This window comes from Lagopus leucura, unplaced genomic scaffold (genome assembly GCF_019238085.1).
Source record: "Lagopus leucura isolate 7727_CA_CO unplaced genomic scaffold, USGS_WTPT01 Super-Scaffold_100008, whole genome shotgun sequence".
NCBI classification, from domain to species: domain Eukaryota; kingdom Metazoa; phylum Chordata; class Aves; order Galliformes; family Phasianidae; genus Lagopus; species Lagopus leucura.
Window position 1 is genome coordinate 18,910,114 of NW_024962265.1, and position 70,603 is coordinate 18,980,716.

Consider the following 70,603-nt stretch of genomic DNA (forward strand, 5'->3'; position numbering starts at 1 on the left):
CCCCGCCGCCCAGAAGACGAAGCTGAAAGCCACGAGGGACAGCTTCAGCACGGTCATGGCGTCGCTGAGGGGCCGCAACCTTCGGCCGGCGGCGGGCGGGCTGTGAGCGGCGCGGCTCCGCGCTCCGGCCTTTTTCAGTGCCTGGCGGGGGGGCGCGGCCGCCCGCGGCGTTTGGCGGCGCTGCGGGGCTCGGCGGGCGGAGCGCGGGGCTGCGCGGAGCGCCCTTCCCCTCACGCGGGGTCCTGCCCGCCGCACCGCTGAGGCGCTGAGGTGTTCCTGCGTTAACGCGCTGTGGGAGGACGCTTGAAAGAAATAAGCCTCAAAATGGGCACTCGAACGCTTACTGACGGTGCGGTCCGTCGTCGTTCATCCGTCTCGGTTTGCCCGGTTGGAAATTATTTTCCAGCCCTGTTAAATACTCACCTGATTTTCCCCACCGTCACGCTGAGCTCCAGGAAGGGCATAAAATGCCCGTGGAGAATGTGCTTGAGTGCTGTGGTACAGGCTGCCCATGCGAGGTCACCAGCTACAGTGTACACCAGCTCTGCAGTGCAGCCTCATGGATAAAGAAAATCTCCTACGTGCCAGATAAGAAATGTCAGATGGGAAGCAGTAAAGGAAGCAGAGTAGCCGGCAGTGATAGCAGTCGCCTCCCCGCTGCTATTTGCACTGAGTGACTGATGTCTCTTTAGCACTTCTTGTCAACACCGTAAGAGGTACGTAGTTCTCCTCGGTGTAAGATTCCATCTTCTGCAAACAGAAATGACTCAAAGCCACCTCAACACAAAGCTGACCTTCGTATGTCTTCAGCAGTTCGAGAAATGAGTTTTGTTATATACTGACATGCTATCAGACTGCCATAAATGTTTGCGTTGCTTAAAAAAATAATAATTTTAAAGAAATTTTCTAATAAAGTGCTTATTAAGGTTTCACAAGCTGGTGAAGGATCTGTAAGCTGTGCAGTTTGCCGGATCACTGTGTGCTTCAAGCTGCCAGTCTCTTCTTTATTCCTCTAAGGTCTCATCCTGAGACAGTCCTTTCAAGTTTCCCTCATATAACTTGAAGTAAAATGGAGGTTCTTCATTTGTGTATACTGAAATCACATGGAGAATTTAGGTCTGAAAACCCTGTTGCTCGTATCTTTATCAACTCCTTCAGTACTGTCTTCTTGGGTTTAATTGTGTTCTGACTGTAATCTTTGTGTGGAAGTTAGAGAAAAGCTTTCTGTTAGTTTCTTTCTGTTACAGAGAGGGAAGAAAGGAGGTGCCTTTTATGTCAGTTTACTACATTCCATCAGAAAGTTACAGTTGTCAAGGCATCAATGCAGCATAATTATCACTAATGTATTCTTAATTAGTGGCCTCAATAATTTAAGTAGCAGGGGCCTTATAATTCCTGCATTTACAGATTCTCCTCTTGCTTTTTTCACAAGAATGAACTCTCCATCAGTTACTTGGCAGATCTGAGCTACTTCCTTTGATTCTCAGGTCTTCTCAGCAGTATCCAAGATCTTTACATCAAGATGATTCAGAAATGATGATTCCCTGCTCCGAAAGTATCCCACAGTATATTGCATTTCATTACTCACTTCAGCACTAAATCATGTGGCTGATATCCTCAGTGAGGAATAAAAGTTTACGACAAACTAGAGGTTGTCTGGTCTGGCATTTGATAACCAGTAGTTAAAAGTTCATGGTTTTTACAGTTTCACACCTAAAAGAAACCTATCAAGTTGGAGAAAATTTCTTGTCAGAAGGAGTGGTAATGCATTGAAATGGGCTGCCGCAGGAGGTGGTAGAGTCACCATCACTGGAAGTGTTCAAGAAAATGCAGATGTGGCACCGAGGGACATGGTTAGTGCGAGTGGTGATGATGGGTCGGAGATTGGACTTGATGATCACAGTGGTCTTTTCCAACCTCAGTGATTCCATGTTTTTATGATTCTAAGTTGGGAGGCCCTGAAGGTGACATTTCGTGAAGAGGCTTTCCTGTGAAGCAGCAGGTCTCTGTTGGCCCACCAGGTGTCAGTCATGCAGGGAAATGTCTTTGCCGTCCTTGGAATGGGCTGGTTGTTGCAGAGTAGCCATCCTCCGGCCGCTTGTTTTATTCTCTTAGGATTTTACACGTTTTAATATCAGTGTTTTTTCCTTTTGAATCCTTGAACTGTTAGCTATCCACGTTTCAGCATTATTTTTTTTTCTTATCTCACATGACTCCGTGTACTTTTCTCTCTGCAGTTCTTTCTCACTACTTATTTTTTTCAGAAGTTTCTCAGAGCTGCTGCTATCAGAACTAGGTCTTGCACTGCAGACAGCTGAAACCTGTAGTAAGGCTGCACTGGCTATGTTGGACAGTCCTAGAGAGGGGCTACAGCCCCTTCTCTGTGGGGCAGACTAGAGAGTTTGTCTCTGCTTTGAAGATCTGAAGATTAGAGAACCACAGTAAAAAAAAAAGCAACTAAAATGCTTTTGTTATTAATTTTCCTTACAGTGAAAGCAGCTAGACAGGGTGAGATATCTTAGGGTGCATTGTGCCATGTAGGAACAGTCAAAGTACAGGACGTGTGATCAGATCTGTCACCACCCAGGCTCCTCTTGGAAATCTGAGTGACTCCTTAAAGAAGTTTTGTGATCTGTTGGTGCTATTATGAATATTTAATGCGTACTGACTGTTATTTTCACTGACACATAAGTGCTGAACACCCTCCAGAGATCATGTTAGCCATTACAGGTTAGAAGATGGCAGATATCAGTGCTTTTTAAAAATAGGGTTAAATGGGTATACGGGGCCAAATTCTTAACATTCTCATAAGCTATGCCACTGGAACTGTTTGGGTAAGTAAAAGAAGCAGGACTGAGCTCCATGAGTGTATGATGAAGCAGCTTCAGTTATAAAAAATAATGATAATAGAATTGCTTGATTTGTCAGACTGACAGAATCTGCATCTCAGTAAGCAAACTTTAAAAATCTCGTAAAAAATTATTTGTGGAACAAATGTTTGTGATATTGCATGTGCTATATGGACTGACAGTTTAATAAAATAGAAGTGATACTCCTTTACATGGAATCTTGGACTGCAAAGTGCTGTGGGCTCAGAGATGCCCCCCCAAATAGTGAGAGCAGCAGTGCCAGTTATCAAAGAGTGGTTATAAATTCAGGCAGCATATTTGGTGAGATTGACCTTGGGCAGTGCAAACTAGTGTATCTTAGGGAAAACTGTTATGAACCAGCAGGAAGAAAGCTGCCAAACAGTGAGTCTGTGAGATGTGTGAGTGATAGCAGAGATCTCATCAGGCTGCATTTTGCAACACTATTTGGCACAGAGAAACAGTCTGCTTGAAGCATGGATTTTCTTTTTCACTACAAGATTATGTAGTTGGGGCTTCTGCTATAACAGTATGGGCAGTAACTTCAGAAACAGAGGAACATCGGAGTCACTTCACAGTTTACTTTTGGTGTTTGAGAGTTCTCATTCTCATTTGAAAATCAGAACTGTTGTGAAAAATGTGTTCCCTTGTTTTAGGCCTGTCTCGAGTGCTGTAAATCATGAAAAGTCTGAATATACCCTGCTTGAACTGAGCTGTGATTTATATATTTCAAGATAATTGTCGTTTCTCCACAACAATACTCCTTATTTCTCTCCCAGCGCTTACTTCTCTTAATAGTGTTCTCCATGGCTTTCTGCTTGAGCTCCCTCCTTGGGTGAGAGAATTAATCTGAAGGGGATGCATAGATTTCCCTTGAAAAATGAAGATTGCTGGTGATAAATTAGATTTGAAATTACATGGATAGCTGCTAATACCAGCTAAATTCACAAAAGGGATGAAAGTATCAACTTCTCAACTTAGATTCTGAAAACTCCACTCCCAACTCCCAATGGCAATTTGGGTTTGGATGCTGATTCATATTGCTAGCTGTGCAATATTCTGTTTGAGTTCCTTTACACTTGGCGTAGCAAACTGGAATCCTGCTCTCTCCTCTGTCTCAGGAGATACCCAAAATCAGCTCTTCCTGTTGCCATGCTCTCTGCAGTCTGTTTGTGCAGGTCTTCTCAAGGACAAATTGGTTTAGCAACTAATGCAGAGGAGGAAAGAAGTCCTTTCCCCACCCTTTGCTTTTTTTTTCCAGCAACTTCGGGTTGTGAGCACCTGCCTTAAATAGGGAGACCTGAATTCAACTTCTTTTGCTACTGCAAGGAAGTAAAATAACACTTTGTGTGGGAAGGCTGAAAGAGCCATGCAATGTGACATTCTGGCTGGTGTTTGCTTAGTATTTCTAGTTGAATCTGTTCTTTGGGCCTGAGAAACTGCAATTCAGAACTTTTCTAGTTTTGTTTTGTCAACTAGCAGTGCTAGTTGACTGGCTTTGTTAAAGGGGAAATGAGGTGCCAGAAAGGCCTTGTGACAGCTGTGATGGTGTCATCCACTGAGGTAGTCCAGCTTTTTTTCCAGTACTAACATATTTTGGAAGAAAAGCAGACTTCACAAGTTGGCTTCTCTTGGGCACCTGACTGAGATTTTCATGGCACAATTCACAGAGCTGCATTCATCTTGGGGAAAATAAGAACGCCTGTGATGCTCTCGTAGTATCCTGCTGATGTTACAGCAGCATACTGTTGATGTAACCACTAATGGGTATTTTCTTGTCCTGTGATATACTTAAGAGCTCAGTAAATACACCACAAGAACATTTCTTTATGTTAAAGTCTGATTTTGGACATATGATACCATTTAATTCAATAGAGAGAGTGGGTACTCAGTGTGAGGAGAGTTATCAGAATCAAGTGAATGAAATGATTTTTATGTAAAACTGAACGATACCTTAACTCAATGGTAAATGAAATGGGAGGGAAATCATAGCTTTTCACTCCTTCCCAGTGATTGCTGTGCAGCATGGGTCTGGTGCAAGCCCAGGCAGGATAAAGAAAGAAAATGGAGTAGGAGGAAGAGAGAATTTCTCCTTGATCTTCTCATTAGCTCTGGGAAGGAAACGTGTTAACTCATTTCCAGTTGCAAGTGTCTTTGGGTAATTACAAGGTTACAGATCACCACATACACCTGGCACCTTCACAAACGCCTGATATGAGAGGAAATGTTGGATCAACTGCTGCTATCAGCAGCACAGACTGTGTGATATGCAGCCTGCACAGACCAGAGCCACAGAATGGTGCAATTACAGCTAGCCAGCCTATCTGAGCAGGAAATGTCTTAGCCTGAAGCAAGTGTGATGCCAGGGCAGAACGCAGCCTTCTGTTTCTTGGAATGTACTTTACAAAAATAGTAATAGCAGCAGTGGTATGTTTTTCAAACTGAACTAATTTTAGAAGCTAAAGTATACAATCTTTATTATATATCAGCTACTTTGCTATTAATAGCAAGGATCAGAGCTCCTCTGGATTAATAATTAACATCTAATGTGTTTTTTAACCTCAAAATAAAAGACAAACTGTAATTTTAGCTGCAGCTTCACAAGAGTTCCAAAGGGTAACATGACCCATGCCTTGGGCAATTCTCAAGGAAAATTCAGTGCACTTTCCAGTTAGCCCACAGAAAAATATGCTTATGTGCTGGACATAGATATGTTTCAATGCTGATGTATCTAGATAGCATGCAGGATAGATGGGTGGGAAAGACTGACAACATACCTTGTCAGAGGAATTAAAAAATAAGCTTTTTATTTCAGAGAGCAATAGGAAGAGAAGACAAGCTTAAACATTGTCAAATTTTATGTCTGAATTTAAAAACATCTGAATATATTATTATTAATTCTCAATCTCCTCTTGTTGAATTAGATTGGGAAGGTATTAAGTATTTCAGATATTGGGATTTATATATTGTGTATTTTGACAGCAGTTAGGTGTACTTGGCAGATCATTATTCATACAATACTTGCCTACACTACTTACCTACACTTCTCAATAAGAATTTCTGCGGATAAGGGGGATTTCCAAGATCTGCAGCAGCAAAAATCAATCCTACCTTTCACTTGGTTGGTATAATTTTTCATCAGTTTTGCTGGCTTTGATGATTACCTTACTTCATTAAAAGCCGTTTTCTTATCTTAAACAAATGCCACAGTACTAATTATGACAACATTCTTTCTGCCACATTTCCAGGCTCTGACAGATAATGCCATCACAGGCAGAGGACAGTGTGACCATGCACTCTATTCTGAGTAGCTGAAGAATGCCGCGGGGCACAGACTGTTATCTTGGGGTCACTGTAACCTTTGTCCTTGCTGAGTTGAACAGTTATGGAGTTCCTATAAAGCAGCAACATTAGAACACCAGAAGACTTTCCAAGCCTTGGGGTCCAGATCTGTGGACTTTTACAACTTCCTTGTATTGTCACGTGGCGTGCTGTCCTCAAGCCAGCATCACTCTTGCCTCTTGTAAAGGTCACAGAAAGAATTTAGAGGAAACAGTCCACATGCAAACAGGGCATCACACGAGGATCTTTGCCTTTATCAAGGCAGCAAATTGTCAGCCTGCCTGTCACCTCTGATGATCCCAGATATGAAGAATCTAGAATCTCTCCCAGGATGGCAAAATCTTAAACATTCTTACTATAGTTTTCTTTGAAAAAATGTCTGTTGCACTATTCATGAAATGATCTTGTTTGCCTATATGCATAAAACACCAGCACGATAGCAAATATGAGGATTTTCTTATAGGAAAGACTGCTGACTACTTTCCATTTCTTGAGACAATTTTTGTGCACTTTTAAGGTTACTAGTCTTTAACTACCCTGGGCTGAAATTGTCCATGGCAGATATTTATCTGAGTATGAAATATATATGCATATATATGTATATATAGACTACACTTCCAGCAAGAATGGTCCCACACTAATTTCCTCCTTTAAAAACAGTACTTCAGCCATCTCCTTATAGCACTTCCATGGTTTTGGACTAGAGACTTGAAAACTGGCACAGTTTAGGAAAACACTGTGTTAACAGCATTGATATTGCACAACCTTAACTCACTTGCAGAGCCTTAGAGCTGATAGCCAGGCAGGCTGATTGCAGCACTGTGACTATGCACATGGGGAAGCCACTGCACCATCTACCCCAAATTAAATTACTGTTTGCTTTGAACATTCCCCTGGGGGGAAGGGAGAGCAGGCAGCACCCTGCTCTTTCACTCCCCAGCTCAATTTGTTCCAGGACAAGCTGTCGGTCTTTGTGCATATTGCAAGGCTAACAGTGCACTCATGAGGAGAAAGTAATTTAACAGAAAAGCCCCATTGCTGCATCTTTTCAATACAACCTTGAATTAAAGTTCTGGACCCATCCTTTTAATCCTTGTACACATATCTCACATTGACATGAGCAGTGATTTTTAGCGATTCATAACTCTGCATTTATCTTTAACTCATTTATGTATATAGTGTGTGATTACACCAAAAGGTTCTCATAAGGTCCTATGGCTTTCAAATCTGAGGCAGAATAGTGTGCTAAGGATTGCAAGTTGGCTTTAGCCCAGACTTTTCTGCTCTGTGGCTCTAATCCAGACTGTTATTATTTGAAAACAGCCCTGCGTGGATTAATTGTTTGTGTGTAGGAACAAGACCGTCCATAATGGCTCCATTGTCTCTCTTTGTCTTCCAAAGCCTACTTTGGAAGATGTTCTAATGTGATCTAATATAGGACTGCTGGTTATGTCTGGTGAGCAGAAACATTCACTGGTGCCACCAGTGAATCCCTCACTGGGCACGTCCCTGGTTTGCTGCTTTCCCCGCCTTCCCTGTGAGGCAGCAGAAACTCTGGTTTACCTCCTGGGCTGCGGCATCAGTCCCTGGAGAAGGGAAGCCCAGTGCTGCTCTCACATCTGCCTGGCAGTCATATCAGCCCAACGCTGCTCGCTCCATGTGCCTCCCGCACGAATGATCCGGAACACAGCCCTGTGCTGACACAGCTATCAGCATCTCTTACCCAAGCTTACTCTATGCTGCACAGTGCTGTGCTGCACCAGTCTGCTGTTAATTCAGTGGGAAGAGGGAGAGGAAGAGGAAGAAGCAGAGGAAGAACAAGGGGGCTGTAGGCCTTGGTCCCCTCAGCACCATCCAGTTCCATATGGACACAGCAGCATGCCTGCCTGTGTTGGCCTGGGCTTAGAGTACCAACAGGTTATCTACAGCCATCGGCTTCCTCCAGTGTCGCTTCACAGGGCTGTGAGTGATGGACTGGCCCCAAGCACAGTAAATGGGTTAAGGTTAAATTGTGAAGCTCAGAAGAGGCTGAGCTAATCCACTGTGCAGTGTGCCTCATGCAATTTCCCAGCTCAGCTTTATCAGAGCAATACTAGGCACATGCAGCATTTCACGGCCTCCAATGCTATGCTGAAGGAGCAAATCTGAGAGTATGACAGCACTGCTGGGGGTCATGGCCCTCAGAAACTGGTGCACTGATACCATGCTGCCCTCTGAGCCTGGCTGGCAACCTTCTGATGTGGTTATCAGCAATGTCTGCCTGCCCCAGCTTCTGTGTGAAGAATGAACAGGCTGCATCTCTCCCAGCAGCAAAGTGCTCTTTGATCTCCCTGTCAGCAGACTGCCTGCAGTGCAGATGATGCCCTCTGTTTTGGAGAAACATAAATACACTCCATACCGCGGAGCTCAGCGAATGAAGTATCTCAGAGCTGGCCTTAGGACGCTCGTTCTGAGCGATAACAGAAGTGCGGCTGTGAAAGGAGCGAGGGGAACCGGGGCCGCTGCGCAGTCGGAGGAGCGCTGACGCCAGGGGACCGCCAGAGGGCGCCACAGCCCCGCGAGCCCGTCAGCACCCGGTCCCCGCCCGGGGATAACGGAGCCACCGCGAGTGACGGGAGAGACATGGAGCAGCGCAGCCACTTCTGTGTGCTGAACCCTGGCCGTGCCACGCAGCCCGGTCCAGCGCGCCGCTGCTGACCAGAGGTCGTGACTCGGGAGGTAAATGTTAATTTGGTTTCTGTTGGCTGGTGAGTCTTAAGGCATGAGGACGTTTGAACAGGTAGGGATGCTGCAAAAGCATGGGGCAGGTTGGCCTTCATACCTGCAGCGAGGAGTTCAGGGATACTGTGCCTCCATCCTGGCGCTGGGTGCCTGAACGACTTCCTGGTGCTAAGGATTTTTAACAGCAGGACTGTTTTGTGTGAATCCTTTGTTACTGCAAGTTCTTGAGAGCCCGTTATGAACTGGAGAGACAAATGCCCACCCAGTGCTGCCCACAGCCTGCCCTGGGGCTGATTCAAATGTCTCATACTCTTGTGTTCAGAGGACACAGAAGACAACAGAATTGCAGCTAACGCCATACTCACTGCTACTGGTTCCTAAGGAGAGGAGATGAGAGGGAGAAAGGTGAGAGAGAAGGGATAGGGAAGCAGGATGGTTGTAGTGAAGAACAGAAGAGGGAGGGTAGGAATTGATGTGCACCCTTTTCTGAAAATACCTATGTGCAGGAGCCTTTCTGACTTTCCACACATTCATAAAATTACCTCAAATGTACTGTGCTGTGCCTGATTCAGTGAGGCTGTTTCAGTTTAAAATATATATATATATTTAAAGTAGAGTTGAAACACTGAGAAATCTGTGAAACAGCTGCCAAACTCTCTGAACTATGGGCATCCACACCTGGCCTCCAAGTAATCCCATGGCAACAATGACATTCAAAGAAGAAATACTAAGTATTAAAAGCAAACTTTTAAAGCCCCAACGTATGTGTTACAGTAGGACAGTCAGCAGACACCAGTGATCACCTTGTAATTGCAAATTAACGGGGCATTCAACTACAACAAATCTTGGCTAATATGGACCAGAGCACGATTTGCAGCCATGCACGCTCTGGCTCTCAGCCGTTAGCAGTGCCAGCTGGTTCACTGCAGAGCTCTGGCATGAGGGCACCTCAGACCACCCCAGCACGCCTACCGGTCCCTGGGATTGCTGGCCGCAGCAGGACCAAGTCCTCCTCTGTCTCATAAACTTCTTCCCATCTCTGTGCTCCTTCATCTATGAGAAATGTTGTATACCACAGAGCAGGCAGAAACAGCACAGGCACTCCTATGGCATTGCTTCATATTCGCAGAGACCTGCGTCTTAGCTTGGTCCCTGTAAAGGCATGTTCAGCTACCTCAGCTCTTGCTCATCCAGCAGAGGAAGGAGAGCCTGAAGCAATTATCAGTGAAAGTGCTGATACTGTTGACACAATCAGGGTGCAGCATCATGAACTGGAGAAGAAGCAGGCTTCCAGGGTTCATGCTATGCCCCCAAGCAGATGAATTGCCAAACCAGAGCAGATCAGGCAAGGTGTTTTCTGCAGGCTAAGACAGTGATCCTCAGCTCTGAACCAAAAGTTATCAGCGGATCTTTGCAGCTGAAGTAGTGGGAAGTTTGGGAACATGTCTGCAGTCTATTTAAGGGCTCACAGTGTTTGCTCAAAACGTGAGTGGTGTTGTGGCAGGAGGGACAGCTCAGAAAAAATGCCAGCACTTCAGATGTACACCTGAAATCGAACACACTGCACTGCAGATAAAGGGTTAAGCATATGCTTGGTACATGCTCAAGTCAAACAGATGAGAATGAGAGAGGATAAAATGTGATTGGCTGTGTAAGGGAATTATTACAGGTATGTGGCTTAAGGTTCAGGTTGCTGAGTTGTGTCACATGCTGCTTAATCAATGCTAGGCAGTGATGTAACTGCTTCCTGCCTCCTGGCAGCCGAGCGGAGGATCCCATGATGGGGAAGCTTGTGGTGAAGCTGAGCCCTGGAGGAGGCCAGATCACGATGAGGCTCAGAAACAAGCAGCTGCAGTTAGTGGGGAAAAGGTGCACCTGGAAATGGCAGTGCTTGGGGCAGGCAGTCCCCAGGGTGCCAAGAAACCTGGCACAGTCCCTGAAAGCAGTGACCAACCTGCTGTTGTACTGCACAGTGCTCCATCTTTCTAGTAGTCTTCACCCACAGCTCTGGAAAAAAAAGGTGTTTGACATCTATGAATAGATTAAAAAGCCCAAAGCAAAGTTCTCTTCCCTGTATGACAGATGCTGGATGGCATTTTTTCAGAAGTGCAGGGATGCATATCTTACACCTTTACCTGGCTATGATTATGTTAAAAGTCCAGGCCATCCTTCACACAACTGCCTGATCTGTGCCTGCACATCAGGTTGAACTGTCACCATGCCAAAAGGGAAGTGAGAGCCCCATCTACTCCAACACGTCAGCACTTCATTTCTATGTGCCACGTACTTTCAGACCTCAGCCCTGTCCCAAAGTAACACTGGCCAGGACATGTCCATAGAGTCAGATATTTAAGAAAGGACCAGAAAATGCATCTCTAATCTGTTCCAGGCAAACCATACTTAGATAATAAACGTGTGCTCAGATGCAGTGTTTCGCTGTGACCTGTCAGAGTGCAGGGCAGAGACAGCTTCATAAAATGATCACCATCTGTAACCTCCTGACATGTCTTTCTCGAGCCAAGCTTTTGTGACTGATGAAACATGCGTATGCTTCCACACAGGAATATGAAGCATCCTCACGCACAGGCTGCGTTTAAACAGATCGCGCGGCGCGGCTTGTTCAGGTTTTGTGGGTGAAGCATTAACAGCCAGCAGCCGAGGAAAGGCCGCCGGGAAAGACAAAGCGCAGGGGCGCCCAGGGCAGCGCCGCAGGAAGGCGCGGGTTCTTCCGAGAGACGCAAATCAGAGCCGGACTTCTCCAGGGCTTCCAGCCACGCTCCGGACGCGTCTCGCCGCGCTTCTTCCCGCAGTCCCACGCGGAAGGGCCGGCAGCAGCCGGCGGCCCGGGGCAGGAGACGGGATGGGAGCTGCCGAGGGAGCGCCGCCCGTCACCCCGCGTGCCTCCTCCCAGCAGCGGGCCCCGCTCGCGGAGTGCCGGACGGACCCGCGCAGCGGCGCAACGCGGCTCTGACCGGGCTGCCCGAAACCGCGGTCGCGCTCTCACCCCGGCCGAGCCCGAGCGGAGCCGCTCCCTGGGAGCCGTAGTCCTCCGCCCGGCTCCGCCGCCGCCTCCCGCCGCGGGCCGGAAGCGCCGGCGGACTGCAGCCCCCAGAGTGCCGCGCGCCGCCGGCCCGCCCCGCGCCGATGACTGATGCCGCACGTTGCCCGACCGACGCGCCCGGTGCCGGAGCTCCGCGCCGCCGCCTCCTTCTCCCGCAGCGCCTCGGCCGGCCGCGGTCCCGCCGCCTCCGGGCGGCTCGCACCGAGCTCGCGAGCGAGAGGGTGAGTATCGGAGCCGCCGGGGCGGCCGCGGCGTCCGCTCCCGCCGCGCCACGCCGGGGCCGTGTTGGGGCCGAGCCGGTGCGGGGCAGCGCCCGGAGGCGGGGGGGCGGCGGCGGAGCGGCTTTCCTCCAGGTGCGCGGGGGTAGAGGGGAGGCCGCACCGGACCCCTCCGGCTGCCTCCGTGCCGGGCCGCTGCCGCGCGGCCGCGGGTCCGGGGAGCGGAGCGGGGCGCCGGGCCGGGGGAGGCGGCCCCGGGGCGGCCGGGATGAGGCGGTGCCCTGATATGGCCGCTTCTCGGCTCCTCTCTCGGAGCTCGTGACTTCGTCGGGTCGTCAGCGCTGTGCGCGTGGCGGCTGTGAAATATGGGCTGCGCCCCTGCGGACTTACGGTGAACCTAGGCTGGAAAATAGGAGTGCCGAGCGCGGTCTGTGCCTGCCTGCCGGTGCGTGCTAGTGTGCAGGGAGGGAACGTGCTGGTTTGGGGCTGGCTCCCGGGAAGAGGGCAGTGGTTCTGTTGGGTAGCACCGCGTGGCCGTAGGAGAGGCAAGGGGTGCCTGCTGGCCTGGATAGCGGGTCTGCAGTGCCCTCGCTTCCCCCGCTGCGTGGGTGCCCGGCGCTGCTCTCCAGCCCGTGCGCCCTCATGGAAACCGACAGAGAAGCAATAGGGAACGCGGTCAGGTTTCAGGGTTCGCACTGCTGTGTCGCAGGAAGGCGGTAAGCCTTACGCAGCTGGGGAAGAAAATTGGCTTAAGCTACGTGAGTTTGTCAGCTGAAAATGCTGGATTAGGTCATGGCCTTTGCGCCCTGCTGTTTGAGGCATGCTGCAGACTTTCAGGTTTTGGTGACTTGAGTTGCTGGCTGTGAGTTTGTCAGCCAGCCTCAGCGGTGCCTGGCACCCTGTAGCTGTAGGCTCAGACATTACTCAGCGCGGTGGCAGGGGAGTCGGAGCTATTAGTGCAGTCTCTCTTCCATGTGGTAAATATAATGAAACATCGCTGCTGCCACTACCACAGCTGTGAATAGCGCACACTGGTATTGGCATCTTATTTCTGGAAGACTCACCTGGGTGTTTTTGTTTTTTCTTTCAGTAGCACTTTTGAGAAAGAAAAAAGAAGGTTCTTATTTACTGCGTAGCAAAAGTGACGAAAGAGATCTCGGGCAGCCCTAGAAAATGGGGGAAGAGAAGAGAGAAGGGCAGAGATCAGAATGGAGCAGATGTACTGGAGGGATGTGGGACTGCAGCTGTCTGATGTGCCATCGCAGCCCGTGCTTCACTGGCTGTAATGGGGAGTCCTGCAGCTCCCCCTGACCTGCCACAGTTGCTGCTCAGAGCACCCTTTGTCTCCCAGGGCGACCCAGAGTGGTTAGGCCCTGGAACGGGCTGCCCAGGGAGGTTGTGGATGCCCCGTCCTTGGACGTGTTTAAGGCCAGGTTGGACGGGGTCCTGGGCAACCTGATCTAAATGTGTATGTTTGGTGGCCCTGCTAGGCAGGGGGGTTGGAACTACATGATCCTTGAGGTCCCTTCCAACCCGGGTGATTCTGTGATTCTGTGATCTCACTGGTGTGGTCTGGTAGTGGTGGCTGTTACTGGGCTGGTGGCTGCAGATAGGTTTCTGATACAAATCTGAGGTCAAACCTTCAGTTATTGAGTGTTTTCATGAAGGGTTGCTCCTATTTGAGGTGCTGTGAACAAGGTGGTACTGCACTTACATGCTAGGGCTTGTAAACTCGTAGAGTGTTAGGTTTTTTACTTTTTATTCACAGTCTGCAAAATGACTTTGAGATGGATAACTTTCAGCGTTAGCCAGAATAGTTAACATTATATGAAAACATTCAGTGACATTCTTCCCTTCCTCAATAATATTAATAATATATTTTATTTAGGTCACAGGGTGTGTTTTTTCTTTCCCCTCCATCCTTTTTCTTTCTTCCCCCTTCAGTTGATGTGCTAAGCATTGTGATTGGATTCACTGGGGGATGCAGGGACTGAGCACCTCTGCACACACAAACTGGGACGTGGTGATGACACCACATATCGTGCTGCAGGAAACAGCCCTGAAGCTCCAGGAGTTCTGTCTCCTACTTCAGCCCTGCAGGCTGTCTGCAGAACACCTTGTCTGTGTGGGTAGCATAGCACTGCACATCTGCCTCGAGAGGTGTGTGTCTGTGCAGGAGGGGAGTGAGAGGCAGTGAGAGCTGGGCTGCAGCAAATGCTGATAAAGGTTGAAACAAGAGACCATTTTCTCCCTGTGTGCTGTGCAGGGAGGCTGGGTTGTACCTCACTGGGATTTGTAGTCCTTGTGTTGCACAACCAGGAGCCATCCTTCAGCAGGATGGTGAAATAGCTCCTGGTGGAAGGCCTGCGTGTGAAGAAACAGGGTCAGGAATTGCTGAGGGGAGGGGTTTTGCTTCTTGAGGGTGGCAGATAGGAACAGAAATAGCAATAATCTTTGGAGGGAGTATCTGTTTTTCAATTACTGGCTGGCTTCAGGCTGCTTTACGCAGTCAGTGAGCAGCGCAGCAGCAGGATGGCTTCCCTAGTTGCTGTGTGTTCCTGGTGTTGGTGCGGGGCTCCTGCCTCTGGGGCTGCTGGGCTGGGATTAATAGGCATTCCTGGTGCTTTGTCTGGGTGTCCTGAAACCTGACGCTGGTTCTCCAGTTCCCTGCTGCATTGAGAGTTGTGTCTCCTGCCTTGTTGCTACCGTGTGAGCGGGTGTCACATAGCAGTGTTTTCAGCTTTTGTGATCGCCTCAGCGTTTTGGAAATGAGTCCATCACTTTGTTCTTGACTGCTGTTTGGAGACTGGGGTGGAAGGGTCAGGCAGAAGAGCACTGATAAGTAATGTGTTTGGCAGCTGGGAAAATTTTGTTCTACAAAACCTCAATTTTACCATCATAAGGAGGGCATTTAAGTGTTCATAATAAAATTAATGAATGATAGCGTCTGCCAGTATTCTTAGGACCCAGTTCCTGAGTGCATCAGCACACAGCCACTGGCACGTGTCTACACGGGAGTAGACAAAAACACAGGCTTTGAGAAGGCTCGTGCAGCTGTTTTGCAGATGGCCGTAGCAGAACTTCACTTCCCACCTCCCTTGCTGGCTGTGTGTAGGTAATGAATGAAGTGGGTGAAGGCACTGCTTCTTGTGGGGCTTACCAGAGCTGTCCATGCAGAAGCTGTGCAGCTTCTCTGTTGCTCTTTGCTGAGAGTTTCCTGGGACCAAAAGTACTGTTTGGTTGATTGACTGTTTTGAATGGCCTGGAGGGAGGAGGTGTGCTGAATGGATATCTTATCTCAATCTGCTGATCATAGGAGAGTCTATTAAGGTAGTTTTGGTTCCAAATCTTCCCTGAATCCAGATGATTCATACCTGAATAAAACGGAAAATTAACTTGAGTTAATGCGTAGGCTCTGGGATGGTATGAGTTTTGGGGCAGCTGACCAGACTTGGCCTATGCTGCTTTGGTCTTTCTGCTCCATTTTTCTAAATCAGCAATCTCTTTATAGCCCCTTCAAGCTGTATAGATTTATCCTGTTGTCCATGCTCAGTCCACTCCACGTAAGCATTATGGACTACCTTGTCTCGTATCCACTCAGTTCAGTGAGTAGCCCTAGTCAGTGCAATAGCTATCATTTCTAAAAACACAAAGGTGACAATGCCTTCTCTTTCAGGGATAAAGAATGATAGATTGTGTTCTCAGCACATCAGATAAAAGTTTGTCCAATGTATCAATGTCCCAGTCCAGTATCTCCTTTGAAATAAGTCACAGCTGCATTCCTTTATTTTAGTTCTAAAGTGTGCAGAAGCACAGTGGTTTTGATGTGCAAGTGCCTGCATCTGGGTGGATGATTTTGCAGGAACTTCTCATTCATGCTCAAAGGGTAGAATCTGTATTCTGAAATTTATAAACTTCTGACTCATGAGAAACCAGACCCGCGATCTCCAACCATCTGTGATCACAGAACCAGTTGCTCAGTTGAGTTTCAAAGGCGTGGGTTGTGCCAAAGAAATATGTGCACTATGTCAAGCAGGTCACCTTGGTGGTTTTGAAATAAGTTCCAATTCCTGCATTTGTGGCTGTTGCCTTATTTGGCTGTCAGATTCCTGCTGATGCATCTTTCTGAGTACGAGCGGTCTATCAATAGAGAAAAGAGACACCCTTTGGAGCCAGCGTTAGTTTGTTTGTAAACACTACTGTGATTCCTGCACATAAGTTTGGGAAGTGTCTCATCAATCTTAAATACTTCATCTGCCGCAACAGAAGCAGGCGCTACTGAAACAAGCCTGTATCTACTGATTGATTCAGCCTTTGTAGAGGGATGAACGTGAGATGTAGAAGGTGCTTTGTAGGCATTCCAGATAGTAACAAGTGCAGTGGTGTGTCAGTGGGAGAGAGCGTAGTTGTCTTGTTGGTGGGTTGTGGCATTCAAATGCGATACGCCCATGCAGTGCATGCTGTGAATCAAGCATGCTGGCTATAGAGCCAGGCTAGATCCCATTGCTAGAGGAACAGCATCTTTAGGCTGTGAAAGGAGGGCAGCACACTTCAAGTGTTTAGATGTCAGTATGTTTGTGCTGCTGTGTCTGAGGAGCAGAAAAGCCTTCTGGTGAGGGATATTGTGTTGCAGGTTTTGTCAGGAGCCTGTGCCTGCGGTTGGAGTCCCATACAGGCCAGCTCTGCTTGGTTATAGCAGGTACGAGGTGTACTGATTCACTGTCACTTGGCAGCTGGCTATGTAAGCGGGTTCAGCCCTTAGTCCAAGCCCTGCACTTCCCGCAGTGCCTCTGGGCAGGGCTGAGTTGTGCTGGTAGGGTGTTGTGAGGAGGTGCTGCCCAGAGCTGCAGAGGGAGGGCAGCTTTCTTTGGAAGCACGGGCAGAAACAACAGAAAATTCACGTTGCGAATCTGAAAAGCTTGGAAAGCTCCAGTAGGCTCTGAACTTTATCTCCCACAGGTATGATCTATAGGTGTACTTAGATATTCATATGTCTTAGTTTGGGTATGTAAAACAAAGAAGCACATGTAATAATATCGTGTCATAGGTTGTAGGGTTATTAACGTTCCCTACACTGAGAGCTGTGGATGCCCACCCTCCTCAATGCTACTGAATGCTGGAAGCATTTAAAGCAGTGGTATAAACAGATTTGTTCAAGCGGAGGAAAAACCAACCACGAGTTGCCTTTCTCTTTCAATAAAGTGTGAAACAAATTGTAGAAGTTCTGTGGCTCTTAGTGTTCTTATTCTGACAATCTCCATGCAGCACAGACAATACAGAACAACTACATAAGGCTGTGAAGTACTTTTTCCCTTTTGCAGTGTCAGCAAGTTGAGGAAAACAAATGCTGTTTCTGATTCTGTCTATCTCAGAAGGAACAAAATATTCAATAAAAGTCTTTTTAAAGAGTAGCTGACTAGCTTGTTGTATAGAGGTACGTGAGAGCTTTTAAAAAAGCTTTCTGATTGATTCACTTGAATCACTGCCTGAAGGAGGCAAATGTAGATGAGACATTCAGCAGGAGGACACCTTAAGGACCAACTTTCTGCCCTGTATTGTGTCTGAATTTTCTCACCAGGGTAAGAAGTTGAAATAAAATGAGACAGGGCACTTGCTCTTTAATGGCAGCCTGTGTTCTAGAGCCTGTAAATGATCGTGAAAGCACCCCTGGTTTGTGAGTGTACCCTATGTCTCTTTGAAACTGGGGGCTAAGAGTTTAACGTGTCTAAATACGCAGCTAGAACCGAAGCGCTTTGGTCAGCTGAGGCTGCTCAGTGTGAGCAGTGGTTCATCAGCGGGTTTCCCAAAGCTCTGCTGGAGCTGTTTTACCCGGTGAGAGCTGGAGGGTTGATGTGAAATGGCGTGGCAGGGGGCACTTCCTCACTGTGCCTTTGTCAGCACAGGAGGAGTAGTGGCACTGCTGGAGAATGTTGTACACCTTTCCTGAGTTGGGGTGGGAAGGAGGAAAAAGTAATCCCCCAGGTGTAGGGGAGCAGCATGAACCCTGCTCCCTGGTGCTGCTGTCCGTGTGAATGGCCACCCTGCATGTGCTGCCACAAGGAGAAGGCCTCAGTGGGAATCGGTGCCTGCCAAGGTGTTGATTTCTGGAGGTGTTCTCAAACATTACTGTAGTGGTGCCTAGACATCTTCAGACTTGAGTGAAGGGCTTTGTCTGCTCATAGGTATATACATGAAGAACGGTTTTTTAAATTACCTGGTGAATGGAGGCCCCTAGGGTTTAAAAAAAAAAAAAGAGATTGAATCAGGTATTCAGTTGTCAAGTAGACCTCTCAGGAAAAACAGTGGAGGCAAAACCCAGACTTGCTGGTTGAAAAGCACCAGATCAGGCTCTGTCTTGTTTCTTCTGGCTCCAGGAGCTCTCGGCAGTGCTGCCAGCAGGAAGGCTGTGTCCCAGGGTGAGGGAGTCTCTGGTAGATAAGAGCAAGAGAATTACTTGCTGTCTCTCGTCTAGAATCTCTCTCCATCTCCCATTTTGTCTGAAAGAAATGCACTATCTTAGTTCACATTTTCAGTGCATAACTTAAACTGTGGGGACCTCTTAATGGCCTGTGAAGTAGCTGGAAGAGAAGATTTCAGTCAGCTTTGCATGTTTCTGCCAAATCCCATGGTAACCAGAGGAACTTGAGGTAATGAGATGTAGCAGTGTGCGTATTACAGATCATGGTAAAGAACTGTCCAAACAGCTTATTTTGCCTATGGCTTTACATCTTGTGGTTCAATTTCCCTCTGTTCCCTGGCAGGTTTTGCCCACATCCTCTTCTACAGCCCTTCCACTCCCCTCCCCCTCATCTTCAGTGATCATTTTTTCACAGAGGCAGTGCTGTGCAGATATCCCTCCTAATGAGCAAAACTCTAACCTCCCTGCCAGGTTTGTTTAACATTCACCTACAGGTTAGCAAGTACAGAGCTTGATTTGACAGACTTACGGCTTTGTTACCCACGTTGGCTGGGCTTTGATCTGAATCAGCACCTTTTGTCTTGCCATTGGACACAGTGGGAGGAAGTGCTTGCAGATTCACATGCTTCAGTTCCCTATCTGTATAACAGCAAAGAACATGTAGTCCTTTCTCAGAGGTTTCAAGATTAACATTTATTTCAAATATTGTGGGATGCAGATATCTTTGAAGATGTACATAGATATGCAGAGGTGATGAATTTTCCACATGGATGAGTGTGGTCAGCCTGGATTCCAAGATCCCTGAGCAGTTGCTAGAACTTACATCTTTTCCCCTGTGTTGTGGAGGACACTGACCAGCTGTTCCCCTGGTATTGAAGTGTTTTGTGCCTGTTCTTGCTTGCACTAAGCAAGAGCTTGAATGCATTCAAGTTTTCGTGGCAGTTGTTCAGTTTGCTGTTGCCAGCCAGTTGCAAGGATTTTAATAAGATTGAATAATCTGAATTCCTAAGTGTGTGGGGGAGATTCAGAAATGGGTCTTCATGGAAGCTGTACTTCTGGTGAAAGAGCAGACCTAAGCACTGAAGGACCATCTAGAAGAAAGCAGCAGCAGGTTGTCTCATGCTCATGTTGTTGTGCCATGGGGTCTTTGCAGAGTCTGGAGTCCTGCTTTGCTGGAGCTGGGAGCTGTGCTGACCACCTTTGATTCCTCTGAAGATGGCATGTCTCAGGTTAAAAATGCAGAGTACTTATTTCCACAAGCAAACTTCAGAGAAGCGTTCTTTCCAGTATTGTACACATCACTCACCCTGTGGTGAGAAGGGGGTAAAGCTTTCTAAAATGTCACTTAGTGGATGGAAAATCACTGGGTGCTTCTGTCTAGAACTTTGCTCTTTAACTGAAACTTTCAGATTACTATTTTTAACAGCACTCCTGTCGATAAGAGGCATGTTTTCAAACCCAGGCAGACCTTCAGCTGAGCCTAGAACTGCAGTTTGTGTTTAAGCTCTGCTGCCAGAAAAACGCGCTTTATTCAATTTAAACTTCAGAGCTGAATTTCAAAGTGCAGCCTGAAGTGATGTAGCCGAGCACATTGTGTGGTGTGTTTAGTTGTTTTTTCTTTACGAGAACAGTGTTGACTTCACATGCCTGCTCCATACAGTCCCTTCAGCTTTGCTGCCTCAGCTGTTTGTGCAGGTATTTGTTCACCTGAGCTTGAAAGGCCATGGGGAGGGGAAGTGGGGTATTTCCAGCCTGGCTTGGTCGTGCTGAGGGAGGACAGTGTGAGGACGGGCTGCTGTGCCACCAGGAGCCGTGGCTGGACTGTCGCTGGGCTGTGTGTCTGCCCAGGGCTGCTTGGCTGGGCTTGCACAGACATCTTGAAAACTGTGTAGCACAGAAGTGCTACTTGGCTTCACCTACCCTTCCAGCTTGCTCTGACACTTGGCTTTTTTGCACTTGACCCCTTAGAAAGGAAAAGGCAGGGTCGCAGTTTTACCTTCATGGAGCTTTCGCTCCGAAGAGTGGCAGAATCCAGGCTCTTGGTTGTGTGGAGTTTGTCTCACCTGCCCCACAGCTGTCCCCTCCTGTTTGCTGGGCCACGAGCACAGGCAGTGCCAAAGCGTGAATGGCTGGAGCTGCTCCATACCGCACAGAGGGAGAGGTGCCAGCTGCCCAAATTACACGTGCGTGCTGCTTGCTGCTCAGCCAAGTACTCTTTTTATAGAAATGTCTTTTAAGCAAAGCTAGAAAGCAGTACAACTCGCTTCAAAAACTTGCTGGAAACCAGGGCAGAGTGCTGATCAAACTCAGGAAAATCTTGCATTTGGCAGAGGGGAATCTTTTCTACCATTGCTGCATGCAAGCAGCCACCAAGCCCCAGCAGCTTTCCTCCCAGTGGGGCAGGAACCAAACGAGTCCCTTGGCAGCAGGGCTTGAAATGTGTTGGGCAGATAAGGGGTCACAATTGCTGTCTGCCTGACAGTGTCTGAGATGCATGTGTCGGGGGAAGAACAAGATGTCTTGAGCAGTGTCATTGCTCATTGCCTACTCAGGCAGAGGGATGAGGGAAGGGGGAAATCTGATAAAACCTAGCAAGGTGTCTCCAGTGTGTGCAGAGCTGCCCAACACAAGCAGTAAAACTTCTCTGTGGTGTAACAACACTGTTGGCATGTACAGAATGGGTCAGAGGGAGGTAACCCAAAATACCTTACTTTCTTTTTTTTCTTCTGCAAGTGCTTTGCTGTTTAGTGGGGATCATAGTGAGAATAAGCAGAATGAATCACAAGTTCAGCATCTTGTGCAATCCCCTTAGGGTGCTATTGATCAAGTCCTAGAGCTTTGCTGGCTTCAGGGATAACTCTGAACTTGGAGAATACGTGCAGGAGAATGAGTCTTAAAGCAGAAAAAGCAGAATGGAAACAAATAATGGAAACCAAAGATCTGTAAACCCACTTCCCAGGTTTTTCACATAAATGTGCCTTTTCTGATGTCCAGGCCCTGACATATTTGTGAACTTGTATGTGATAACGTGACATTGACCAGATAATGTGTCTGTTTCCCTAGTTGATTATTAAGACTGAGACAGCTTTTCTGTCCCTTGCTGTGATGAAATACAGACAATTTCAAAAATTTACATTAAATTATCTTAAAATCATACTTCATTTGGATGACATAGAGCTACTAACCTAGTTGGACAAGATTTTTGCTATTACTGAAACCTTTTTGACAGCCGCTGTATTTTAGACTGCTTATGAATGAACTGGATGAAAAGAGCAATTTTGCAGAATATAAGAAAAAAAAGTTCAGAGTTCCCATGAAATTTGTTCTTGTTCCACATATTCTCAGAATGTGTGGAAAACAAAGGCTATGTTCTGGCTTTAGAGCCAACTCAAAAATTGGATTAATGAGACAAGGCAGCTTTACCCTGCTGACGTTGTGGTGACTTTTTTTTCCTGCAGAGTTGAAAAGGTGACGTTTGAACATGTTAAGTTTGTTGTTCTTATTTCTACAGCTTCTGTCAAAGTGTTTGTAGAGCTGCTTCTGTTTCCAGCCCTTCTCCTGGTACAGGAGAATTCATAACAATGAATGTAATGGGTTTTGTAATCAATTTATGATTCTCATCCATTCCTTTTACTTTTTGCAGTTCTTGTGAGATTGGTGAAAATTAAGCCTACATTCCAGGGATGCAAGAGGAGCAACAGCCTGAGGTAGGAATTGAAGTTGAAGGTTTTCTTCTCAGTGTAATGGAAGGAAAGGCTGAGATTCTAAGTTAGCTCTATTCTTTCTTAGGGAAAATCTGCAAAGTCGGGTACCAGGGCTACCAACATGACACCCCTTTAAAAATAGAGGAGTGAAGGGCTCATTGCTATTGCTTTGCCACATCTAGAGCAAATGCTCAGCTACAAAACACTATTTTTCAACATAGTCACCACCATTTGCTGCGCCTTTTAACCAGTGATGACCAAGAGCCTGCATGCCACGCTTATAAAAACCTGCACAGTGGAGGTGACCCACTGCTGAAATGCACCACCCGCCACCTGGCTGAGCTCACATCCACTGTTTGGTCTGTAGCTCAGCAAGCAGTGATGAATGTCAGTGAGTGCTGTTTTTTCCACATGGAGGAATTCATTGTCACACCTTTTCTTCACACGCGTTTCCACGTCAGATGCCATTTGTCTGACTGCTGCTGTATGTGGCAACAAAGTTACTCTGCCAACGGAATATTGGCAGGAAGGTTCAACCTCTACTGCCATATCACCAAATCCACCTATGATGTCATGAGCCGACATCATAAAATAGGAGGCATAACTTTTGGAACAGCCTTCATATATGAATGATTTCCACTGTACATAGTTTACGTACCTTGCCAAATTAAGCTCAGGTGTTTTTTTTGTTCTTAGTTCCATTCCTTTTATTCTTTTGTATATTTTTCCAGTGCAATAAGGGAAGTTTAGTTGAACTTTTTGCTAGGAAGTGTTGGTTCACGTGTTCTGTGTCTTGTTAACTTTTTTAAAAACAAAAAAAGGAGGGGGTGGGGGGAGGAGAGAGTGGAAAGCAGGCTCGTTACAATAATAAAGCCAGCAGAAGTGACAGAACTAATTCTCTGTTACACTGAAGTATCTCCCAAAATGTTTTTGTGACTAGATTGAGGTATGCAAACAGTAGTCAGGCCATATGTTGTGATCAAAAGCTGAGCTGATGTTTAATTAAATCTGAGAGTGTAATTCCAATTTGCAGCATAATTCCAGTTTGCTGTTGTCCATGAACAGGCACTGCCTTGCAGTGAGAGGATGGTGTGTTGTTGCAAATGCTTTCAGCTTAGTACTGTAGACCCATTGTACTTCTTGGTCTTACTCCAGGAAATGCAGTAATAAATTTTGCCTTACCTTCAGTGGGGCCACAGTAATGCACATAAGATTTATTATCTAAAAATTGCTGTCTGAAACAATGGAGTGTGAGAAGAAATTACTCTTGTTGAAACTCTTAGCAATGGTATGTGCTTTGCACAGTCCTGTTTAAAGCTTGCCAGGTTAAGTAGGAAGTTTAATGATGTTGGTCACTAGCTAAAAAGCTGCCATCCTTCAGGGGAGTTTGGCCACCTGCTTGCTGACTTTGATATTGCCTTTTGTTTGGAAAGTACTTAAATGATTATGGATTCACATCCTTTCTAACTATTTGACTTAGTGTTGTTAAATAACTTCAAATTCTCCCAGTAATCATCCTGATTGAGCTTGGAATTAATATAGGTGCCTAAAAGTAGCTTATGGTTGAGTGTTCTGAGTCCTCAAGCCTTCATTTTTACCAGCTGTTTTTCCAGCTTGGATGGCACAGACTAAATTGTTTGAATTTTATGAAAGGATTTTTAAAACTGCATGCTAGTTACAAGTAAGAATGCTTTCTCAAGTGAAAGCTATGATATATACTTGGAGTGATAATATTTTAAAGACAGTCTTTGGAAATCTTCTCCATCCCTTCTCATCCTTTAGCGGGCAAAAACATGGAAACACTTAATTTCACATCCTTCTGACTGATTTCTGCTGCATATGAAAGTCAGTATATGCCCAGATTTTATAAGGCTGAGTCTGCCTGCTGTGCATTAACTTACCCTAACAGTATGAAATATCTGGGCAGACTCTTCACGAATGGACCTGTGTATACTTGGGAGCTATTAGTCTGCCAAGAATGACGAAATTAATGCTGACTACTTGTAGTTAAAAGAAATATGCTGTCCTAAAAGTGGAATAATCAGTGCACGTTTTGGTTTCCAACGCAGAAATCTTTATATCACCGTTAGGGTTACTGTAAATCTGTTTGGTTTCTTCCAAAGTCAGACATTTTTTAACTTTGTGTCAGGTGTAAGTTATCGTCTCTCGTAAACAGATCAGAAAAACAGTTGTAAAGCCACGGATGTTTTGCACTGTTGACGCTGCTTAAATTATCTAGTTGCTTGAATATTGCACGTAGGCTCAAATCAAGCAAACCCGCAAGAGCAAAGATGCATTAAAGCATTTCGTTATAATTTCCAGCTTCCTTTTGAATTTGTTTCATACAGGCTGCTGCAGATCCAATGTCTTCCTCTGACGTACCAGAAGATGGCCCAAAGGAAACGTCAAGTGTATCGCAGAGTATCTGTATGTTTCTGGTTTGGCTGGGGAGGGTGTGTCATGTTGGAAGCTGTTAACCCCAATGTCCGTGCCTTTTCCTTACCTAATAAGGCCAAAGGGCGCTGTGAATGAGATCATGTTGGCTTAATCTGTTTGTGATTAGTAAGGCCCGACTGCATAAAGCACATTTGAAAAGAGCGATGGTGGCCATTTTGCTGCTTTCGTGCTTTCACAAGAGTGTAGATTGCTTTAACACATGCTGTCTTAAGTTTGGTGCGTCAAAGATAGATAAGCACTCCTTGTTTTGACATCTAGTGTTACAATGTTGAATCAGTTGTAACAGAAGGAAAACCTTGCCCACTCCATAATTATAATTTTTGGAATAGGAATAGGATAGGAAGGCCATGCCTGCAGGATATGAGAATAGAAATATTTCAGGCAAAACTGTCTTGTGAAGACTGGGAGAAGTATCAGCCTTTACCTTTCAGTGAGGAGGATCAGATGATGACAGTCATTCCTCTCTAAGGAGGAGAAGAACAAATGCTTCTTAGGATTTGCTTTCTGTTTATTGATACAGCATTGTGACACTAGTATATGCAGTCCTCCCTTTTGAACAATGGGGATGTTCAGGTTGTGCTTTCTGGCAAGTAATGGGCTGAGATCCACCTTAGGGCAGATTGAGTGCAACCTGACTAATGCTGAAGTTGCTGAATGACCACAGCTTTGAGAAGAAACAATCATGGGAGCAAACTGAGCACTAAGTAAAGCTATGGGAAAAGCCTAAAGAAGAATTGAGACCTATAGAAGCAGATTAGTTTGTGCGAGTTTTTTCTCCAGATTTAGAACTTGGCTTCATTTCAAAAAACAAAAAACAAAAAAACCAAAACAAAACAAAAAAACCATTCCTGAGAATGTTTTTCTTGAGTATATCCTTAATTGATAACGTCTGTTACTTTGCTGTTATGAGAGCTTTTTTTTTTTCACATGAAACATCATTCTGTTCAGCTCTGAATGTGTGTTTGAGGTGGAGGCTGGAAAAATTAACAGAATGGAAATCCTTTAAGGATTACTGAATATGCAGAAACCACTTTCAGTTCAGGTAATCTGAGCCATAAACGGTTGGAGGCAAGGAGATCTTTTGGAGAAAGCACCGTGCGTGCTTTGCTGACTCTTACACTCTTCCCTAGGTACCCACTTTTGACTGCTCTCGTAGACCATATATATGATTAGGTAGATTTTGGTTGATCTAAACAGCTGCTTTGATAATGCTGAGCACTACAAATGCAGCAGTGCTCCTTGTTTTTACAGTTGTGTCTTCCTCTCTGCCTCCTTAGCATCAGCTTTGCCAGCAGATCAGACCATAGTGATTACAGCATGCCATGTTCTTGAGTACTAACAATGTAGTAGTGGGCTTCTAAAATGCTAACTAAGAAGGATGTTGGAGGTGGATTTGGTTCTGTTTTGGTTTTTACACGTGGTCCTTTGAGAGAAATATTTATAGAACAGATCTGGGGCAGCATGACTGAAACAGAACCATGAAAAAAATAGAGAATGTGTGGTAGGAGACTGTATTCTGTGTGTGTGTGTGTGTGTGTATGTGTGACATCCCACTTATGAAGTGCATGCTGACCTTTTTCTTTTGGGATTCCTGGCTTTTGGACCACTTTAAGTCTCTGCTGACTTGTGCAACAGCTTGCCATGGAAACAGAAATCTATTTTCCTCCTTGATGGCTTGTTTGTTTGTTTGTTGTAAGATCCACTACAGCTTAAAGAAAACTCTTGTGAAGTTACTGTATTTCCTGTTGGTATAAAATCTCTATCTCAGTTGATGAGGCTTTCTGGCATTCCATAAGCAACAGTGGTGGAACTGATAGATCTTTCAGTTCTCTATGGCAAGCTGATACAGGGCTGAACTCATTTTATACCAGTGTGGTCCTAGTTTGTTGTTGAAACCGTGGGAGAATTGTTCATTTCCTGACCCAAATGTCTATTAAGTTTTAATTTTCAATTGTATACAGATTTCTGGTGTGTTAGTCACACAGAAGGCTAAAATTTATATTGGCAGGTATCCTACATGCTCCAACGTGTACCGGTTCCTTTACCAGCATACTTGTAGCACTATACATATGTTTCTATCATTTATACAGATAAGATTCCAAAAAGGAACATTTTTGCTCTAGAAATGAAGAAATGCTTTTTTTTCTTTTTTTTTTTCTGATTTAGTATATACCTTTTCTAAGTATTCTTTGCTTCTCTGTCCGCCTCACCTGCCACACAGCTTCTCTTTCCCTTACTGAACTGCGTGGACAACCTGTCCCAGTGTCCACAGGGTAGGAAACCTGGACTGAGACCCATGCTTGGAGGCAGCCTCTCCAGTGGTGGCACTCTCAATGATGTAGCCTCAGAATTGAATGTAAGATTACAGTGGTAAATCAATGGCCTTTTAGCTCTACTCTGCTGTTCAGTGGCGACATTTTTGTTCTCTGTCTTTCTTACCTGCATTTCTTAATCACTTGTGCTTTTCTTTTGTCTTTACAATCGCAGCTGATGCAGACGCATTTAAAATTCTTCTGGAGATGAAGATGAAGAAGAGGCAGAAAAAACCTGCCTTACCAAGCACTGTGACTGAGCTCGACACCGAGGACGGTTCTAAAGTGTACGTGGTTGGAACAGCCCACTTCAGTGACAGCAGCAAAAAGGATGTAGTGAAGGTAGTTTTGAATTGGAAGCCTTTCAGCACCGTGTTGCTAGTGTTAACTTATTAAAAATGTCACAAGGCAGAATGAAGTCCGACTGTTCTTTGCTGCAGCCTCTAGATCCTGTTTTTCATATGAGCTGTTGGAGGACTTGACAGCAAGGTGGGATGAGCAAGGAGGCAGACATATCGTCTTAGTAATTTTTTTTTTATGAAATACATTGCTCTCCAATCTCAAATATTTGTTGTCCTCTAAAGAGCAAATGCACAGTCTTAGTCTTGGAGTTTTCATCCTGATAGATGAAAAACTTTATATGAGCCAACAGCGTGCTCTTGTGGCTCAGAGGGCAAACGGTATCCTGGTGTCCATCAAAAGAGAGGTGGCCAGCAGGGGTAGGGAGGTGATTGTCTCCCTCTACTCTGCTCTTGTGAGGCCCCATCTGGAGTACTGCGTCCAAGTGTGGAGCCTGCAGTACAAAAATGACAGGGAGCTGTTGGAGAGGGTCCAGAGGAGAGCCACAAAGATGATCAGGGGACTGGAGCAGCTCCCCTATGAAGACAGGCTGAGGGAGCTGGGCTTGTTCAGCCTGGAGAAAAGAAGCTAAGGGGTGACCTCATTGCAGCCTTTCAGTACCTAAAGGGAGCCTACAAAGAGGAGGGGAATCAACTCTTTGAAAGGGTTGATACATGTAGGACGAGGGGAAATGGTTTTAAGTTGAGGGAGAGGAGATTTAGGTCAGACATCAGGGGAAAATTCTTTACTCAGAGAGTGGTGAGGTGCTGGAACAGGCTGCCCAGAGAGGTTGTGGATGCCCCGTCCCTGGAGGTGTTCAAGGCCAGGTTGGATGGGGCTCTGGGCAGCCTGGTCTAGCATTAAACATGGAGGTTGGTGGCCCTGCATGTGGCAGGGGGTTGGAGCTTCATGATCCTTGAGGTCCCTTCCAACCCTGGCCATTCTGTGATTCTGTGTTACTGTATGCTTACTGTGATGTGGATATGATGAGAGGATGCAAAGCCTTAGAACAGGAACTGCAGTTCTTGGCTTCTTTGTGTCTGGGATGTGTCATACTGAGCTGTAAAACCACGCTGCCCATAACTTGAGAATGTAGTCAAAAATACAAATGGGTCAGAAGCACTAGTGGAAGTGGGAGCTATTTCATACAGGACTTTATGCAAAGCCTGCAATTCAGAGTGGCTTTATTCTCTGGATCACAGGAGGGAAGGAACATTGTACCAGAATCAACTCTGGCTCTTAATAAAGTTTTTTTTTGTTGTTTTTGAGTAAAATTTCAAGTGGTCACAGGCTGTGGGTAAAGGGACATTGCTAGTGTGAAAAAAAAGAAGCACACATGATTTCTTTTGTTGTCTTTCATCATGATTTTCTTTTGTTGTCTTTCTTCCTGTCCCAAAACATCCAGTAGCTGGGGCATTTCACTGTCATTTTCTTCATTTTTCTCAATAAATAGCTCCTTTGGGAAGTCTTGCTTTCTCATTGTTATTTTATTTGAAAATGGTTGCTGGAATATGCTTTTAAGACCCTTTTCTCTTGGAAGTATCAACATTGGCTGTAATTCTGTTCAATCATTCCTAAACTGGTGTAAAAAATACATATCATTCTTCTCTTTCAGACAATACAAGAAGTGCAGCCAGATGTGGTTGTGGTGGAACTGTGCCAGTACAGAGTTTCTATGTTAAAGATGGATGAGAAGACTTTACTAAAAGAAGCCAAAGAAATAAATCTGGAAAAACTTCAGCAAGCTATAAAGCAGGTATGATTTCCACAGTGAGAGTTAAAGACTGGATGAATTACTCTTGATATGAGTTACAACTTAAAAAGGTATTCCTGCTAGCTGGAAACTTAGCGGTGTTTACCTAGGTGAAGATGCCACGGTGGTGGTAAGTTGTACATAAGTTGGTATTTTGTTTTTAGCTGCAGTGCTGTGGGCTTCAGTTGCACTGCTGAATTGTACAGGCAGGTGTTGACCTCAGCAGGGCTCTTCCTGTGTTTAACAGTTGTTCCACTTCCAGGACACGAGTACTTAATTGTAGTGTTCCACTAATCTATGTAGATATGGTTACTATCCCTACAATCTGCATCAGTATTACAGCTACTGCAGGAGTGCTTACTTTTGCTATTGTCTGTAGTAGTCTACTCAGTTGCATTCCTCCTTTTTGGTAGGGTGTTGCTTTTGGTTATTTCCATTCCACTTGTCTTCAGAGTAGCTGCTTATTGACTGTTGGCCTTGATGAAGGCTGTTAAAAAAAACTGGGCAGATAAGAGTAGATTACTATTTGAATTACGGCTAGTCTGGCAGTTTGCCACTGTTTTGGATGTGTGGGTGTATAACAAGTGTTGTCCTTCAGTTTTCAGTTTTTCCTTATTAGCCTGTATTTAACTAATTTTAAGGTAGGCCCAGTGAAACAGCACTAAGTCGATTCAGAAGTGATCATGGGATGTAGAATAGTAATTTTTGGGAAAGTCAAAAGCTTTTGCAGCATCCATCTGGGTGAACAAACTCACAGACTTTGGTTGTGTGGTGCGCATACGCTGTAGTTACGTATTGGAATGATTTTATTGATGTAATTGGAGAAATCCCAGGATTGCATCCTTCACAGGAATATAAAGTGCATCCACGTAAGGTGTGTGAGTGGCTAGGGGCAAATCTATGGTGTCTTTGTGTTTCACTGTGTCTTTCACTGCAGTCTTTCTGACTCATACAGTTAGGCAATACTGTACCTTTCCTGTTTTCTTTATTTATGTCCAATCAGAGGATAGAAGATTGCAAAACATCTGCATATTGCGTGAGTTATTGCATCCATCCATCTATTTTAGGCAAGGTGGATTGCTTGGATGCACGTAACCAAAATAATGCATCTTTACAACAGAGCAGCGTAGTTGAGGGTCTTTTGACCTGGCAAACAAGCACAGAAGCTGCCTTTGTTTTACAAAAAGAAATTTTAAAAAGTTGTTTTATATCAAAGCCTAAATGCAGCCATTTTTACTGTGTAAAGTTTTTCTCTTTTAAGAGGACATTGGAAAAGGACAATGAAAATAAAATGCCTTACATTGCAAAATAAGTAGCATACAGAGAAGAAAATCCTTTGATGTTGATTTGTGTTGGCAGCTTTTTTATCAGCAGTTCCTACCAGAACTGAAAGCGATCCTCTGTTCAGGCTGTACGGGGTCCAAAATCAGAGTAACAACACAAGGCTCATTACTGTGACAGCTCAGCCTCTTTTCTCATGAGAAGTGATGCAAATGCTAGTATTTGGATGTTGTGCCTTTAAAGAATGTATTTCTCCATGTATGAGCTCAGCCACAAAAAAAATGTCCCCCTTGTTTGATTCTGCTGCACTGTGAGTTATATAGGGAGCACTAGGAAACCGTCCAACTGTCTTGTGCTAAGTTAGTGTCTTTGGCTTTGTAATAGGGGAAAAGCAGTGAGCCAGTAAGTTGCTCTGCCTGCTTCAGTTGTCACCCCCCATTTCACAGTGATGGAACTGGCAGTCGGGCCAGAAAGTTACAGCAAAAGTTAAAACTGCTTGTAACTTTCATCCTGGGGTATCGAATTAGAAAAATAATGCCATGTCTTTCTGTTGTGGCTCTAAAGCAGTGAAAATGGATTTCATGCTTAATCACTGAAGTTGGAAGCTGAGCTGAGTGTCCATGTGAAACTGTTGCACGTTTGCAATGGATCCGTGGTATTCACAGCTTGTCAAGCATCTGTTGGGGGTTTAGAAAACACTTCCTCCAGCTCCACTTTGAATTTCAAAATTCTTACAGTGGTTTACAGAGAGCTGACTGTTTGCTTTCCATTAAGTGCAGACTGAAATTTGGCTCCATTGTGTGTTACCTGAGCAGTTGGCTTAAACCAAACTGGTAAGACTGGTTTGGTCATCTCTTCTCCTCAGCTTCACATTTCTGCTGTCCCTTCTGTGTCCCTACTAGAGTTCACATGGCCATGAGGCTGCCTGAATAGGGCATGCTTTTCAGCTGCGTTATGTCCCTGTGTTGCTCTCTTGTTGTTGTCTCTAAGGAGGGAAACTTTGGGAGAGGAAGAAGTAGGCTGGTGGCAGCAAAAGCTGAAAGGGGCTTGTTTTAACCTACTCTTCTGGGATGAGTGTACCTGTGCAGAAATATACTGTAATGATTTTTATCATGCTTCTGGCCAATGAAAAAGCTGTTATTAAGCTGTGCAAAACAGCCCTTCATGCTTAGTTAGCCTACACAATTTTCTGTTAAATAATAGACACTGTGAATTGGTAGGTGAAGAGCACCATATGTATATGGATCTGCACAGGCTGCTTGCTCTGGTGCCTTGAAGGCTAGCCTCCAGTGCACCTGCAGCAGTAGTAAAACGAGTTCCAATCTCTGCTGGCCTGGCTGTGGTTGTGCAGGGTTACATCCATGGCATTTAGTGTTGTTTTGTTTTGTTTTCTTGAAGAAACCCAGGGCTAAAATACATGCTGCTTGTTTCTGCCTGCAGTTCTGTAGTTAGGCTGTTGGATCTGTAACCTCTGACACAGTCAGAGCAGCTGCAAGCCGCGCTCCTTAGGCTGCATTCCCATACATAACATAAGCACGGCTTTGCTGTCTGAAGGAAGAGCTGTCTGCTCCAGAAGGCCATTGGCAGTTGCCAATAGTAGATGCCTGGAGAAGAGCGTGGGGACCTGTAGTCAGACCTTGCCTGGGCATTCATCTCTTCTGCCATCTTGTTTGGTGCCTCCAGCAAAATGCTAGCCATTTTATTACCTGTAGTCTTACCTTCATCACAGAAAGCTGGACAGAGCCAGCAGTGTGCGTGTGCAACCCAGAAGGCCAACAGTATCCTGGGTTGCATCAACAGAGGGGTGGCCTGCAGGGAGAGTGACTGTCTGCCATTACTGTGCTCTTGTGAGGCCCCATCTGGAGTATTGTATCAAGTCTGGGGCCCCCACTACATAAGGGATGTGGAAATGTTTAAGTGGGTCCAAAGAAAGGCCAGTAGGATGATCATAGGGCTGGAGCATATCTCTTGTGAAGAAAGATAGAGGGAGCTGGGCTTATTGAGATTGGAGAAGAGAAGACCCTGGGGAGAAACCTCACTGTGGCCTTCCAGTATTTGAAGGGAGCTTATGAGCGGGTCTTACACTTTACATGACCTGATAGTGATAGGTGCGGGGGGAGACTGCTTTAAATTAAAAGAGGGGAGATTTAGATAGGTGCTAGGAGGAAATTCTCTGCTCAGAGGGCAGTGAGGCACTGTCACAGCTGCCCAGAGCTATGGTGCCCCATCCCTGGAAGCGTTCAAGGCCAGGCTGGATAGAGCCCTGGCAGCCTGAGCTGGTGGGTGGCAGCCTGCCCACAGCATGGGGATTTTTAGGGCATCTTTAAGGTCCCCTACAACCTAAGCCATTCTGTGATCACTCATCCATTCTCAGGCCTCACTAGAAGAGATTAAACACACTACGTACTCATGTGTTTGATACTTCTGTGCACGCCTTCAAGTATTTTGTCTTCATAGCCCTCATCCACTAAAGACAACACAGTAGCATGTGTTTCTGTTCCGTTCCTTTCCTGACAATCCTTCTCATTTTACTTGCATTCTGCCTACTGTGAAGCACTGGGCTTTCAGAATTGCTACTTCACATTCCCTGTCCTATGTTCTGGTAGCTCCACATCCCTCTGTCTGAGCTGTTGAATTTCTTTGCAGATATGCTTCACTTTGTGTTTATAGCTGTGAAGTGGGTCCTTCAGGATTTAATACTCTGTTGTGGTCATCTTTCTCTTATCTGACATGGAATAATCTGGTATTGCTAACAAACTCTCTTAGTGTTTTGTTCCTATCTTTGTTCCTGCTTTTTGCTCTTTATTCCCACGCCTTCTGACTGGCCAGTCGCTGCTGGTTGGTGCTACGCATTGCTGCTTGTCACCTTTTATGTGACAGGCACTTCTGTGATGCTGAGCAGATGTGGCAAGCACTGAGTTCCATGCACATTAAGAGTGAAAATGAGTCAGACACTTCAGAGGTGCATCCCTTTGTTATCCAGCAGGGAAAATCTTCCCATTACTGTGTAAAAATGTAGCCTTCAAATATATCAATCCAGTTCTAAAGGGTGGATGAGCCCACAGATGACCTAAGTTTGCATTATCTTAGTTTTGTTTGTTTGTGTATCTTCCCTGAACTTCTGGAAACCCTTGTTTCTGTGGCTGTTGAACTCAGTCTCAGATGCTGACTCCTTTTCACTGCCTTTCCTTGTCTCTCCCCAGCAGCACGGTGTCCTGTCTTTCTGCTTGGCATATTCATAAGCTGACAGCTGTATGTCAGTTGGTTGTTCCTGTAACATGCCTTGCTTGATGGTTTGTAGCCTGATGAAGCAGATGCATAGCTAGCTTTGACAGTAGCTGCTCTCCTCTTCTGCCAATCCTTAGTGACTCTAATCTGCTTACCTGCAGAAACTGCCTATGGCCTTGGGAGAGATTGCACAGGCATCAAAGCTGGCACTGAGTGGGTTGCTTGAGTGTGTCCATGGGAGCAAGGAGGGGAGACCAGCATCTTCCCAGTAACTTTGAGCAGTCCTATCCACTCTGTCCCGTGTAACCTCACCTTCAGTCATGTGAAGCTGCTGATGTAGTGGGAAAGCTAACCTTTGGTGAGGGAGAGGGGAATGCCCCTTTTGGTAACAGTATGGGATGATGCCAGATTGAAGGAGATGCATAGCTAGGTGACAGACTGTTCGTGGAGACAGGTAGCACTCAGTTACTGGCTCTTTGTCATAAGAACAAGTGGAGTAGGACTGCCAGAGCTGGATGAAAGAGCTCTGAATGGATTTGCAGTGATGTTTTCATCTGTTTGAGGAGCTGGGAAGGGAAATTTTGCTTAAAGGTGTGTAGGGGATTGTTCTCTTCTTCAGTAAAGAAGTCTGCATTGTTGTGTCTATTTTAAAAGGTAATAAGATTCTTTGTGCAAGGAGGGGCCTTCAGTATGCTTGTAAGTGGGAGTGAGTCAGACCCAAGGTTTTCCTTCTAAGGTCTCATGTGCTGAAGTCATGCACATCAAATTCTTGCACAACCTTGAATTCTGTTTCTGCAGCTGTTAGCCTAACTGGTGCCCAGCACAGTGCTTCACTGGGATCGTGGGAGCATTTATTTCGAGACCACTGGCTATTTCTTCTAAGTATCCCTATAACATGACTGTAAATCCAATTGAATGTACTTTTGTTCCCCCTTTTTTTTTTTTTTTTTCAACCAAATCCAGAAACAAAAGTACAGTATGTATGGTAGAACAGCTCTTGCATCATCAGTCAGGTAAAATAGAGACAGAAATAAATTTGGCTACTCCCCTGCCTTTTCCTGTCATCCTTTTTGTTGTTGTTGTTGTTGTTGAATAGAGACTGCACACCACTGAAAAAGTCTCTTTACAAATGATAGAAGCTGAAACAGAAGAGCTGCATTCATCAGGGAATTAGCTCCAAAAAGTATCCTCAGTATCCCTTCTTCACTAAGATATTTAGTGTTTCTTCATGATTGTGAACAGTGCATTCTTCTGAGAAATCCACACAGTATGTTAGTATTTCTTTTTAACGTTCTTCTCCTTTTCCACCAGAATGGAGTCATGTCTGGACTGATGCAAATGCTGCTTCTGAAAGTGTCTGCTCACATCACAGAACAGCTGGGGATGGCCCCAGGAGGGGAATTCAGAGAGGCTTTCAAAGAGGTGCGATCATGAAATAGTTTTTCTGAGGTCAAATTTCTGGCCTTTTGCTTCCAGTGTCAGTGAATAAAGGCATTAGTTAGAAAGGGGCACTCTGTGGCCATGTTTTTGTTGAAGCCTATGAAGTGGTAAAAGCCATCTTTGGCTTCAAAAATACGAAGATTCATAGCCCTAAATTAGACAGAAGCAACTCCAAAAAGGCTTCAAGTAAGTGCTAATTTTGATGGTATTTGTTTCAGTTCATTCTGTTCTTGTTTGAATAACTGTTTTTGAATTTTGGATGTGGATCCTGGTTGTGCTGTTGGTGGTGTCAGGATTTCAACCTATGGAAACAAATCTGTCAGGATGAATTAGAGTTGGTTAGCTCTGTATCCTTTTCTGAAGTGGCTGTTTGAGATTGTTAAACAGGCATGCTTAGATAATTTTGTTTTACTGTTTTGTACTAAAACGTGTCAGCCTTAGTTACAGCATAGTCTCTCCTGACATTGCCTTCTGGTACTCTGCATCAGTTTTTGTTTCATGAGCTCCTCCTGGAATGCATTTTATCGTGACAGACCAATAGGTTTGTGATCCTGACAAAATCCTGGTTAAAAGCAAAACAACCAAAATCATTTTCCCTTGGATTTTATTCAGACCTGTGAAGATACTGAGCCACATCTGTTCATCTTAAGCAGTTCTAAGCAGGAGCTTTCGATCTAGGTAAAATAAAATTAAAGGTGGCATTATGACTCAATGTTTTGTACTCCTGTAGGAAGTTGTATACTCAAAATTTTGTTTACGTGGCCAAAATATTTCTTGCTGTCTAACTGTGACTTGCTGGTTTTTTTGGTTGCTGTTAAAATAACTTCAATCACGTAATAAACAAACATTATCTTAATAGTGCTGTACAGTATGTGTTGACTAGTAATTTGTATCTTCTTTTCCAGGCTAGTAAAGTACCTTTCTGTAAATTTCATCTTGGGGACAGACCCATCCCTGTTACATTTAAGAGGGCGATTGCTGCGCTTTCTTTCTGGCAAAAAGTCAAGCTTGCCTGGGGCCTTTGCTTCTTATCTGACCCAATCAGGTATGAGTAAACATCCCATATGTTTAGCAATGAATTGTTCATCTCTTCTGTGTGGTAGGAGCCTGAAGTTCTCAAACCCAGACTGATGTGGTGAGACCTCACATTAGTGAGAGAGAGAAATATGCAAACAGTCCTCAAATAGTTCACATTTTTAAAAAGAAAGCTGGCTATCCTGCTACATTTGTTTGAATAATAGCATTTTGATTAACTCTAGGTCGTTGATCACTTAAAAGTAGATGATTTTATGCTGAAAATAAATTCTTAGTACTGCTGTGTTGATACTGTAAATGAAAGAGAGTAGAGCCTCATCATAATGGTTTCATTCAGATTTCCAAAGGACTTGGGCCTGCTGTACTAAGTCATGTGTAAATCAGAGCAGCCTGAGAACTGAATCCACATCATCTGCTGTCTGAGCAGATGTTGGGAACAAGAGAAAATGTTTGAAATCTCGACAGTGTGTCAAACTCTTAATGACCATGGCCTTTACGAGGGGATGCTGTTAGGTTACTGTCTCACAGTAATACTTGTCAGACTATTTATTCCCTTGCTCAGTTTGGTTTCCTGTGCCCTTTAAAGAAACCACTGTGCCAAGTTTGCTTCCTCTTTGCTTCTGGACACCAGTAGGTGTGAAAACTTGCTTGACCTGGGTGGCAGCATGCCCAGCTGTCATCCTGAGTTCCATCTGCTCCCATCAGACTTGCCATGGTGGGAGGCTTGCCAGAAGCAGGTTTGCAGCGCGTGTGGACCCTGAGTCTCTGTGCCTCTCGTGCTCTGTAACCAGAACTCTGCACACCTCATTGAAGTGATTGATGTCAGTTCTTGCAGGCACTTGAAGTGGGGCCAGGGCTGGAGCTAATAGGGACAGCCAAGCCTTGTTTCTCAGTTCTAGCATTTACTAAATTGTTGTTACCTGTAAACACTTGCTACTTCATCTGTAAAATGTTGATCCTGCTTTCAATCCATTAACTGCAGTTCATGTGCAAAGTTTTGTTACTTAGGAATCAGATACCAATACGAAACTGTTTCCAGTTTCTGGTGGGAGCTGGAGGATGTGTTTCTCAGCAAATTCTCACATTCGTGCTGATGTGATTTTTTGGTTTTCAACTGAAATATTAAGATAATTAACAATAAATTATTTTTATAACACAGTAATATTCTAAGTGTTGTCTTACAGTTGATTGATGTGCTACATCAATGTTTTAAAAATAACATGGGTAGGAATTGAAAAGGAAAGGTGGCTGTAATTAAGAAGCTGCTGGGGTAGGTGCTGCATAGATGAGTTCACTTACTCATCACTATGAGATTCTACTGAAAATGGAGTATTAACTCTAAATCAGGTTTGTCAGCCTGTTTCCATGCTCTGTTGAAAGTTACCAGTGCCTTTTTTTGGTTGTCTGCTTTTTGAAGCATCCTTTTGATGTCAAACTTCAGAAAGTAAATAAATAAAAATTTTGGCATCGTTCTCCAGCAGGCAGTGATGCAAAGCCAGATGATTTTGTTGCCAGACTGTGACTGTGCCACTGCTGTGGCTGCAAACAGAAGGTTGACAGCACCCATTTAAAAAAGTAACAGTAATACAAAAACTCATTAAATTTGCTCCTGCAGTTCTAATTTATTTCCAGTCCGTTTCTGTTCTTCCATTCAGGGAACTGATTAATAACTCACTGCCCTGCTGAAGACCTGTGATCGACACAAGCACTGCAGAATCCTTTCCGCCCTTGCAGACTGTGCCTGGCAGTGTGCTATTTCCTTCCTTAAATAGAGCCTTCATGCATTCAATGATCAGATGTGCTCCTCAGGAGCTCTCTGTTGCCTTCTTTAGACTGAATATACAGTAAAAGTGGGGCACTGTGATAACTCTTTCCTTTGAAGCCCTGGTGCTTTTCTGCGGTTGTCAGCCTTTAAACTGGGAAAGGTGAATTTTTGGTTGAGCTGCCTAAAGGCAAGTGACCTCTGCTTTGCCTTTCTCTCACTGTAGAGGCATTGTTAAGAATGCAGCTTTTCAGGCTTATTCAGGTTGTTCCTCTTTCTGAGAGGAGAGCTGTCTGTGCGGCTCTATGTGAATAACAGGTATAGCGTTGGATTCTTTTTATTCATCGGTTTGTCTGCACTGGGCTTTGGAAGTGTAACACAGATACTGAGAAAACGTAACCTTTCTTTCAGTAAAGATGACGTGGAAAAATGCAAACAGAAGGATTTACTGGAGCAGATGATGGCAGAGATGATTGGAGAATTTCCTGATCTTCATCGAACAATCGTCTCGGAGCGGGATATTTACTTGACCTACATGCTGAAGCAAGCAGCAAAGCAGATAGAACTACCTCGGGATTCAGAAAGTAATTGTTTTAAAGCAAATACCTTAATCAGTGTGTTCTTTGTGTGCTGTTACATATCCCAGCTTTTTGTGGGAAGACTGTGGGGTTCTGTGTTTATCCAAGACAGATGCCGCATATCACAGAAGATGGCAGTGCTTGAAAAGTTATGGGGCATATGACTCCCCTACTGCAACCTCCTGTAGAAGAAATCTCACAAAGCAATAGACTGCTAATTATGATTCTTTTCTCGCTGTGCTGTTTAGACCTGCAAAATACTGATTAGTGTGACAGCTTCTTCAAAAGGCAGGCGTCTGGCATTACAGCACAGCATGGGACAGTCTAGACGTGCATCACCTGTCTCGCTATCTCACCAAATTCATTGTCACCCGTAGCTGCTTAGGCACAGATTTCCTGCTGAACTAATTACTTCTAATTTTCAGTATTCATCTCAATAAGCTTTGCTTATTATAAATTGGGCTCCTGGGAACCCTGGTGATATGCAACAAGTATGAACTCTGTGTGTTTCAGCAAGGCATAGGCATACTGAATATTTCTCCAGCCTTCACAAGTATTTTACTGCTGTGTGCAATCTGCATCCCCTTTGTTTGTGTAAAGAAATGTGTGTATATACATGCACACATGCATACTGAAGAAAGGGTTGCCTTCTTTTCCCTGTCTTGTTTATAAGTGCTTCAGTGCAGACCTCTGACACTGTCTCCTGATTGTAAAAATAATGTACTACTTCTTGCACTTCCCTTGTCTACTATTACTTCAATGTTGACTTGGTGAAGCTTCACCAAAAACATATTGTTAGTGCAGGTAATGTAATCAAAGGAGGCATAGAATCATTAAGGCTGGAAAAGACCTCTGAGATCATCTAGTCCAACCGTTCATGCATGCATTCAGTCATTCAATCAAAGGAGCAGACTGAAAAGTAAGTTTCATTGTTATTCTTTGCTGGATCATAAGCCACAAAGAAGAATTGTGTAGTGAGTCCTTTGTTGTTCTTTTTTCCTTTCTTTAATTCTACCTTAAGAGCAGAGTTTGTGAATCACAGGTTCACTGAATGCCTGGGAAACTGAATGGGTTTTACATGCGTTGCAGAGGATTTAAAATAAAAGATGGGACTGCAAATGACAAGAACGTGAATGCATCACCTGACTGACAGTCCTCTGCTGCAATGTTTTACTAAATGAGACAGTGCCAGAGGTGGTTTTCCTAAGCTGCATGTCACTATTATTATTACTTTTCTTATATTGTTCTCATGACACATTACCAATTTTCCCAGTGAGGGAGAGGTAATCCAAAAAGTTTTGGAATTAATGCATCAGTTTCTCCTGAATGTTGGCTGGTAGATGGGAGGTTAGGGTGGGAGCTGCGCTGTGTTGTGGTGGAATGGTGACCAGCTACCCTGCCACTGCACTCTAACAGCACAGGTTTTGCTGTTTCTTGCTGAGGCCAGGTCTGTAACAACACATTTGTAACAGGGTCAGGTCTGATCTCAGGCCCTGTTCTCTGGCTGTCCATGGCTGCCAGCCTGTGCCTTCCCAGTACTGGGATTTATGCCAGCTGTCCAAAGCTGTGAGCAAAGCTCTTCTTGGGAGAGAGCAAAGGCCAGGGCCGTACCCCATAAGCAGCACAGAAGCATGACCCACACAGGGTGGGGAAGAGATGGATTTGGAGGCTCAGCAGAGCTTGCATCTGGAGGCTGGAGTGTGAGCCCTAGCCAGTTCTGCTTACTGGAAAAAACATTTCCTGACAATAAGAAGTTATGCTAAGTTTGAGGGGAAAAATAAAAAGAGGAAGAAAAGCAACAAATTAAAAACATGAGGCATTGGGTGAGACATGGAATATGTGTAATTTTTGATGTGTAGTAACGAGTCTCTGCTGCTTAGAAAATGCTGTCTTGTAATCTTGCACGTTACCTGTTCATTTGTAGCTTGAAACTGGTTCTTCTACAAATGTGTTCCTTTGTTTCCATCTCTTTCCTAGCTGAACCTAGGAAATACATCCCTGCTGTTGTAGTTGGTGTGGTTGGGATGGGTCACGTACCTGGAATTGAAAAGAACTGGAACTCTGACTTAAACATTCAGGAAATAATGAGGTATGTCATCCTTCCCCATGTCTTGCCATAGCAGCTTCACTTGCTCAAAGTCAGCAATGATTGGTTTGTTTGGAGGTTTCTTGGTCTTTTGTCACAGCTTAAAGAAACGCCACTGCTGTAATTGCTGCCCTGTCAGCTCGCTGACTTGCTGTGCTGACTGCGTACAGCAAAGGAACAGAAACTGCCAAAGGAAAGGAGTAAAAACAATAGATAGTGGTATATTGAGGGAAGGTGGGGTGAGAAAATGCCACTGTCTGGAGGAAAAAGTCTGTCAGTCTACACCCAAAGGCTTTTCAAGTGAAAATTCAAATGTGGTCTGTATAGAAAGTGACCACAACAGGCTTCTGGCCTAGCATACTTCAGTGTGGGCAATGTTCAAGGCACAGATTTTCACTCCAGTGTAACTGATAAAATAGGTGTATGTGCTTTATAAAAGAAGAAACTGTTCGGATTGTATCCTGTAAAGCCACAGAGGCTGGGACTTAACAAAACGTATGAGGGATTACAGCAGGACCTGTTAGTATGGGTAGGGCCTGCAGTGCTTTAGGACAACTAAGTGGAAGAGTTACCAGTATCTTTCCTAAAAGCTGAGCATTGCCTTAACTTCGCTTTTTAAAACAATATAAAGCAAATTATGTTTGAAAGATTACTATGCTAAGATTCTTCTCATTGGAATCTTTCTCGGTTCATGCTGCTGCAGTGCAGTTGCAGAGCAGTTGCATCTTTGTGTTAGTGACTGCCATCTACTGCAAGGCTGGAGTTCTTCACATTTCTACACGTTAGGTCTTTATGTGTTGCAAAATGACTTTGGAAGTCCCCTGAATCAAAACGTGCGCGTTTCTCAGGTGCCTGTTTGTTCCAGCTCTGCAGATGTTCACCACTGTTTTATGTCTCTTTTGCCCCAGTGTGCCTCCTCCATCAGCTTCAAGTAAGATTTTCAAATTTGTCATAAAAGCAACAGTTTTTGGACTGATGGGTTATGGCTGCTACCGAATAGGTCAAAGGACGGTTCAGTTTATTCTCTCGATGCCAGCAGCACAAAGCTATCTCCAGAAGCTGACAGAAATAAGGTCTCAGCATTGAACGTAAGTGGAGGCACAACGTGAAGAAAGTGGCTGAGAAAGGCGATGGAGGCAACAAATGTGAAAGAAGAAGGAAATGAGGATTCTACTCAGAGGCGATGGGTGCGGAGCAAAGCTGAATTGCTGTATAATAAAAGATTTGATACTGAATTTACACCAGCTATGATCTGATGAATAAGTTTGATTCCTGGTGCGTTGCATGAAACCACATGATTCCAGATTGAGACAAATGTAATACGTGCACAAATATATATTATATATATCTATATGGTGTGTGTATATATAATATATATTAATAATGATGTAGTACAGACAGCTTAAAGAGTGGATGCTCGTGACTTTTTTTCCAGGAGAACAGAACACCAAGTAACCAAATTGGCTGCATCTGCTGTGAAATTCAGGGACACTTGCTGGAGTGATTGATTTTCTTTCCTCGGGTATAATAATACCTAGCGGTCCTTTCTGGTGCCAGACACTTTACACGTAATGCAGAAGGGCATCTTCTCAATGTGTGTTTTATACTTAAAAACATTTAGGCTTTTTAAAGACTTGAAAGCTTTCCAAAAATGTCAGAACTGTACAGGCAGCTGTATGTTCACCACTCGGATTTCTTTACAAGCCTTACTGAAGAACGGAAGCGCTGCCTTTAGATTGCATCCCTCCTTACCACCACCGGTTGAATTGTCTTCTGCATAGAGAAGGTAGAGCCACGCCATCAGAATGCAATGTGTCAGATGTTTACAGGACACTCTGTTCCTTTAGATTAGGTTATTTAAAGTGTATTGTTTAGCCAAATCCTGCTGGATTCAGTATTGTAAATTTGAGGCTAGAACTACTGTACAGGTTTTGTTTCTCGGACCTTTCGTTATCGGGACAAGAAGTCTGGAATTGATCGTACCTGCTCCTCATTTTTGATACATGAAAATATTTTATTTATCAATGTAATTTCTCAGTGGATGAATATTTTAATCTATTTAATAGAAAAGCAATGTTCAACTTAGTTTTTCAAACTAGCGATAGCATTTTACTTGGGTTACCTGCTATTTATACATAGAATAATGGGTACGTCAGACTGCTGTGATTTTTAAGATTTTCCAGAACAGCCATCTGTCACCCATCTCTTTTACTTTATCATTTGGGCTGATACATAATAGGAGGTTTTGGTACCATTTATATGGGATTTTCGATGATTGTGAAGTGCCCTCTGCAATCAGCTGCTCCCAGTTCCGCAGTGCAGACAGCTTTGATTGGCATATCAGAGTTTTAACCCGATGTATTTCAACAGAGTCCCATTTGTTCCTCAGGCTCATATACAGTTGCTCACTGATTAAAGTGGGGTTTTTGTTTTTACTGATTTCTTTTGTGACTGAAAGATGAGAACCAGTGTGCGAGGCAAGAGGAGGAAAACAACACGTTGTACTTTGTGTTTCCTTGCTGCTTTCAGTTGGTTCAATAAAATCAACAGGCTGGGTGAATGTCAAACAGCAGGGTGAATGTCCAGAGCCTTGTGCTGGAGGTCATCCCACAAAGCCTGTTGGTGGCTGGAGGCCTGTATGCGTACCTGCCAGGCCCTGCTCTGTGCTGGCAGTGGCTTTGCTGGGATCCGGTCTGTCCATGCAGCCCGATGCTCTGCTGCCTCGCACTCTGCAAATGCTGTGTGTCCCCCTGCAGCAAATCCCTGAAGTACGTGTTCATCTTCAAACCTATGAAATCAAACCCAGTCCTGCACTTAAGACAATGCATGGTGTGTTTCTGGATCTGGGCCTTAGAGCTGTGCAGGGAATAAACCTGAGCAAATGAGAATGGCAGCAATTCATACTTCGTGAACACAAAAATGTGATGGTGATACAGAGTGGGATGGAGTCAGGTCCTTCTCGTTTTCCATCAGTCGGTGCTTGAGGAGCCCCCAGCCATCTCTTGTGAGACTGAAAACCACATTGATGAACTTTTTGGAGAAGACTGGAGTGACTGCCTCCATTCTGCTTCCTGACTTTTTTTGTAAAGGTTTAATGCATTGTTTACAGTTCGGCAGTCCTATTTGAATAATTCTATTCCATGTTACATACATTATTAAGAGATGAAAGCAGAAGCTTGACCTCCTTCTTCTCCTGGCTCTCCTGACATACCAAAATATTGTTGTTGTCTTTTCTTGTTTTTGTTTTTTTGTTTTGAATTTGGTTTTGTTTGGCTTGCTGCTTTTTTTTTTTTTTTTTTTTTTTTTTTTTTGAGGTCTTTTTAGCTGTTAGAGTTCAAAATATATCGATGTCTTGCTTTAAGATACCTACTGATCTTTAAGGTATCTGCAGATATTGTGAAAGCTCTGTAGATCTTTCATATATGTGCTCAGGTAATTTTACACAAAGGAAAACAAATCTAAGGTAAATTTTAGACATGAGCCTTAAACTTGGGTGGGACTAATGCTAGACAGTAGTCATGGAGCATTCTCGCAGACTTGACATCATATGCTGTTTAGAAGTGTAAGCTGTCCACTTGTTGATCAGCCATTATCAGCAGTTACTATCTTGAGTCTTTGTTTCACTTTTTCTTCTTTCTTTTTAAGCATATCATCAGCAGATATGAAGGAGGCTGTCTGGGGACAGAACTTGCAGTTTCTCCTCGCTGTTGCAAACTGGCACACGTATGCACTGTTTGCTCAGTGGCACTTGAAAGCCCGATGGATTTGCAGTCCTGTCTGTCAGTCCTGTGAATCCAAACCCGACTGCTCAGTGTTGTGTATCTGATGTGTTGTACTGTCTGTGTAACAATCAGTGTTTTAGGTCCATTCTTTTCTGTTCTAGTCAGTCCTCTCAGTGTTAGAGCATCCTGTAAAACTTAACTCTGTTGAACTGTCCCAGCCCTGCCTCAGCCTTACGAAGCCATACTGTATTTTTTTGGTGACATGTACATCTGTTTCATGCGTTTGTACATGTAATGTAATTTGAAGTATTTTTAACAATGTGTGCCTTTACTCTAAAGTGATTTAAATCAAACAGCAGTATGTTCTATGATATAAAAAAATAAAATATTTTAGCCACCGTTTCTGTTGAAGGCATTTATTTTCCACATTAATTAGTATTTTTGAGAACAAACGCTGGTTAGGTAGATCTGGTACACAGCATTTTGATAACCCAGCATATTTTTCTGAGCAAGAGCTGCAGTTGGAGCAAACACTTCCACTGAGGGGCATCTGGCTTTGATAATGAAGTAAGAAAACCACTTTTTCTGCTCCTGCACTTTTCCATTGGAGAAAAGGCTGCATTTCCCTCTCTTACTAAACACATGGAGACTAACTTCCCAATGGGAGAAGCATCTAAAGTGATAGTTCACAATTAGGTATGGAGGATGGTTGAGTTTTTTCGGTTGTCTCGTTTCTTTTCTTCTAACTTCTGTGGTGCCTGGTTGTGCCAGGAGCTGACAGCCTTAGTCCCAGCCCAGCAAGATGCTTGAGCACCTGACATCGGCCACAAGCAGTCCCTTCTGTTTGCAGGGCTGTTCTCTGCATGGGAATCAAAGACAATGTGAAAAGGTGTTGAGTCCGTAGCAAAACATTCAATCTTCTGCAATTGAGCCAGGTAAGACCACTTCTTTAAAAGGAGGAAGGAGAACTGTTACTAAAAGATCCTGGTTTTGTGCTGTAAGCTACAAGTAGGTAGCCAAGTGGATAACCACCACTTGTCAGTCAGCACGCCGTGCCTCTTGGTTAAGTGTGCAAAGCAAAGCTGTCCACGTGCACTTCTGTACTCCTTGATTCAGCAGAAGCCTCCAATGCTTTGAGCTGTGGTTTGGCTTACATTGTGAAATGCTGCTGAGAGTGGCAGCTGCTGTGTCAGGTACTGCCCTGCTCCATCAGCCAGCTGGCAAGGTTGTGTTTATAATGCATCCTTTTCTGTACTCAAACAACTTAGAAAACTGATTTAGTGGTGAGCTAACAGTGCCTAAATGCCCCCCTGGAAGCTGCTCCTGTTTGTGTGCTTTGAGAAACATTGAAGAAGCTCTGGCTGGGAAACATCTGGGTGCCAGGCAGAAGTGGGAGCTACACGTGGAAGGAACACTGTTGCCTATGAAACTCAAAGGTCTTGAGTACACATTTTCCTGTTTCTAAGATTTTAATAAACTTTCATTTTTAGATTTGAGTGTTCTGAGAGTGACTTTATTGTGAGATGAGAGCTCTACTTTTTAGTATTTGTAGGAGCAGGGTCACTTTTCCAGCTGTGAGTGACGGACCGAACTCAGTGCGATGCCGAATGCTCTGCAGTGTGTTGAAATGTGCGCTGAAAAGGTCAACCACATACCATGGTGAGCTTAGAACAGCTGACATCTGTCTGGTGCCTGCTCAGGTGGAAAAAGGCAACCACGTTTTTATTTCTATTCTCCCAGCAGCAGCAGCAGGCATCCACCAGCAGCTCTTCTGTGTCAGGCTGTAGGATTGGGGACGGGGGTGGGTGAAGCAGCTGTTGTGCACAGCACTCCTTGCAGATGCAGATGGGTTCGTCTAATCATCTGCTTGGCTGCTGCTTGTCTTCTGTGTGCTGCAGTCTTACCCAGGGGGAGCTCTGGGGAGGGGGGGGGGGGGGGGGCCCGGAAAGGGGGGGCTGCCCTTATCTCTACACCACAGGAGGGAAAGGGGTGGCAGCTGGGTGGAGGAGGAGAGTGGTAAGACCTTCCCCTCAGGTTCTGCTCTGGCTTCTCAGGTAGCTCTGAGCCAGGGACTGATGTGCAGCCAGCCAAGGGGAAGCTCAAGGTTTTGTCTATCCTTTGCAGTACTGCCCCTGGGCAGCTTTAGTGGGACTGTTCTGAGGGGAAAAGTGCATGCTTCCACTTTCATGTGTGGCATCCAAGATATGTGGTGCTTACTCATGAGGATCGGTGCATGACATGGAGGAATTAAAAAAAACCAAAGGTTTATCTGTAGCATTATTTCAGTTTACTTAGGATGCATCCCCTCCAAAGCAGTATTCTGGTAATATGTCCCTGCTTTTGGCTACAAAGGTGATTTGATTTTGCAAACTGGACAAAGGAATGTAGGGTGCCATTTTCATGAGGGTGTGCTGGTAATTGACACACTGTGTCTCTGCAGCCAGCGAGGGTCCCACCTGCCAGCTCCAGCAGGGGTCAGAACCTCGGTCATTTGCCACGAAACAACTGCTGAGGATTGCTATGCACCGCCAGTCAGTGTGCTCTGATACAACTGGAAAGAAAGTACAAGTGATAGTTCAGTGCCATCTACCGACTGCACGCGGGGTGCCTTTGAATATCAGTGAGGATGGACCTGAGGATATTCTTCAGAGTAGGTTTAGTGCATGAACCTTGGAGAGGGCTGGGCTTTGTCCATCACCAACAGGTTGCCCAGCAATAGCTACAGCAGCACAGAGGGGCACCCTGAACAGAGACTTGCGTGCAAAAAGTGTGATTATTTTGCCTCTAGGGTACTTCATGAAAAATATAGGATCACACTGCTAGAGAATTTCCTTCTTATGCTTCACTTTTTTTTTCTTTCTTTCTTTTTAATAAGAACCATTACCCTCGGGTAAGACCCAACCTCCAGGAAAGTCCCAGCTCTTCTCTTGCTCTCCTTGAAGCTGCTATTCTCCATAAAGCTGCTACCACTATTGCTGTGGGACTGCTGTTCTCTGAAGGGAGCTGGAGACTCTTTCTCACCAAAAATCACACGTGCTGTGCCCAGCCTGCCAGGCTCCCAGTGCCTCTCTGACCTGAGACAGAATGGGAGCGCTTTGGGGACCCGCAGGAATCACAGAATCACAGGGCTTGGAAGGGCCTCTACAGATCATCGAGTCCAGCCCCCCTGCCAAAGCAGGTTCCCTACACCAGGTCACACAAGTAGTGTGTCCAGGCAGGTCTTGAGTATCCTCAGAGGAGACTCCACAACCCCTGTGGGCAGCCTGTTCCAGTGCTCCGTCTGCAGCCTGGATGGCTTCTCTGTTTGGGGAATTTCAGCCTCACTGCTCTACACTGAGGGATTTCTGCACACAGGTGCACTCATCACAGCACTGCTGGATATGTGTATCCAGGCCTCGCTGCCCTACACGTGCTCCCTGGGACACCCAGATACACTGGAGGAAGGCTTGTGGCACCCAGCACTTCTGCAGCATGGGCCACACGCACAGCTTGTGACTGTGCCAAGCTTTGGCTCTCCCTTGTTGGAGCAATTACTCAAAACGTACTTGAGGCAAACTGTTTATTGGCTGATGAACACAACTGTTTATTGGCTGATGAACACACTACAAGGAAAGTGGGAAAACAGAAAAGTAATCAATAATCTTAAGTAACACACCAGTGACTCGGCGACATAATTACACAGAGCACTACGCACAGGAAGTTACGAGCAGATCTTGGATCCATGCAATCACACACACCTCCAGCAGCAACTGCTGGGAGTAGGTTTTTACAGAACTCAATTTAGCAGCAATTTATGAACTGATAATACCTTTAAGATAAATCACAAAATTATTTGATTATTAGTAGCACTTAATCAGCAATTAATTATTAGCCAACTTGACACAAAGATTCAATAGCACATGCTACAATCAAATACAGATGTCTAGTTGAAGATTTGAGAACGGTGAGGTTGACTTGAAGGGTATCCAGTTCTAAAGTCAGTTGTGCACACAAGGACCTTTCTCCTGGTGAATTACCTGCTCCTCATTCATCAGCTCTCAGCAGATGAGGCCATCTGTCTCAAAAGGGCTCCTCTTCTTTGATGTCAGTCAGCAGCAAGTCATAAGAAGTGTACTCAGAGTGGTGTCCCAGCTCAGGGGAAGGTCGAGGACCACAGCCTGCTGCTGTACAGTTCTTACACCTCTCAGATCAGACAATGATCAGGAGCCCAACTCTGCACTTGAACAAAGGTGTAAGCACAGTGGTGGCCTTTGCTGAGATCGCAGTGGTGTGGGGGTGCACCACTACACCAAGCTGCAGTTGTGTTCATGCTGAGAGGCAGGCATATTCCCCCACCCCAACTCAATGGGGAGCCTTGTCAGTGGCTCCAGATGTCCTCCAGTGACCCTGTGCTTGTGCATAGGTCAGCACTACCACCAGCTGTAGGTGTTGGCACTCCTGCTGCTGGCAGACCTGTCCCCTGCTCGTCTCTGGTGGATCCCAGGTCTCATCCTTCATTCTTCAGCATTCAGGTCCTTCTTTTTGCCGCTCTCACATTGTTGCTCCCACACTCAAACAACCTGCACCCAACCTCCTCCCCGTATAGGAACTGCTGAGTCACGGCCTGAACCTCTGATGGATCACCTGAGGCAAGCTGTGAGTCAGCCAGAGGAGCACTGGTGAAAGCAATTCAGCTGAGCTGCCAGAAGGGGTGGAGCCTGGCTGCACCCCTCCTAGACCTATTTAAGAGCTGGCTACCAGTGGGGGAAGATCTCATCTGGAGATCCCTCCTTCTGGTGCTTTCTATAGGTGAGCCTAGCATACAGGTAAGTTCTCCATTTATTCTCATGTTATCTTAGTCTACTTTGCCTAACTCTCTTGTTCTTTTTTGTGATTATAACATCTTAATGTCCATTGATTATACGCTCCCCATCTGTCCCAGCTTTGCTACAGCCATACTTGTTTTTTTTCTGACACCACCATTGATGAAACATCAGCTTTACACAGTGCTACAGGCAGGGACACTGCTGCAGGCAGCCTGGCTCCACACACCCCGCCTCTCTTTGTTTTCCCCTTCAGTTAACCTCATCCGATTATTAGACAGCTCAGACCAAGCACAAATTGCAGCCCTCACAGCGCAGAAAGCGCGCTGTATCCTGGGCCACGTCAAAAGAAGTGTGGCTAGCAGGGCGAGGGAGGTGACCCTACCCCTCTGTGCTGGTGAGGCCTCACCCACAGTACTGCATCCAGATGTGGAGCCTTCAGTACAGGAGAGACATGGACCTGTTGGAGTGTGTCCAGAGGAGAGCCACAGAAATGATCCAAGGGATGAAACACATCTCCGATGAGGACAGGTTGAGAGCTGGGGCTGTTCAGCCTGGAGAAGGCTCTTGGGAGACCTGAGAGCAGCCTTTCAGTAACTAAAGAGAGGTATAATAAAGAAGCAGATGGACTCTTCAGCAGGGTCTGTTGCGACAGGACAAAGGGAAATGGTTTCAAACTATAGGAGGGAAGATTTAGATTGGATATAAGCTTTTTACCATCAGAATGGTGTGGCACTGGAACAGGCTGCTCAGAGAGGTGGTTCAATCCTTACCCCTAGAGACATTGAAGGTCAGGCTGGGCAGGTCTCTGAGCAACCTTATCTATCTGTAGGTGTTCCAGTTCATTGCAGGAGAGTTGGACTAGATGGCCTTTAAGGTTCAACTCAAATGATTCTATTATTTTTTCTTGGTAGCTTTCATACCAGAGAGCCTCAGTAGAGGTGCCTCTTTCCCACAGCTCTGCTGCAGGCTGCCTTGAAGCCTTGGCTGCACAGGGCCGCGTGCTCCAGCGGGACTTCTTGCTCACAGCCACCCCCTGGTCTGACTGACCTTCTCCAAGGACACACAGACCACTCTGGAGGCTCATCAGCTCATTCCCTTCTGGCTGGGAACCACCACGACTGTCAGCACAGCAGCATGTGTGAGATGTTCAGCTGGGTATGTAAGCACATTCTTTCCTTTTGAAACAAGCAAAGCATTCACAGAAGGATAAAGACCACTGTCATAACTAATAGCACTACGTCATCCTCCCACTCTCCTGCTACAGGTGAGGCAGCACATACAGCAGCTGCACTCCTACTTATTACAACTGGGATCTGTCTGTCTGTCCTAAAAGCCCACTTCAGACATTGAAAGGTTGCAATGGGGTGTCCCCAGAGCCTTCTCTTCTCCAGACAGAACAACCTTGCATACAGTTTGCCTTGTACATCATTCAAAAGTTCCTGTCACTTTCATACATTGAACCACAGAATGGTTGAGGTTGGAAGGGTCCTCTAGAGGTCATACCACTCAACAGCCCTGGTAAAGCAGGGCCAGTTGTCCAGGACCATGTCCAGACAGCTTCTGAATGTTTCCAAGTATGGAGGCTCTGTAACAACAAGGAGCACAACTCGCATACGTATGGGTTACACTCTGGATGTATTCTACAACAGTTCATGTCTCTCATGTCAGTTCCCTATTTCTTTCCCTGTGTTACAGGATGTATGGGAACTGCTGAGTCATGGCCTGAACCTCTGATTGATCACCTGAGGCGAGCCATGAGTCAGCCAGAGGAGCACAGCTGAAGGCAATTCTCCTGTGCTGCCGGAAGGGGTGGAGCCAGGCTCCACCCCTCCTGGACCTATTTAAGGGCTGGCTACCAGAGGGGAAGGATCTCTTCTGGAGATCGCCTCCTCTGGTGTTTTTTAGGTGAGCTCAGCATAAGGGTAGGCCTCCCATTTTGTTCTCTTTTGTTATCGTTGTCCACTTTGCCTAACTCTCTTGATTATATTGTAACATCTTGATATCCATTGATTATACAATTGTAACATCTTGATATCCATTGATTATACGCTTGGCGAGCCAGGCAGGAGAAAATAACATCGAATGGCGATTCCACCTGCCATATAATCCAACGGGGGCAGGCCTCATCGAACGTTATAACGGTATTCTTAAGGCTGCCCTGAAGACAGACTCCCAGTCCTTGCAGGGGTGGACGAAAAGACTGTATGAAACCCTGCAGGACCTGAATGAAAGACCTCGAGACGGCAGACCCAGTGCCCTGAGAATGTTACAGATGACATGGGCCACCCCGCTTAGGATCCAAATTACGGGCACTGATCATCAGGTAAGACCCCAGATTGGTAACGAAAATAATCTTCTGCTCCCTGCCCCTGAGAATTTAGAGCCGGGTACCCATAAAATAAAATGGCCCTGGAAGGTGCAGGTAGGACCTAAGTGGTGTGGCCTACTTGCACCTTGGGGGAGACTATTGGAGGTGGGAGGCTCAGTAGTCCCTCCAGTAATAGGTACATGGCCTACTGATATTGTGGTCAACACTCTAATCTTTATTGCTAAAGGGACCCCCATTGTGTCCCTGTGGCAGATCAGGACACCCCCTTTGGTGCCTGATATCGTTATGCAGCCGCAGATATCCGGCCAAAAGGTGTGGTACAGGCGGCCAGGACGTGCCCCAGTACAAGGGGAAGTGTTGACCCAGGATAGAAATACGGCCTGTATCTTGCCCTGGAGAGCAGACCTTCCCCTCCTGGTACCTGTGAAACATCTGTATTACTCCCTGTGAGTCTGTGAGCCTTCAGGACCACCGGAAGGAACAAAATGCCATCAAGTGTTCCAGTGTTGCTGTCAGATCACGTACAACACCCGGTGATGGTCTGCATGGGACTGATGGAACATAGAATGGACTTGCACCTCAGGACCTCATGCCTCCAGTCACATCATCAAGCACTGGCCCATAGAAGAATATGGACATCCACTGATCATCACTCGTCTTGAATTGTACTAACATACGTCGTGATAAAATTGTATAAGCGTTGTGATATACTGTATCTCTGTATTAGGGAAAGCTTACCCTTTAGTTAACCTGATCATTGGTTCATGCCGTGAAGGGGTGGAGTGTATGGGAACTACTGAGTCATGGCCTGAACCTCTGATTGATCACCTGAGGTGAGCCATGAGCCAACCAGAGGAGCACAGCTGAAGGCAATTCACCTGTGCTGCTGGAAGGGGTGGAGCCTGGCTGCACCCCTCCTAGACCTATTTAAGAGCTGGCTACCAGAGGGGAAGGATCTCTTCTGGAGATCGCCTCTGTTGGTGTTTTGTGGTGAGCCCAGCCGAAGGGTAAGCCTCCCATTTTGTTCTCTTTTGTTATCATTGTCCACTTTGCCTAACTCTCTTGATTATATTGTAACATCTTGATATCCATTGATTATACGCAGGATCAATTAAAATTTATTTTCAGCCATTTCTTCTTATCTTCCCAAATCAACATTTGTGGCTGTTTACAGCATAATTTTAGTTTTGGATATGCTCAGTTTCTAAAACCAAATCTTCACCATCTGAACAATTAAGAGCACATCAGACAATATAACTGCACCCATTAGTATTGCAAAGGCACTACTTGCATCCCACCCAATGTCTCTGACTGACCCACTGCAGGGGAGCTGTTAGGTCAGAGCTTAAAATGGTGACTGAGCACCTGGTGAAGGGCTGTGGCTGTCCTAGGGAGCACAGGCAGATTGTTTGCACCTGTGCTCCCCAGGTGACCAGAAAGGTTGTGTTGGAAATCTAAATGCCCCTGACTGAAGAATGATCCTGGGATGGAACAAAGCATTCTGACAGTTTTAAGGGAGCTGGTATTTGTGGCTGTAGGTTTTGTAGAGGAAGCTGACCTTGGTAGTTTTTTTTTTTTTTTTTGCAAAGACTTGTTTTGCAAACAGGTGTTCCACTTGGGCTCTGTATCATGCACTGGCTATGTGGGTACAGCAGTGCAAAAAACCCTGCAGACCCTGGGGAGAATCAAAGCAGGAGAGAGGCTGTGGTGTGGAGGAAGGAAAAGTACGCTTTGAAGCAGAGGATGCTCTGCTGGCACTGCCTATCAAATCCACTGTGTTCCTGCTCTCTCCTCTGGCAGCTTGCTGTCTCTCAAGGGTCGGTAAGTAAAAGTGCACTTGCTTAGGGAGCTTCTGCTTCCCCTTATGGCAATCATCTAAAATGGATGCCTGTGTGTTTATGTTGAATAAATTCCATAACCCTCTGTGCTGCTCTGAGTGTACATTTTGCTTGCCTCTGTTCCTGAGACATCCTGCCTCTCAGATCCAAATGTACCCTGAAACATAACTGGTGATGAGGATGGGATCCGACTGCCGAGATGCTGGGGGGTTGGGGGTAGGCACTGAGAGGTTTGGTTCTTGTTGTTTTGGGTTTTGTTTTGTTGTTGTTTTTTTTCTTTCCTTCTCACCTTCTTTCTCTCCCTTCTTTAAGATAGGGATTAGGTGGTGGGAAGGTCTGCCCCAGGATTGCACTGCTATAGGGTTGGGTACCTTTAAAGAGTCTCTTATTGACGTGGCAAATCTACAGCTTGTGTTAAGTTCTTGTATGTTTGTTAATTGTTACTTCTGTGGCTGCAGCTGTGTGTGTGTGTCTTACAATACATGAAAGCAATTCACACATTCCAGACATGGAGCAGCTGGTTGAGGAAACTGTGGAGGGGACTTGTTGAAAACAGTAGTAAGTGATGAATTGGAGAAGTGATTGAAAGTGTGGAACCCTGGGATCTGTGAAAAATAACAACTGAAGCTCCCATCTTGCTGGGGGATATTGGTTATGGCTCTCCCTGAAGGAATTTGGCGTGCAACTGTGCCTTGAGGGAGCTGCAGATTCTGTCACCTAGCAATTTGAGGAGGACCTGACTGCCCACTGCCATTAATATCTTGAATGAACTACAGGCCTAAATCACATTTGGTAAAAGACAAATTCACAGTGTATGTTCCAGAAAATGACACTGTGAAGACTCAAGTTGTTATTTACAGAAGTCATCCCTCCTGACTAGACAACGACAGAAAGGTGAAAAATGCAGTGATACCTGGGTCAGGGATCAAAGACACCTGGATGGTCGAGATAAACCAAACCACCAACAATGAATCTCCAGCTGAAGCTGGGAGTGAAACCGGTAAGATGGAGAGTTGTAAGGGTGGGTGGGAAAGCTTAAAAAAAAAAAAAGTTGTGAAGATATATAAGTGATGTGAGCACTTGTAATAAAGGACTTGGATTGTTCACATCTGAGTCCATGCATCAGATGTTGCAAATGCTGCCCAATGTGGGGCAGATCTTTGGCTGGAACTCAAGAACAAAAGGAAAGTTTATGGTCTCTGGAAGAGTGGGCAAGCTACTTATGATGATTACAAGTATGTAGTGAAGCTGTGCAGGGAGAGACATTGTGGTGCTGGAGCAGGCCCAAAGAAGGGCAACAGGGTTTGTGAAGGGCTTGGAGAATATATCCTACGAGGGGAGACTGAAGGGACTGGAGCTGTTTAGTCAGGGGAAGAGGTGGCTGAGGGGAGACCTTATTGCTCTCTTCCAATATCTGAAAGGTGCTCACAGTGAGTTGGGTTGCTCCCTTCTCACTGGTGACAGGATGAGGGGAAATGGCCTTAAGTTGCTCCAGGGTAAGTTTAGGTTGGATATCAGGAAACGCTTCTTTACAGAAAGGGTTGTTAAGCACTGGAATAGGCTCCCCAGGGGGTGGTTGAGACACCATTCCTGGGTGTGTGCTTTGGATGTGATGCTCAGGGACATGATTTAGCAGAGGGTGGTTAGAGTTAGGGTAATATGGTGAAGTTGTGGTTGGACTTGATGATCTTTAAGGTCTTTTCCAACCTAAGCAATCCTATGATTTTATGAAATCAACCAGAAGCTGAGCAAGCCTGGGCCAGCAGCAACGCCCAACTGAACTTCGGAGAGATTGTTTGGCATGTGCCCGCAACGTTCTGCAGGACAGATGGAGAGCAGTTGGGAACTATAGGGAGTTCAATAATGAAGGAGCAACAAGTAAATCTTGAAGTATTACGGTTAGCTTTAACATTTCAGAATCAGCTTTGTAGGAATCAAATGTTGTTTATGCATTAGAATTGGATAATATTTTTTTTTATTTCACGGTCTCTGCTGCCATAGTTCTTTGTGAGAGTCTTTCCTGCATTAGAAATAGTGTGGCCAGCAGGAGCAGGGAGGTGATCATCCCCCTCTACTCAGCACTGGTGAGGCCACACCTCGAGTACTGTGTTCAGTTTTGGGCTCCTCACTACAGGAAAGATGTTGAGGTCCTGGAACGTGTCCAGAGAAAGGCAACGAAACTGGTGAGGGGTCTGGAGCACAAACCTTATGAGGAGCGGCTGAGGGAGCTGGGATTGTTCAGTGTGGAGAAGAGGAGGCTCAGGGGAGACCTCATTGCACTCTACAACCTCCTGAAGGGAGGCTGTGGTGAAGAGGGATTTGGCCTCTTCTCCCAGGCAACGAGCAGGACACGGGGCAATGGCCGCAAGTTGTACCAGAGGTGGTTTAGGTTGGACATAAGGAAGAACTTCTTCCCTCAGAGAGTGGTCAGGCACTGGAATGGCTGCCCAGGGAGGTGGTGGAGTCGCCGTCCCTGGCAGTGTTCAAGAGGTGTCTGGATGAGGTGCTGTGTGATGTGGTTTAGTGCTTGTGGTGGCAATGGTGATGAGGAGACGGTTGGACTGGATGATCTTATAGGTCGTTTCCAACCTTGTAATTCTATGATTCTACTTTACTTGGGGGGGTCTCCTGATGGTTTGCATCACTTATCCTCTGGATAAACCTTCCCTAGAAATGCATGCTCAGTAAATAAGAGTATAATGTGTACATGTATACATGTATATTTTATCATACTCACTGTGAGAATATATTGCATAAGATTGATCAAACCAGAGAACAAGTCATGGCACAGCCAAGGAAGCGCTGGAAGAGACATCAGAAGGCCTGGCATCATCCCCATCCACCCCCCATGCTATTTGCTCAACGAGGACTTTGAAGAAAATCACTGTATCAATACGACAAGAAGAACACTGAGACATCTTGAAAACAACAGGATGGCTACTGACTGACACCAGATAACACACCAATTAACAAATGTAAACTTTGATAAGATTTGAACCTGGAGTACCCAGCTTATGGCGAAACAGGGGAGAGGGATGGGAAAGGGGGAAACAAGGTACAGAAAGCTGTCACTGAGTCCTTAGGGGTGCTCCTGCTTGCGGGACGCCCGCCATTGCAATCGCGAATAAAATCTGCTCTTGTCAGAGATACCATCCTGACAAAAATTATTTGGGTATTTCTAACAGTGTGTATCTACTTAAGCATTAGCAACTTTTCCTAATCGGATAAGTGTCATGGTTTTGTGATTTTTGGTTATCGGTATTCCACATCATAACATCATGTGGGGCACTGAGAGTTTAACTGATAATGCTCAAGTTCCAGGTACCTGTTCAGAAGAGAAGAACTACATTCCCCAGGGGGCTCTGTGGTCACAGAGGAGATACAGCTCCTGGCAAGGTCATCTGATGTGCGCTTCTTCATTGGCTCTTCTTCATCAGCTCTCCTCCCATCTCCCTGGTGCTCAACTGGACTGCGCATCTCACATCAGCGTTGTGGTGAGGCCTGTCCACCTCTTGGACGTTCTCTCTCTCATTAGATTTTGATTTATTAGCTTCAATTCTGATTATATCATATTATGGTGTGTTATCTTGCATTCCAATACCATCTTTAGTAAATTAGATTGTTTCACCTCAGATTTGTGCCGCTGTTTTTAATTATTTTGGGGTCCCCTGTTTCCCTTTTCCAGAGGCGTGGATCTGCAGATCCCTCTGCCCTGCTGGTCACAGATCCCTGCCTGTAAACCGCTGACATTCTCGGTGGAGAATGCGGGTAAAGGTCGTTGCTGGACCTGCTGCTCACCAACGCTGAGGAGATCATCAAAGGCGTCAAGGTTGGAGGCTGCCTGGGCTCCAGCGACCACGCCCTGGTTGAGTTTGTGATCTCAAGCAATGTGGGCCTGGCAAAGAGCAGGACCAGGACACTGAACTTTACAAGAGCAGACTTCAAGCTACTCAATGGATTGCTGGCCAAGATCCCCTGGCGCGCTGCCCTCAAAGACAAGGATGTTGAGGAGAGCTGGCTGCTCTTTAAGGATGCCCTCCTGGAAGCACAAGAGGTCTCCATTCCTCTGAATAAGAAAGTGGGCAGACGAGGTAGGAAACCGGCATGGCTCAGCAAGGACCTGCTGAGAGAACTGAGGGTGAAGAAAGGGGTGTACAAGCTCTGGAAACAAGGCTGTGTCACCTGGGAAGAGTACAGGGATGCTGTCCGGACTTGCAGACGTGGGATCAGGGAAGCCAAGGCGCAGGCAGAACTGAACTTGGCAAGGGACGTGAAAAACAATAAGAAAACCTTCTACAGGTACATTGGCCAGAAGAGACAGGCCAAAACGGGCGTACCTACTTTGGTAAATTTAAAAGGAGAACTGGCTTCAACAGATGAAGAGAAAGCTGAGGTGCTGAATGAGTTCTTCACCTCGGTCTTCACTGGTGGCCAGGATTCTAGTCTTTTTCACGTCCCTGAACCCTGCATCCCCAAACCTCTATGTGGGGACCAAGGAGGTAAATCCCTCCCCACTGTAAGGGCAGAGCAAGTCCGACAGTGCCTCCTTAGACTGAATGAATAGAAGTCTATGGGGCCGGATGGCGTGCATCCCAGGGTCCTGAAGGAGCTGGCTGAGGTGGTTGCCGAGCCGCTCTCCATCATATTTGAGAAGTCGTGGCTGTCAGGTGAGGTCCTGGATGACTGGAGGAAGGGTCATGTCACTCCCATATACCAGAAGGGGAGCAGGGAGGACCCGGGGAACTACAGGCCGGTGAGCCTCACCTTCGTGCCTGGGAAGATCATGGAACAGATCCTCCTGGACAACTGTATGGGAACTGCTGAGTCACGGCCTGAACCTCTGATTAATCACCTGAGGTGAGCCATGAGTCAGCCAGAGGAGCACAGGTGAAGGCAATTCACCTGTGCTGCCGGAAGGGGTGGAGCCTGGCTGCACCTCTCCTAGACCTATTTAAGAGCTGGCTACCAGAGGGGAAGGATCTCTTCTGGAGATCCCCTCTTTTGGTGTCTTCTGGTGAGCTCAGCTGAAGGGTAAGCTCTTCCACTTATTCTCTTTTTGTGATCGTTGTCTGCTTTGCCTTACTCTCTTGATTATATTGCGATTATAACATCTTGATATCTACTGATTATACACAATTATATTGTGATTATAACATCTTGGTTATACAACAACATGCTCGATCACATAAAGAATGAGCATGTGATCCGAGACAGCCAGCACGGCTTCACCAAAGGAAGGTCATGCCTAACTAATCTTGTGGCCTTCTATGATGGAGTGACGGCATTGGTGGACGAAGGGAAGGCGACCAATGTCATTTACCTGGACCTGAGCAAGGCCTTTGACACGGTCCCCCACCACATCCTCATCTCCAAATTGGAGGGAAGTGGATTTGATGGGTGGACAACCCGATGGATAAGTAATTGGTTGAAAGGCCGCAGACAGAGGGTGGTGGTCAATGGCTCTATGTCCAGGTGGAGGCCGGTAACAAGTGGTGTCCCCCAAGGGTCTGTCTTGGGACCGGTGCTCTTTAACATCTTTATTAATGACATCAATGAGGGAATTGAGTGCACCCTCAGCAAGAGAGGGGTGGTCAGCAGGGACAGGGAGGTGATTGTCCCTCTCTACTCGGCCCTTGTGAGGCCCCACCTGGAGTACTGTGTCCAGGTGTGGAGCCCTCAGTACAAGAAAGACATAGAGATTTTGGAAAGGGTCCAGAGGAGGGTGACTAAGATGATCAGGGGGCTGGAGCACCTCCCCTATGAGGACAGGCTGAGGGAGTTGGGCTTGTTCAGCCTGGAGAAGAGAAGGCTGCGGGGTGACCTCATTGCAGCCTATCAATACCTGAAGGGAACCTACACCCAGGAGGGGAGTAAACTCTTCAAAAGGGCTGATAACAGCAGGACTAGGGGAAATGGTTTTAAGTTGAAGGAGGGAAGATTTAGGTTGGATGTTAGGGGGAAGTTCTTTACTAGGAGAGTGGTTAGGCCCTGGAACGGGCTGCCCAGGGAGGTTGTGGATGCCCTGTCCTTGGATGTGTTCAAGGCCAGGTTGGACGGGGTCCTGGGCAACCTGATCTGAATGTGTATGTTTGGTGGCCCTGCTAGGCAGGGGGGTTGGAACTACATGATCCTTGAGGTCCCTTCCAACCTGGGTGATTCTGTGATTCTGTAAAGGCTGCTTTTTAGCTGTTGAGAATGAATCTCTCTCTGCTCCTAGAGAGCTTCGTTGGGTGAGTTTATCTGTTTCACAGGTGCTCTCTGAAAAGGTGACCTTGAAAGTCCAGGAGGACTGCCAATATTCTGGGATATCTATAAACTTTGAGCCTTGCTATCTTGCTTCTGTAAAGGAAAAAAAAAAAAAAAGTTTTCTCTTCTAAAACTGCCTTTCAAGGGACTGCGTGCCACTGTTTCTTCTTTTTTAATGCTCAAAACATACAGTTCACCACTTTGCTCTGTGCAGCTATAGGTATATACAGTGGATTGAAAACACTGGCAGAAATATGTACGTGGTATGTTCATACAACGTGGCATACGCTTCCAGAGACAGCTGCTAATTTTACAGGACTAGGGATTTTTAAGCAGGTTTCCAGTCTCTCCTTTGAATCCTTTATGCAGTTTTTGAATGATCACCTAGTTGCACTGTTAATCTCCCTAAATGTATTGCTCATCATTTCACTCGTATTAGTATTTATTATATTTTGAGGATGTTCTCCCCAAAACCGGAGAATACTGAGTGGCAGGGAGTGTGGAGAGGTCTGGGTGAGACTCAAGACAGATGGAAATCTTCAGTGTCGTGGAATTTCACTCCAGAACATCTAAAAGACCCTGAGAGCTTAAACAGCTATTTGAGGCAGGAATGTTGTGGCTCGGGCAGATCTGAAGAGGCACAAATGATTTGGGGCCTGGCTAATGCTTATCGGGCCTTATTCAATACTATCCTGGAGAGAGAGAGAGAGCTTGTGAAACTGAGAGAGAGTCTGAGAGCTGAAAGAGAGAGGTGGCCAATGCTTTATCTCTACGCTGACTCATGGCTGGTGGCAAATGCCTTATGGGGGTGGTTACAGCAGTGGGAACAAAATAACTGGCAAAGAAGGGGTAAACCTATTTGGGCTGCTGACCTGTGGAAAGATATTTTTGCTACAGAGACTAGCTTCAAGCAGGTAAAACTGCGGTGGGCAAGGGATCTGGAGTGAAGAAAAGCGACCAAAAAAGCTCTTTTTTAGACTTTTTTGGAGCCAGCAACAGCACTGTGCCTGGGCTGGCAGCTTGTGGGCGGGCTCCTGACTCACCAGGGGCAGAGCTGACACTGCCTGCTCTTTATCTCTGTAGACTGACCTTGACCCATTTGCTGTGTGGATAAGAAGAGACCAGGGATACACAACACAGAAGGTGTGGAAAGCTGCTCTGACCACCTAGGGTGGAGGCAGTCAGCGTGTGAGGGCTGCCTGCGCTGCCCATTCAGTAAGGCAGCAGTGGCAGTGGAGGCTGTGTCTTGTGTCAGCACAGGTGAGTGCTCTTGTCTTTTTCTCAGGTGACTAGCTCTCCTGCTGACAGGTCCTGATGCCACCACTTCAAACATGGTCCTCACCAGGAAATGTGCTTTCCATGCAAAGACTGTGGCAACCCAGACAGAGGGTCTGCTCAATAATGTGGTGGTTCAGGTCTCTGGCTGCCGGGAGTGCCTCAGCCTGCTGCTGCTGCTGGGGGAGGATGGGAAGATGCCAACTTGTGTGCGGTGTGAGCAGCTGGACAAGCTGCTCAACCTGGTGGTGGAGCTTAGGGAGGAGGTAGATAGACTGAGGACCATCAGAGAGTGCGAGCGGGAGATCAACTGGTGGAGTGACTCTCTGCGAGAAAGGTGCAGAGATTGTGCTTCCCAGACTGAGGGAGTAATGGACCCTCTCTCTCATCATAGTCAAACAGGGAGAGACAGCTTGAGAGGAGAGGAGGAATGGCAGCTGGTCTCAGCCTGGTGTCGCAGGCAGCCCCTATCCCGACCTACCTTGGTTCCCCTGGTCCCTCTCTGTAACAGGTATGAAGCCCTGAAACCAGAGGGAGTGGTGAGTGATGATGGCGGCAGTGCACCCACGTCAAGCTTGCCTAAGGTGAGGCGGTCAGCTCCATGTTTGAAGACTGCCTCCTCCAAGAAAGAAAGGAGGTGATAGTTGTAGGCAACTCTCTTCTGAGAGGAACAGAGGGTCCAATATGTCGGCCTGACCCTACCCGTAGGGAGGTGTGCTGCCCTCCTGCAGCCCGGGTCAGGGATATTTCTAGAAAACTCGCTAGCCTTGTCCGCCCCTCTGATTATTACCCTTTATTGATAGTTCAGGCCGGCAGTGATGAGATCCCTGTTAGAAGCCTGAGGATTATAAAAAATGATTTTAGGAGACTGGGGAAGTTAGTTGATGGAGCGGGCATACAAGTAGTGTTTGCCAGTATTCCCTTGGTGGCAGGGACGAGCGCTGAGATGACCAGGAAAAGCCATCTTATAAATGCATGGCTGAGAGGCTGGTGCAAGCGCAAAAATTTTGGATTCTTTGATCATGGGGTGGTCTACTTGGCATCTGGCCTGAGGTCTGCTGATAGGAATTGCCTGTCTCCAAAAGGGAGACAGATACTTGCCCAGGAGCTGGCGGGACTTGTAGAGACAGCTTTAAACTAGATAGGAAGGGGGAGGGGGATAAAGCCAGGCCTGCTAGAGAGCAGCCTGGGGGAATGGTAATGGGATTAGGTGAGAGGCGAGGGGCTCAGCTGAGGTGCATCTACACTAATGCACGCAGCATGGGCAACAAGCAAGAAGAGCTGGAAGCCATTGTGCAGCAGGCAAACTATGACCTAGTTGCCATAACGGGAATGTGTGGGATTGCTCCCACGACTGGAGTGCTGCAATGGATGGCTACAAACTCTTCAGGAAGGACAGGCAAGGAAGGCGGGGTGGCAGTGTGGCTCTCTACATCAGGGAATGCTTCTACGCTACTGAGATTATGAGTGGGGACGATAACATTGAATCCCTATGGGTAAAGATCAGAGGAAGGGCTGACAAGACAGGCACCCTGGTGGGCGTCTGTTATAGACCCCCAAATCAGGATGAAGAGACAAACAAGGTATTCTATAAGCAGCTGGCATGAGCTTCACAGTTGCCTGCCCTTGTCCTCATGGGGGACTTTAACTTCCCTGACGTATGCTGGGAGTACAGCACAGCACAGAGGAAGCAGTCTAGGAGGTTTCTGGAATGCATAGAGGACAACTTCCTGATACAGCTGGTCAGAGAGCCCACGAGAGGAACTGCCCCACTAGACCTGCTGTTCACAAACAGGGAAGGTTTGGTGGGAGATGTGGAGGTTGGAGGCTGTCTTGGACAGAGTGACCAGGAAATGATAGATTTCTCGATTCATGGTGGAGCCTGGAGGGGAAGTAGTAAAACTGCTACCTTGGACTTCAGGAGGGCGGACTTTGAATTGTTCAAGGGACTAATAGGGGGAGTCCCCTGGCATTCAGTCTTAGCGAGTAAAGGGGTCCAAGAGAACTGGTTGCTCTTCAAGAAGGAAGTCTTAAGGGCGCAGGAGCAGGCAGTCCTCCTGAGCTGCAAAATGAGCCGGCGGGGAAGAAGACCAGCGTGGATGAATAGGGAGCTATTCCTGAGGCTCCGGGAGAAAAAGAGAATCTACCGCCTGTGGAAAGAGGGGCGGGCCACTCAAAATGAATACAGGGAAGTTGTTAGGATGTGTAGAGGTGAAATTAGAAAGGCGAAAGCCCAGCTTGAATTTAACCTGGCCACTGGGGTGAAAAGGAATAAGAAACTTTTTTATAAATACATGAAGAGTGAGAGGAGGACAAAGGAGAATATCCACTCTTTGCTGGATGAGGCTGGGAATGTGACCACTGAGGATAAGGAAAAGGCAGAGGTTCTGAATGCCTTCTTTACGTCTGTCTTTAAAAGTCAGACCAGTTATCCTCAGGACACTCCTCTCTCTGACCTGGTAATCTCGGCTGGGGACCACACTAACCCCCCTGTGATTCTGAAAGAAACAGTCAGAGACCTACTGCTCCAGCTGGACTGCCACAAGTCGATGGGGCCAGATGAGATCCACCCAAGAGTGCTGAGGGAACTGGCGGAGGTGACAGCCGAGCCGCTTTCCATCATCTGTCAGCGCTCCTTGTTGACTGGTGAGGTCCCAGAAGACTGGAGGCTTGCCAATGTGACTCCCATTTACAAGAAAGGTCGTAAGGAGGATCCGGGGAACTACAGGCCTGTCAGCCTGACCTCGGTGCCAGGGAAGGTTATGGAGCAGATTGTCTTGAGGGAGATCATGCGGCATGTGCGGGGTGACCGGGGGATCAGGCCTAGCCAGCATGGGTTCGTGAAGGGCAGGTCCTGTTTGACCAACCTGATCTCCTTCTATGATTTAGTGACCCATCTGGTGGATGAGGGAAAGGCTGTTGATGTGGTCTACCTAGACTTCAGCAAAGCCTTTGACACTGTCTCCCACAGCATTCTCCTGCAGAAGCTGGCAGCCAGAGGCTTGGATGGGTACACTCTTGGCTGGGTAAGGAGCTGGCTGGAGGGCCGGGCACAGAGAGTGGTGGTGAATGGAGTCAAATCCAGCTGGCGACCAGTCGTGAGTGGTGTTCCCCAGGGGTCGGTGCTGGGGCCTGTCCTCTTCAATATCTTTATTGATGACCTCGATGAGGGCATCGAGTGCACCCTCAGTAAATTTGCAGATGACACCAAATTGGATGGAAGTGTGGATCTGCCTGGGGGTAGCGAGGCCATACAGAGGGATCTGGACAGGCTGGAGAGCTGGGCTGGAGCCAATGGGATGAGTTTCAACAAGGCCAAATGCCGGGTCCTGCACTTTGGCCACAACAACCCCAGGTGACACTGCAGGCTTGGGGCGGTGTGGCTGGAGGACTGCATAGAGGAAATGGACCTGGGGGTATTGATTGATGCTCGGCTGAACATGAGCCGACAGTGTGCCCAGGTGGCCAAGAAGGCCAATGGCATCCTGGCTTGCATCAGAAACAGTGTTGCAAGCAGGAGCAGAGAAGTGATTGTCCCCCTATATTCAGCCCTAGTGAGGCTGCACCTCGAGTTCTGTGTCCAGTTTTGGGCCCCTCACTGCAAGAAAGACATTGAGGCCCTGGAACGTGTTCAAAGGAGGGCAACAAAGCTGGTGAGGGGTCTGGAACGCAGGCCATATGAGGAGAGGCTGAAGGAGCTGGGAATGTTCAGTCTGGAGAAGAGGAGGCTCAGGGGAAACCTCATTGCTCTCTATAACTTCCTGAAGGGAGGCTGTAGTGAGCTGGGGGTTGGCCTCTTCTCTCGTGTCATTAGTGATAGGACCAGGGGGAATGGTTTCAAGCTACGGCAGAGGAGATTCAGGCTGGACATGAGGAAGTATTACTTTTCAGAAAGGGTGGTCAGGCACTGGAATGGACTGCCCAGAGAGGTGGTGGAATCACCGAGCCTGGGGGTGTTCAAGGAAAGGCTGGATGTTGTGTTGAGGGACATGGTTTAGTGGGAGCTATTGGGAATAGGTGAACGGTTGGACTGGATGATCTTTTAGGTCTTTTCCAACCTTGGTGATTCTATGATTCTATTATCTTTGAGAGGTCTTGGATAATGGGGGAGGTCCCTGAAGTCTGGAGGATAGAATGTCACTCCAGTCCTCAAAAAGGGTAAGAAGGAAGACCTGGGTAATTATAGGCCTGTCAGCCTCACCACTGTCCCTGGAAAGGTGATGGAACAGCTTGTGCTGGATGTCATCTCCAGACAGCTGGGAGAAAAGGAGGTTATCAGGAGTAGTCAGCATGGGTTCACCAAGGGGAGGTCATGCTCGACCAAGTCGATGGCCTTCTATGATGTTGTCTCTGGCTGGGTGGATGGGGGAAGAGCGGTAGATGTAGTCTACCTTGATTTTAGAAAGGCATTTGATACTGTGTCCCACGACATCCTTATAACAAAGCTGAGGAAGTGTGGGATAGATGAGTGGACAGTGAGGTGGGTTGAGAACTGGCTGACTGGCAGAGCGCAGAGGGTCATTGTTGGCGATGCAGAGTCTGGCTGGAGACCTGTAACCAGTGGTGTCCCTCAGGGGTCTGTGCTGGGTCCGGTCTTGTTCAACATCTTCATCAAGGACCTTGATGATGGGATAGTGGCCACCCTCAGCAAGTTTGCAGATGATACGAAGTTGGGAGGATTGGCTGACACGCCTGAAGGCTGTGTTGCTATTCAGTGAGACCTGGACAGGCTGGAGAGCTGGGCAGTAAGAAACTGGATGAGGTTTAACAAAAGCAAGTGTAGAGTCTTGCATCTGGGGAGGAATAATTCCATGCACCATTACAGGTTGGGGGATGACCTGCTGGAGAGGAGCTCTGCGGAGAGGGACCTGGGTGTCCTGGTGGATGACAGGTTGGCCATGAGCCAGCAGTGTGCCCTTGTGGCCAAAAAGGCCAATGGCATCCTGGGGTGCATTAAAAAGAGCGTGGCCAGCAGGTCGAGGGAGGTGATCCTCCCCCTCTACTCTGCCCTGGTAAGGCCTCATCTGGAGTACTGCATCCAGTTCTGGGCTCCCCAGTACAAAAAAGACAGGGATCTCTTGGAAAGAGTCCAGTGGAGGGCCACAAAGATGGTGAAGGGCCTGGAGCATCTCTCCTATGAGGAAAGCCTGAGTGAACTGGGTCTGTTCAGCCTTGAGAAACGAAGACTGAGAGGGGACCTGATCCAGGTCTATAAATATCTAAGGTGTGGGGGACAGAATGGTGAGGCCAGACTGTTTTCAGTGGTGAGTGGAGACAGGACAAGGGGAAACGGCTGGAAACTGCAGCATAGGAAGTTCTGCACAAACATGCGCAAGAACTTCTTTACAGTGAGGTGACGGAGCACTGGAACAGGCTGCCCAGGGAGGTGGTGGAGCCTCCTTCTCTGGAGATGTTCAAGTCTTGCCTGGATGCCTACCTGTGCGACCTGGTGTAGGGAACCTGCTTTGGCAGGGGGGTTGGACTCGATGATCTCTGGAGGTCCCTTCCAACCCCTACAATTCTGTGATTCTGTGATCCGTTGTTGGATGCTGAGGGCAACCTGGTCACCAAGGATAGGGATAAGTCTGAGGTACTTAATGCCTTCTTTGCCTTAGTCTTTAATAGTAAGACTTGCTACTCCCTGGGAACACAGCCATCTGTGCTGGTAGATAGGGATGGGGAGCAGAATAAGTCCTTCATGATCCATGATGAGATAGTTTTGGATCTGCTGCGGAAGCTGGATGCTTACAAGTCCATGGGACCAGATGGATTGCACCCTAGAGTGCTGAGGGAGTTGGCAGATGTGATTGCCAAGCCACTGTCCATCATTTTTCAGCAGTCCTGGCTAACCAGAAATGTCCCAGCAGACTGGGGACTGGCAAATGTGACGCCCATCTTCAAAAAAGGCCGGAAAGATGATCCTGGTGGCCTATCAGTCTCATCTCGGTGCTCAGGAAGGTTATGGAACGAATAATCTCAGGAACCATCATGGATCAATTAAAGGCCAGCCAGGGGATCAGGCCCAGTCAGCGTGGGTTTGTGAATGGTAGATCCTGTCTGACAAACCTGACTTCATTCTATGACAACGTGACCCACTTAGTGGATGAGGGTCAGGGTGTCGATGTGGTCCTACCTGGACTTCAGTAAGGCCTTTGACACTGTCCCCCATAACATTCTCATGGAGAATATGGCTGCCCACGGTCTGAATGGGTGTACGCTCCGCTGGGTGAAGCACTGGCTGGATGGCCGGGCCCAAAGATTCGTGGTCAATGGAGTTGGATCTAGTTGGCGGCCGGTCACAAGTGGTGTCCCCCAAGGCTCAGTACTGGGGCCATTTCTGTTTAACATCTTCATTGACGATCTTGATGAGGGGATTGAGTGCACCCTCACTAAGTTTGCAGACAACACCAAGCTGGGAGGGAGTGTTGATCTGCCAGAAGGGAGAAGGGCACTGCGGAGGGACCTGGACAGACTGCATCAATGGGCCGAGGTTAACGGCATGAGTTTCAATAGGGCCAAGTGTTCGGTCCTGCATTTTGGTCACAACAACCCCAGACAACCTTACAGGCTTGGGGAGGTGTGGCTGGAAAGCTGCCTGATGGAAAGGGACCTTGATGTTCCGATGGACAGCCGGCTGAACATGAGCCAGCAGTGTGCCCTGCTGATCAAGAAGACCAATGGCATCCTGGCTTGTATCAGGAATGGTGTGGTGAGCAGGACTAGGGAAGTCATCCTGCCCCTGTACTCGGCATTGGTGAGGCCTCACGTCAAGTACTGTGTTCAGTTTTGGGCACCTCAGTACAGAAAGGACATGGAGGTACTGGAGCAGGTCCAGAGAAGAAAGCACCACATTTGCTGCGGTGACATGCATCAGAGCAGATAAGACTGCACTGGGCAAGGGATCTGAAGTAAAAGACACTGACCAAAAAGCTCTTTTTAGGGCTAGTTTGAAGCTAGCAGCGGTGTCGTGCTTGTGGGCAGCTTGTGGGCAGGATCTTGACTCGGCGGAGGTGGTGCCAGCTCGTTTGCCACTCAGTTTAAACCCCTGCTCTTAACGTGTTTGCACCTGCTAATAAGCAGTTCACACCTTCTAATAATCCATAAATAGCGTCAGGGAGCACACAGCAGAGCAGGTGTGAACCATTGTTTCAGCCTATTGAGAACAGGGATGCTAACATGGTTTCCACCAGACAATGAGTTTATTCAAAGAAGATTGTGGCAACCCAGACGGAGGGGCTGCTCAGAAATGTGGCTGTTCAAGTCTCTGGCTGCAGGGACTGCTCAAGCCTGCTGCTACCTGGAGAAGGTGGCAGGGATTACACCTGTGTGAGGTGTGAGCAGGTGGATGAGTTACTCCAGCTGGTGGTTGAGCTCAAGGAAGAGGTACAGAAACTTAGGACCATCAGGGAATGTGAGTGGGAGATAGACTGGTGGAGTCACTGGCTGGCATGTCAGAGGAAAGGGTGCCAGGGAGACACCTTCACAAAAGTGGTGGACCCCCAGCCCCACCAGAGTAGGACAGACCTGACTGATGAGGAGGGTTGGACGAGAATCCCTACTCGACGTCATGGGAACCCCCCCCTGCCTGCCTACCCCGCTTCCCCAGATCCCCCTTAGCAACAGGTTTCACATGCTGGAAATGGAAGGTGAGGTGAGCCATGAGGTGGTGGAGGATCTGCCCAGGAGGGAGCCTAAGGCAAGGAGGGAGTCTAAGGCGAGGTGGCCACCCCCATGCCTCCAGACTGCCTCTGTCAGGAAAGAAAGAAGGGTGGTCGTGGTGGGTGACTCCCTTCTCAGGGGAACGGAGGGCGCCATATGCAGACCAGACCCGAGCCGCCGAGAAGTGTGCTGCCTTCCTGGGGCCCGGGTCAGGGACATAAGCAGGAAAATACCAAAGCTGGTGAGGCCCACTGATTACTTTCCGTTGCTCATAGTTCAGGTGGGCAGTGAAGAAATTGCTCAGACAAACCTACGGGCAATGAAAAGGGATATCAAGGGTTTAGGGCGCTTAGTTCAAGATGCAGGAGCACAAGTAGTCTTTTGCTCTGTACTATCAGGGTGTGGGAATCAAGTGTTGTTTCTGCATTAGAATTGTATAATATTATTTTTATTTTATGATCTCCGCTATCATAGTTCCCAGGAACACACTCTGTATATATGTGTATATATGTATATTTTGTCATACACACTGCAAGAATATCCTGCACAAGAGCAAACCAGAGAACAAGTCATGGTGTGCCCGAGGAAGCGCCTGAAGAGACATTGGGAAGGCCTGACATCATCCCCCAGAGCTCTTTGTTTAACGATGATGACTTTAAAGAAAATCACCATATCAATAGGACAAGGAGAGCACGGAGACATCTTGGAAACAACAGGATGACTACTGACTGGCACCAGATAACAAATAAATTAACAAGTAAATAACAAATGTAAACCTTCTGATAAGATTGTGAACCTGGAGTACCCAGCCATTGGATATGGGTATAAGGGTATAAAGGCTGTCATGTTGTGTCCATAGGCGCGCTCCTACTTGCGGGACGCCCGCCATTGCAATCGCGAATAAATTCTGCTTTTATCAGAGATACCGTCCTGACAAAATTACTTGGATTATTTCCAACAAGGGGCAGTGTGGGACTCAGAGCTTGCATGGAAGGTGCAAGCAATGAATAACTGGCTCAGAGGCTGGTGCTGAGCCAGAAACTTTGGGTTCTTCAACCATGGGGTAGTTTACTCGGCCCCTGGCTTGCTGTCCAACCATGGAACCCACCTATCTCAAAGGGGGCAATGAATCTTAGCTCAGGAGCTAGCGGGGCTCATCAATAGAGCCTTAAGCTAATTATGAACACGAAGGCCACAAAGATGGTGAAGGGCCTGGAGCATCTCTCCTATGAGGAAAGCCTGAGTGAACTGGGTCTGTTCAGCCTTGAGAAACGAAGACTGAGAGGGGACCTGATCCAGGTCTATAAATATCTAAGGTGTGGGGGACAGAATGGTGAGGCCAGACTGTTTTCAGTGGTGAGTGGAGACAGGACAAGGGGAAACTGCTGGAAACTGCAGCATAGGAAGTTCTGCACAAACATGCGCAAGAACTTCTTTACAGTGAGGTGACGGAGCACTGGAACAGGCTGCCCAGGGAGGTGGTGGAGTCTCCTTCTCTGGAGATGTTCAAGACCTGCCTGGATGCCTACCTGTGCAACCTGGTGTAGGGAACCTGCTTTGGCAGGGGGGTTGGACTCGATGATCTCTGGAGGTCCCTTCCAACCCCTACAATTCTGTGATTCTGTGATGACGGGAGAAGGGGACAGCACAGGCCTCACAAGAGAAGAGCCTAGGGAAACGATTTTAGAGCTGGGAGTGAGGCAAATGACTCGGCTCAAGTGCATCTATACCAATGCACGCAGCATGAGCAACAAGCAGGAGGGGCTAGAAGCGATTGTGCGCCAGGCTAACTATGATCTAGCTGCTGTTACTGAAACATGGTGGGACTGCTCCCATGACTGGAGTGTTGTGATGGATGGCTATAAGCTCTTCAGAAGGGATAGACAAGCAAGGAAGGGTGGTGGTGTGGCCCTTTATATTAAGGACTGTTTTGATGTTGAAGAGCTTGAGATTGCAAATGATAAAGTGGAGTGTCTATGGGTGAGGATCGGGGGAAGGCCTGTAGGGGAGACATCTTAGTTGGGGTCTGTTACAGACCGCCGAATCAGGATGAGGAGATGGACGAGGCGTTCTATGAGTAGCTTGCAGAAGTCATGCGACCGCCAGCACTCGTTCTTGTGGGGGATT

General features: G+C 46.5%; 2 protein-coding genes and 1 long non-coding RNA gene across 5 annotated transcripts in view; 1 reads left to right on the forward strand and 2 right to left on the reverse strand.

Annotated features, from left to right (window-relative positions):
• The window catches only part of LOC122180779 (tetraspanin-7-like), a 2,770-nt gene extending 2,713 nt beyond the window's left edge, over positions 1–57 (reverse strand). The window contains exon 1 of the mRNA XM_042872681.1: positions 1–57. This exon is cut by the window's left edge and continues 2,713 nt beyond it. Within this exon, the coding sequence (XP_042728615.1) occupies positions 1–57 (57 nt within the window).
• Positions 1–643, reverse strand: part of LOC122180780 — a 3,356-nt gene extending 2,713 nt beyond the window's left edge. The window contains exon 1 of the long non-coding RNA XR_006179226.1: positions 424–643. This is a non-coding gene — a long non-coding RNA (uncharacterized LOC122180780). The remainder of the gene's footprint in view (positions 1–423) is intronic.
• Positions 644–12,151: 11,508 nt separating this feature from the next.
• Positions 12,152–44,723, forward strand: TRABD (TraB domain containing). Of its 3 annotated transcripts, XM_042872693.1 has the most exons (10): positions 12,152–12,212; positions 22,271–22,334; positions 24,680–24,758; positions 27,276–27,442; positions 29,055–29,195; positions 35,013–35,123; positions 36,047–36,186; positions 38,350–38,522; positions 40,494–40,605; positions 41,511–44,723. In XM_042872693.1, the coding sequence occupies exons 2-10, from the start codon at positions 22,311–22,313 to the stop codon at positions 41,686–41,688; spliced, it is 1,125 nt and encodes a 374-aa protein (XP_042728627.1). In that variant the 5' UTR covers positions 12,152–12,212; positions 22,271–22,310; the 3' UTR covers positions 41,689–44,723. The 3 variants fall into 3 exon arrangements, with proteins under 3 accessions (XP_042728627.1, XP_042728629.1, XP_042728628.1); XM_042872694.1 differs by lacking the exons at positions 12,152–12,212; positions 22,271–22,334 and adding an exon at positions 27,010–27,144 and having other exon boundaries at positions 24,678–24,758; XM_042872695.1 differs by lacking the exons at positions 12,152–12,212; positions 24,680–24,758.
• Positions 44,724–70,603: the final 25,880 nt, after the last annotated feature.

Coding starts and splice junctions, on each gene's coding strand:
- TRABD (XM_042872693.1), top strand. CDS start 22,311: ATGCAAGAGGAGCAACAGCCTGAG. Junction 22,335..24,679: donor AAGAGGAGCAACAGCCTGAG/GTAGGAATTGAA, acceptor TGTTTCATACAG/GCTGCTGCAGATCCAATGTC. Junction 27,443..29,054: donor GCAAAAAGGATGTAGTGAAG/GTAGTTTTGAAT, acceptor CTTCTCTTTCAG/ACAATACAAGAAGTGCAGCC.